The 72,089-nt window shown below is 39.1% G+C and overlaps 1 protein-coding gene across 1 annotated transcript; it reads left to right on the top strand.

The window, feature by feature from the left end:
- Nucleotides 1-38,169: 38,169 nt before the first annotated feature.
- On the top strand, nt 38,170-53,580 carry DYNLRB2 (dynein light chain roadblock-type 2). The gene is made up of 4 exons (XM_016185361.2): nt 38,170-38,256; nt 40,416-40,491; nt 51,094-51,261; nt 53,011-53,580. The coding sequence occupies exons 1-4, from the start codon at nt 38,254-38,256 to the stop codon at nt 53,052-53,054; spliced, it is 291 nt and encodes a 96-aa protein (XP_016040847.1). The 5' UTR covers nt 38,170-38,253; the 3' UTR covers nt 53,055-53,580.
- Nucleotides 53,581-72,089: the final 18,509 nt, after the last annotated feature.

Here is a 72,089-nt window from a genome sequence, read left to right as displayed (position 1 = left end):
ATTGTCCATTCATTCTTCTTCCTTCCTTCTTTCCTTCCTTCCTTCTTTTCTCTCTTTCTTTCATCAGTGGAGCTTGATTCCAGGACAACTTTTTATTTTCAGACAGAAAGAGATAGACCACAACCAAAGCTTCCCCTGGTGCTTTAAAGGCCAGATCTCAAACCTGTGTTGTGTGCAGGCCAAAATAAGCAAGATCCCAAGTGAGCCAACTATCTTGCCAGCACTATTATTCCCTTTTTAATTTAAAGAATAGAGTTTAAACTTACTACAAAATAGTAGATATGTGTAAGAGTTGAGAAAGGATAACAGAAAAATAAATTCAGTGGGAAAATACTTTTTATATTTATTTTCCCTTTTGTTGCCCTTTATTGTTGTTGTAGTTATTATTGGTGTCGTTGTTGTTAGATAGAACAGAGATAAATGGAGAGAGGAGGAGAAGAAAGATAGACACATGCAGACCTGCTTCACCACCTGTGAAGTGATTCCCCTGCAGGTGGGGAGCTGGGGACTCGAACCAAGATCCTTACCCTGGTCCTTACACTTCTCTCCACGTGTGCTTAACCCGCTGCGCTACCGCCCAACTCCCCAGAAAAATCTTTTTTTAACACTTTTATTTTTGTGTTTCTTCAGAAATATAACCTGAGACTAGAACATATATGCATGTCACTAGTTTGTGAAGAAGCCCAGAGAAATAGAAAATTTGTTGGAGTTATTGCTATAGCCATCAAAATTTGATTCCTCTAAGAACTCTGAAAAGCAGATCAAGTGCCTCTCAAAACCACCACCTACAGAATAAGCTGGGTCACTCCCCTGTGGCATCTGAACACTTTAATGGTGCACTATCCCCAGGTGTGAAGGAAAGCTAGAGGTTGGATTATGTCATTTGAAGTGTATAATATTTGAGAAAGAGGTAGACAAGAAGTGACACAAGATACCAAAGGACGCCATTCCCTGTACCATGGGAAAATTCCCTCAAAGTGGGGTCTTTCCTTGCTCTCCCTATAAAGTAGCAATGGTAGGGACAGCCCCACTCTCCAAAGGGAGGCTGAGTCAGCCTACTTCGGGTCAGCCACTTGAGGAAAACTGAAATGAGTCCTGAAATGGGTACAACCTAGTATTTCCTCACAGTTCTTGTGGCCAAGAACTGTGAGGTCAGACTGACAGGGACTCTGAGGTTACACAGGCTCCTATGCTAAATATGAATATATATAGGACCTATGGATAAACAGTGAATTGTATTTATATACTTTTTCTCAAGTTTTGGAGCAGCCTTCTGCTCTAATTCAACTTTCTAGCCCTATTCTTAACTCTGACACCATCTTCCCAGACAATATTTCTAGTCCACCCCCATGTCAGCTATCAGATTCAGGCAAAAATTATTAAAGTCATGGGCTCTTAGGAACATACATAAAATAGAATTCCTAGCTTCTTTCCACCCTAATTTCATCTGCTCTATCCCTACTTTTTTGGTTCCTGATTATTAAACATATTGTCCTGCTTTATATCTTATTGCCTTTAAGCCACCAAGTTGCACATGCTATCATGATCCCATCCTGACGTCCCTGGGCAGACAACCTCACAAATGTGTCCCAAAGCCTTACCTCTCCAGAGCCCTATCCCACTGAGGAATGATAGAAATAGGCTGAAGGTATGGATTGACCTGTCGATGTCCATGTCCAATGGTGAAAATATTACAAAAGCCAGAACTCCCACCTTCTGCACCACAAAAAACTTTGGTCCATACTCCCAGAGGGAGAGAAATGTTAGGGGAAGATGACCAGAGGGCTCTAAACTCCAATTCCACTAGGACCCAGTGAGAAGAGGAAAAAACGAAAGGACATTTGAAAGTAGTAAGAAGTGTAGGTGTGACTTAGAAAAAATGGGCAAATATATATATATATATATATATGTTAACAAAAAATAGTCAATCCATATCTGTGACCGTGGGAGACTAAGCAATTTCCAGTGGAAAGAATGGGGACACAGAACTCTGGTGGTAGAAATGGTATGGGATTATACCCTTATTACCTCATAATTTTATAAATCAATATTAAATCAGTAATAATTTTTAAATCTGTTTTTTCAAGCATTTTTATTTCTTAATTTTGTTCTAAGCAAAAGTGTATAGTGAAGCACAGACTTTTCACTAGAGCAAACCCTCACTGGCAATCTGTAACATTCAGAGTTGAATAAACACAGCTTAAATAGATGGGGTACCAAAATGGAAACTAAGACATGAAAAAGACCACCACAAAAGAAAATGCAGCTTCCTTGTAGAGAGGCCTTTCGGACACTCCTGCTGAACCACCCAAGCTCCACTGCTCTACAATGATGCTCAGAGAAGGGGGAAAATGGCAGGGAGAGTTTAACATCAAATTGCATCTGAACTTTCAACTGCATTCCTCCAAACAGCTGCCTTGGGTAAGGATCCTGGTAAGTGCTTGTAGATTTTTTATTCATGTGCAGACAGGAGAGGAGGTGAGGAAACAATTCTGAAATGAAGAACTCCAAATTATGAGAAGAATACGAACTGTCAATAATCAAAATAATTCTTCTCTGCATAATCAACGCCACATCGGCACAGCTGCTGACAAAGAAACAATAAACACCAAGTAAAAATAAAAATCTTTCTTTTTTTCATGCTACCTTACAAGGAAAAATATGTACTGTAGCAAGGCTTTGTGAAACAGTTCCTAAAGCATGCAATCAACATTTTCTTGAAATTACAGCTGGCATCTTGTATCTAGCAAACTTCTTTCTTTCCACATTATTTATTTGTGCCTTATAGGAATAGTTTAACACTCTACTTCTAGGACTGTTTGCTTGGCAATTAATTATGTAATGCCTGTTGGGATACCTCACACTATAATATTGAAATATGTTTCTGTGTGTCTACGTTGTGTCTACATTGTGTGTTAGGATCATGTGTCACCTTTTTAGTTAAACGGTTAGGCAGGAGTTGCAGCCTAGTTTAGTGTTGCATTACCATATTGTGGAGAACAATCTCAGGTTTCTTGAATTAAACATTAAGGAAGGCAGAGCCACTCGGGTGTAAAGTGTTGCCTGTGGAGTCAGACAGTATGGGTTTGGACTACATGCCACCATTTACTATCATGTGACCCTGAAATTGTCACTCAACTTCTAAGATCTCAGTGTACTCATCTGTAGACTAAGAATTTTATTCCTTCCCCAATGAACATCGGGGAAGCTATTACAGAAGCCAGACCTTCCACCTTCTGCATCCCACAATGACCTTGAGTCCATACTCCCAGAGACTTAAAGAATAGGAAAGCTATCAGGGGAGGGGATGGGATATGAAGTTCTAGTGGTAGGAGTTGTGTGGAGTTGTACCCCTCTTATCCTATGGTTTTGTCAGTGTTTCCTTTTTATAGAAGCCAGACCTTCTACCTTCTGCAACCCTCAACGACCCTGGGTCCATGCTCCCAGAGGGCTGGAGAGTGGGAAGGCTGTCATGGGAGGGGGTGGGTTATGGAGATTGGGTGTGGGAATTGTGTGGAGTTGTACCCCTCCTACCTTATGTTTTTGTTTATTAATCCTTTCTTAAATAAAAAAAAAAAGAAAAAAAAGAATTACATTCCTTCCTCTGATGCTTGTAGAGAATTCAGTCAAGCAATTTGTGTAACAGTCTGTATGATGTGGGAAGCATCTGGTCAACATTAGCTATAATAACTACTCTGGTGTTATGGAATTCCAACCCCTCTATCCTGAGTCTCCTTCTATAAAAATGCTAATGGTCTACACTCCCCTAGTCCTAGAAAGATTCCTAGTTAACAACCCGACCCTAGTTTTAATAACTTCTGGGCATTCATTCAGTAATGAAGTTCCCAGAGATATGGTCCTTCAGGGCACATGGGTAGGAACTGGAGATTAAGAATGCCTGAGGGAGTAACCTGGGAGGTTTCACAGTGGCTAGAGTACAACCTAGTGTGAGTATGAGTTCTCCAGTTTAATCCTTAGCATGGCATATGCCAGACTGATATTCTTGGTTCTGTCTGTCTGCCTATCAATCAATCAATCTATCTCTTTCTCAATCTTTCAATTTCTCCTAGAATAAATATTTTCTGTAAAAAAAAAAAGTAGAATTATGGTGGTGTGCTGGAAGGTGGTTCACCTGTTAGAATATACACACTACCTGCATCCCACAATGGCCTTGTGTCCATATACCCAGAGGGTTAAAGAATAGGAAAGCTATCAGGGGAAGGGATGGGATACAGCATTCTGGTGGTGGGAATTGTGTGCTGTACCCCTCTTATCCTATGGTTTTGTCAATGTTTCCTTTTTATAAAATTAATTAATTAATTATCAGAAAGAATATATGCACTACCATGAGTGAGGGCATGGCTTTGAGCCCCTGGTCACCACATGAGACTGCCTGCAGGGGGAGAACTTAATGAGCAGTGGAGCAGTATTGTGGTGTCCCTCCTTCTGTCCCTAGTTTTCTATCACTCCCTATCTCTCATATTCTACTTAAAAGGGAGAAAGTCCATCAGTAGCAGAGGAATTATGTATCACTAAGGCCCAACAATAATGGGGGGAGGGGGGAAAGAATGCTGGAGTGAATGAACACCCAGGTCAAAAGACAGGGTTGCAATAAGTTGCTGATTTATCCCTTTTACTGAATATGTTCCATTCTTACTATATACAAGACTTCATAAAAGAATATACACAGGGAGTCGGGCAGTAGCAAAGTGGGTTAAGCACACGTGGCGCAAAGCGCAAGGAATGGGGTAAGGACCCCAGTTCAAGCCCCCGGCTCCCCACCTGCAGGGGAGTCACTTCACAGGCGGTGAAGCAGGTCTGCAGGTATCTATCTTTATCTCTCCCTCTCTGTCTTCCCCTCCTCTCTCCATTTCTCTCTGTCCTATCCAACGACGACTTCAATAACAACAATAATAACTACAATAATAAAACAATAAGGGCAACAAAAGGGAATAAATAAATAAATATATTTTTTAAAAAGTATATATACAGACGGTGGGGAGCAGAGGTTCTCTTGAACTCTACTAGCTTTAATCATTTTCCTTTGTATCCTAAACCCCAAAAAGGTCAGGGAAAACCCTTATAAGTCATAAAGCTTACCTCAGTACACCCCCCAAAAAATGTTAAGGCACACAACTGTGTTAGTGGATGTGGTATGGAACTATACGCCTGCCATTTTACAGTGTTGTAAACCATTATTGAAACACTAATAAAAACTAAAAAAAAAAAAAAAAGAATGTGTCCCAGGCATCCCACTGCTTTCTAATAAAGTCTGATATCTTTAAACATGGACTCATCTTCATGATATACCCTACACTACTCTATGATGAAGAAACCTAATTAGGGAAGAGAGGGGATAGATGTGAGCTTATAAAATGATCTGAAAGTTTCACCACTTGTAAAAATGACTTCACACATGAGCAGGCCACTCAGAACTAAAAAAATAAATACTCCCATATCTGGTTGAAGTTTTGACCTTTCTGTCTTGGCTGCATGACATCATAAGGAATTAAGAAGACTAATCGTGTGGCCTGAGAGGTTTATAGTGGCTACAGCAATGAACTTAAGGGAAAGAAGTCTTAAGTTTTGGGTTTTTTGTTTGTTTGTTCATTATTTTTTTGCCTTTGTTTTTTCTTCAGGTTTATCACTGGAGCTCAATGCCAGCAGTATGAATCCACTGTTCCTGGCAGCCATTTTTTCCATTTTATTCAATAGGACAGAGGGAATTTGAGAGAAGAAGCAGGAGCTAGAGAGGGAGAGAGAAAAACTAGAATCTGGATCCTTCTGCAGGTCCTTGCACTTAGTACTATTTGCACTTAACCAGGTATGTGACCACCTAGCTAGCCCCTGAACTCCTAAGTTTGAGCCTCAGCATCCCATGTGCCAGACTTGAAGTTCTGGTTCCTTCCCTCTTTCTCTCTCTATTATGTTGATTAATAGATAAAAACTTTTTTTAAAAACCAGAAGATTACTTGTTCTTTCTAACATCTTTTATTTCAGATGAGGCAGAGTTAAGTTTGCATGTGAGGGAGAAAAAGAGAAACACCCACAGAGAGAAGCCAGAGCTCCACTTCAGCACATGAGTCACCAGGGAATGAACAGGGAACCTGAGGTATGCAAGTCCTATGCTTTATCAGTTGATTTATTTCCCCAGTCACCTAATATCTTGTATCTCAAGAACAGAATGTTTCCCCCAACATTTCTCAGATATTTCAGATCACAAGCTCAAATTTTGGACAGTCCTAGTGTGGCACTATGACCAACCAGCTCTGTGACTTTAGATAAGTAAATTCACTGTCTAAAAGCTTGATATTATCATCTATAAAATGGAAATGCAAATGGTTTATAGCTCATGGGTTGGGAAAAAAATGTAAGAAAAATGGCTAGATGGTAAAACACTTGATAAGATTGTACACATTACCAGTGCAAGGACCAGGGTTCAAGTCCCAGGTCTTTATCTACAATAAGGAAGCCTGTAGGTGTGATCCTCCTCCTCCACCTCCTCCTCCTCCTCCTCCTCTCCCTCCTCCTCCTCCTCTCCCTCCTCCTCCTCCTCTCCCTCCTCCTCCTCCTCTCCCTCCTCCTCCTCCTCCTCCTCCTCCTCCTCCTTCTTCTTCTTCTTCTCTCTCTCTCTCTCTCTCTCTCTCTCTCTCTCTCTCTCTCTCTGGCACCCTCTAGCAAAAGGGAAAAAAGTGGCTTCTAAGAGCAGTACAGTCATTGTTCAGGCGCAAAGCCTCAGCAGTAATCCTGGTGACAAAACAAAACAAAATAAATAAAAAGGTGTTGGGGAGATAGCATAATAGTTATGTAAAAGGACTTTCATGTCTGAGGCACCAAAGGTTCCAGTTTCAATCATCAACATTATCATAAGCCAATGCTGATCAGTAAGTACTATGGTAAAAAATTAAATGCATTATAGAAAAATTTAAAAAATAAATATAAGAAAATAATGCAGATAAAGATCATCAATACAAATCATCAACACTGTTATATCATATATTCATTCATAACCTTGCATATTCTACAAAATGAGAAAATTATACCACCTACCTAAGGTAGGTATCAAGTTCAAGTCATCAAATATGTCAAAAAAGAATGAGAGAAGCTGAGTGGTGATGCACCTGGTTGAGCACACATGTTACAATGTGCAAAGACCTTCTCTATCTTCTCTTACTCTCTCAATTTCAGGCTGTTTTCTATCCAATAAATAAAGATAATAAAAATGTTTTAGAAGAATGAGGTAATGAGGGGTAGCCAAGCTCATGGGCTGCCAGTTCAATACTTAATTCTTAAATAAACACACTTATCTGCCTATCCACAGCCTATTTGTTCTTATGGTGCATGTTGTTCTAGCAGGCTTAATTATCTGGCTTTCAGTTCTAGAACAAATTAGAAACAGGTTATTGATGGCATTAGAGAACCACTAACATAAAAATACTCTCATGGGTCACGTAGAAAGCATAATGGCTTTGCAAAAAAGTCGTTGGTGTCGAAGGCTTCAAGGTCCCATATTTATTGCTCAGTATGACCAAAAGGTAGAGCTAAGCAGTGTCCTGGTCGGAGGGGAGGATGACATACCTTATTTCTAAGACATACAAGATGCTCTATTCTCACACCTTAGTTGGCCACATGTCAGGGGTTTATGCCACTGTTCCCATCCACATTTCTCATGTAATGTGTTTTCAGTTCCCTTTGTCACCTTGACTCCTTTAAATCCCTATTTAAATCCATTTCTGGAGACGTAAATACCCCCCTTCAATCAAAGATAAGTGCAATGTTGCTTAGGTAGCTCAACAAAAATTACTGAACTCCAGCTTTTATGGAGAGATCACAAACACTTTCAGAGACAGTATGGCATAGTAAGTCAGTGCAGAAATCAAGTAAAGATGATTTTCAAAATGTGTTGTGTGTAAAGCAATGAAGAGGAAAAGCCAGCCAAAGACATTCTTGCACCCATAATCCAAGAGTCAGACTCATCAGAGTCCCCAGCCTGTATCAACTGCTCTGGTCTGTATTTGAGCTGCTACAACAAAGCAATACTAGGCATATGTACTAAAATACTTACTTAACTCTTAATTCAAATGTTGCATATAAAGAAAGCTGTCAGGGCTGGAAGGTAGTGCATAGCTACCCAGCTGAGTGCACTGGCTCAAGCCCTCAGTTCCCACCTGTGGAGGAGAAGCTTCACAAGCTGTGTAGAAGTGCTACAAGTGTCTTCTCTCTTCCTCTCTGTCTCCCCCTTTCCTCTTAGTATCTCTGTCTCTAAGATAAATAAATAAAAATTATAAAAAGATGTCATAACTGATCAGTTGAAGATTGTCTTCCATCTCTGAAATCCAATTCACTATATCAGAGACAAGTATCTGAGCACAGATACTTATTATATACTGCATGCTTTCTTAAAACATTCACCTCACACACAAAAAATTACTCAGTAAAAATCAAGGGGCTTTCAGGTGTATATTTGCCCTAGTTTATGGATACCTGTGAGCATATGCTCTATCTCCTGGAACCTGGCCTATATCTAGGTTTTGGGACTTTGTTAGGAAGTGAACCACCTGGGATGGAATTAGAGAATACTATTAAAGGAAAGGTCTCACCTGAGTGATGAAGCTGAAGGGTTGTCGTTCCACACCTGAAATCTCTGGACACAGTCTGAAGTGAAGCATACTGGGGTGGCACTCGTTGCATTGATTAGGTTGCAATCAGCGGATGCAATATTATTTGATAAGAATTGGGAGAAGCATATGGAAAAGTGGGCCCTATCCTAGGGCAAATATATACCTGAAAGCAATAGTACACTAGAGTTTGCAGTGAGTACCGCCCAACACTTCATCTCCACTATTCCAACCTTTGGGTCCATGATTCTTCAACAATTTGTTTGGCTTTGTATGTTAACTCTCTTTTCAGCCACCAGGTTCCAGATGCCATCAGGATGCCGGCCAGGCTTCCTGGACTGAAGACCCCACCAATGTGTCCTGGAGCTTAGCTTCCCCAAAGACTCACCCTACTCAGGAAAGAGAGAGGCAGACTGAGAGTATGGATTGACCAGTCAATGTCCATGTTCAGTGGGGAAGCAATTACAGAAGCCAGACCTCCCACCTTCTACAACCCACAATGACCCTGGGTCCATGCTCCCAGAGGGATAGAGAATGGGTAAGTACTGGGGAGGGGATAGGATATGGTGATTGGGTGGCGGGAATTGTGTGGAGTTGTAACCCCCCCCCCATCCTATGATTTTGTTACTGTCTCCTTTCTTAAATAAATAAACAAATTAAAAAAAGATCAAGGGGCTGCAGGGAAAGTGAAATGAATGCAATATTCAAGAACATCTTTTAAAGAAACAATCTAAAGACATCCACAATTTTACCCATGTTAAATTGTTAACAAATGTATTAGTACAACAACACAAGTGGCACATTACACTAAGGAAGACCTGAGATTTGCTTCTGTACCTGTGTACTAGGAGAAGGTTGTAACTCATGAGTTACACTTGAGGATTAAGTAGAAGAAGTAGTGTTGCTTGAATCAGCAAGGAAAGTGTAACATCAGATATGAATGGCTCAAGTCCCTGCAGAGGGGAAATTTCTTGAGCAGTGAAGCAATGCTATAGGTGTCTCTCTTTCTCTATCCCCCTTTCCTCTCAATTTCTCACTGTCTCTTATCAACAGAAAAATATAACAAAAATGGAAGTTGGAGAGTGGCTGGCTGCCTGGTGCAGTGGATTTGTCTTTTATCACTGAAACCAGTAATAAACCTGGTGTCAAAAAATATAAATAAAAAAGATGTAAGTGAATTGTAGCATGAGGTGAACTAAAGTGCTGGTTGATGTGATAGTTGTGGACATAGGAGAGTTTTATGTCTTCCACAGGCTGAAATTAGCTGAGTCACTTTCTATGTTCACTTTATGTTTCTCATGGATGAAGCCACACCTTAGCAAACTCGAATGCTCAAATTGCTCCCTAGTACAGCAGTCAGATCTGAACAAATTTACATTTTCAAAGCAAAGTATAATAACAAAACTAATTATACTTTATGCCATCTCCTCAAAAACCTTGATCCTAAAGTTAATTTTCTTTGTTTTATTTCCCTTATATTACATTTAGGGCATTATTTTAGTGTTTGGAAATGACATGTAGATGTAGTTTAAGTTTTCTATGATATGCATTTTACAATAATGAACATGTCATTATAAATTATTTTATATAAAGAGGGCACTGGACCTGAGAGGGTTGAGAACCTCTGCTCTAATCTACTGGGTGGTTGTTAAAGAATTGTTGTCCTATGCACTTTATTCCTCTCTAGTGTGTGCCATTCACAGACTTGATAAGTGTCTCTCATTATGCCATTAAAATTAGTGAAATATTTTTTCCAAGACAGGACTAAAAGAGGGTCTGGATTGTGCTGCTTGAAATGACCCTCCAGCACTTTTATCACCCAGCCCCTGAGACATTTATTCAGTCCCCAGACCTTATCTAGGCTTTCACACTTGTCCCATTTGCTCAGAGTTAAAGGGAAAAGATCCTGCCCAAGCCTTCCTGGTGATTCCTCAGTCCATACTGTCTTTAACAGTCACCGAATTCTACAATCTAGAATAGTAGCCAAGGGGGTAGAGGAGATAAGGGGGTGGATAGTAGTACACTGGGTTAAGCTCACATACGCAATGATCCCCCTTCAAGCTCCAGCTCCCTACCTGCAGGGGGTCACTTCACAAGCAGTAAAGCAGGTCTGCAGGTGTTTATCTTCCTCTCCCCCCTCTATCTTTCCCTCCTCTCTCAATTTCCCTCTGTCGTATCCAACAACAACAATAATAGCAACAACAATGGAAAAGCAACAACCATGGAGGCAATAAATAAATAAATAAATAGATAGATAGCCAAGGAGAGCAGCACCATCACTGAGCTTTTTGGGAAATACTGGTGCCTACTAATACTCCTCTTAGAGCATGAAATCTGGTGTCCCTGATCCCCACCTGTAGGGTTGAAGCTTCATGAGTAGTGAAGCAGAGCAGCAATCTCTCTTTCTCTCTCCCTTTCTATTTCCCCTCCCCTCTCAATTTCTCTCTCTCTATCCAAAATAAATAAAATAAAATTTAAGTGAAGAAAATTAAGCTCTGAATGGAAATGAGCACTCTGTGATCTGATCTACCCAGGAAACTTCAACTGATCTATATAATACCAGACAGGTTTTTGTTTGTTTGTATTTTTATAAGTGAATAAACTTTCAAAAGAAAAGGTGAGTCTTTTTTTTTTCAAATGTGTAATAGCTTTACTGTGGATAACATAATAAGAACAATGGGGCTCAAGTTGAAGGGAAAAAAAAAAACTCCCCCTGCAACAACAGACAAGAAAGGGCTACTTTCTTCAAAGGTCAGAAAATTCTACCCAGAGGTAAAGAATTTACTATGATAATGGATCTGTAAAGATCTTGAACTCAGTTGAGTTTCAACAAAGCCAAGTAAGTAACCACCTGTTTAGATTGGCTTTCCACCCCTCTTACATTTACTCCTACTCAGATCAAGACATTCTGCCCCAGAGTTACCCCTTGTCTCCTACCTGATGTGAAAACTATCAGCATTTGGTGCATCTTTTATTCCATCTCAGGGAAAACTGAGCGAGAAGGTATTTGAGGTAATCTAAATCTATTTTGTGGGGGCTACAATACAGGTATAATCTTCATTCTCCTTCCTTTTTCAGTTTATATTTAATGGGGACGGGGAGTGCACAGGGCCTGGAAAACCAGGAGGTAGATTCCAGGACAAGTAGGACTGGAGCCTGAGGCACGTAGAGTAATGGCTTCCTAGATCTTGATGGGCCTCCTGTGAAGTCCCTCCCCTAACAAACCTTGTAGCAAGTCTTAACTACTCTTGGTTATTTAGAAGTGGTAAGGTAAGCAGGGGTGGGGGTTGAATGAGTTTTAGATCAGTTGTCGCATGTTTCAAAATTTGGTTTTAGCATATTAACTGTTCCTGAATCTGACCAATTCTGTTAGTTTGTGGGCCATGGCAGACAGGCCTGTCCTTTGAGGGTCATGATTTTTTTTTAATTTTTATTTATGAAAAGGAAACACTGGCAAAAACCATAGGATAAGAGGGGTACAACACCACACAATTCCCACCACCAGAACTCTATATCCAATCTCCTCCCCTGACAGCTTTCCTATTCTTTATCCCTCTGGGATTATAGACCCAGGGTCATTATGGGGTACAGAAGGTGGAAGATCTGGCTATTACCTTCTGGTGGAAGGTAACTGCTTCTCCACTGAACATGGGCTTTGACAGGTCGATCCATACTCCCAGCCTGTCCTCTCTCCCTAGTGGAGTGGGGCTCAAGGGTCACTATCAGGCCACCCCATCAGCTGGGGCCACAGATGGGGAGTCCTGAGATTCCCAAACAGACATGATAGGCCTAGAATCCAAATAAATCCCTCTCTCCATTGTTACTGGTCATCTCATCAGGAACAACACAATAGACCACTTTGTGGGCCCCCATAGGACCTTGCCATCTGTGTGGATCAACAACTGCAGAGAATGTTCCATCCTCCGAAGAGAGGCTGAAACAACATACTCTGTGTTCCACCTGAGGAAGATGGGTCCTGAAATTGGGGCAGCTTAGAACGTTCCTATTCATGACCACAGAATGTGAGCTCAGATCTACAGGGATGCACAGGTCACATAGACTCCTAAGCTGAATATGGACCCCAGATCACAACAAATCGATGGGGTTTACAGTCAACAATATTTATATACCTTTCCCATATTTGGGAGCTACTCTCTTCCCTGATCCAGCTTTCTGGTCCTTTTTCCAGCTATGACATCATCTCCCCAGACAATAAATTGGAGCCTCCTGCATATCAGATGTCAGGCTCAGAAAAAAAAAAAAGAAAGAAAGAAAGAAAGGAAGAAAGAAAGAAAGAAAGAAAACAAGTATAGTCACGGGGCCTTTGGAATATAACTAAAATAGGCCTACTAACTATCTATAAAACAGAGACTCCCCAAGTCTTCATCTAAACTATTCCAGCCTTTAGGTTCATGATTAGTCAACAATTTGTTTGACTTTATATTTTAACTCGTTTTCAGCCACCAGGTTCCATATGCTAACATGATGCCAACCAGAAAGGTGAATCTTTGTGTGATAAGTGTCAAATCCAATTTCTCAAGTAGCATTTCAAATATATACTCTCAAAGTCAGTTCCAGATATATAAAGACAGAATTTCTGGGGGGTATGTTATTAAAATTGAGCCTAACACATATCTGTTGTACTACTTTGCTGGTTGTTAAAATTGATATTAAAAATATTTTGCGGGGGTCGGGCGGTGGCGCAGTGGGTTAAGCGCATGTGGCGCAAAGCGCAGGGACCAGCTTAAGAATCCCGGTTCCAGCCCCCGGCTCCCCACCTGCAGGGGAATCGCTTCACAGGCGGTGAAGCAGGTCTGCAGGTGTCTATCTTTCTCTCCCCTTCTCTGTCTTCCCCTCCTCTCTCCATTTCTCTCTGTCCTATCCAACAACGAATTGCGTCAACAAGGGCAATAATAATAACCACAATGAAGCTACAACAAGGGCAACAAAAGGGGGAAAAAATGGCCTCCAGGAGTGGTGGATTCATGGTGCAGGTACCGAGCCCAGCAATAACCCTGGAGGAGGAAAAAAAAAATTTGCTAGGGATTTCTAGTGTGAAGCAATCATGCTTAGAAGATAACATCTCAAGAGCCAATTAATCTTTCAAAGAAATAACTACCAAATTCTAATAGGAGTCAAGTACTCTCCTAGGGGGTGTGGTCTTAAAACCATGGCTTTCTAAGTTGTAAGGGGTTTTCAGTATAAGGATTAAGGATAATCATTATGACTATCACACAGTGGGCAAGTATTATGATAAATAAGTTTTTCTATTTTTTGTTTTATTTGTTTTAATTTGCTTTTCCCCCCTTTTGTTTCCCTTGTTGTTTTATTGTTGTTGTAGTTAATACTGTTGTTGTTATTGATGTCATCAGTGTTGGATAGGACAGAGAGAAATGGACAGAGGAGGAGAAGATAGAGAGGGGGAAAGAAAGACAGACACCTGCAGACCTGCTTCATCACCTGTGAAGGGACTCCCCTGCAGGTGGGGAGCTGGGGGCTTGAACTGGGATCCTTATTCCTTCATGCCACTTGTGCTTAACCTACAGCACTACCACCCGATGCAACTCAGGCATCCAAGTTCGACATCCTCGAGGAAACACTCACGAAAGACATGTCTCTGATATCTGATTACTGTAAAAAATGGCGACTAATCCCTAGCACTGCAAAAACGGTATCATCTGTTTTCCATCTACACCATGCCTCGGCCTCGCGTGAGCTTAATGTGCAGCTTGGCAATACGAGAATCCGGCATGAAGCCCAGCCAGTCTATCTTGGCATTACTCTCAATCGCACTCTGTCATTTCACAAACATCTCATAAAAACTGCAGCAAAGGTGGGCGCGAGGAATAACATCATTGCAAGACTGGCCAGCTCCTCATGGGGCGCGAGCGCTTCCACACTACGATCATCATCTCTGGCATTATGCTATTCCACTGCAGAATACTGTGCCCCAGTATGGTTCCCCCATGTCCACTTGGTCGATTCCAAATTATATTCCTCCATGAGGATAATTTCTGGAACTATCCGTTCCACCCCGGTTCCATGACTGCCAGTTCTTAGCAACATCACCCCGCCAGATATTCGTCAGGATGCGGCATCATCTAAGTTCATTTCCCACGTCTACACTCGACCGGACCTGCCAATATACGCAGATATCTTCGCCCACCCTGTCCAACGCTTGATGTCTCGTCACCCAATCTGGTCCCCTACGCCTACACTGAACTTCTCTGTTCCAGTCTCTTGGAAACAGAGTTGGCAGTCAGCTGAGGTAAAGAACAAACACCTCATCACAGACCCCTGCAAGCGTCAACCCGGCTTTGACCTAGCACGTTATGACTGGGCCCTCCTCAATCGCTATCGAACAGGCCATGGCCGGTGCGCCGCTATGTTCCATCGCTGGGGAGCCAGAGACGACCCGAACTGCCCCTGCAGCTACAGACAGACTATGACCCACATAGTCAATGACTGCCACCTCTCCAGATTCAAAGGAGGTCTCGAAACTCTACATCAGGCTCAACCTGACGCTGTTGACTGGCTACGGAAGAAGGGCAAACGCTAGAAGAAGAAGAACCACCCGACCCCCAATAAGTTTTTCAACTTTTCTTTTGTACCACCTCTCTAAAGTCAAGCATGTATAGCTATATATTTGCTTTTCGTAAACCTCCCATAATGAAATATAATAGCCTATGCTCCTGTTTGGGTTTTATGCTAAAAATACTTTTGTTCCCCAAGAATGAGTTTTTACCCCTTTGGGAGCAATACTGCCCCAGTAAGAATACCTGTGATCAAGACATATAGAAAGGGTGGGGGAACACAGAAAAGGGGTGAATCACTGCCTAGGTAGTCATGGAGAGAAGGTGACATTTGAACAGGTTTTGTAGGTGTGTAAAATTTGTCACCTGAGAAAAGGAAGGAAACAGTTGTAGGGGGGTCAACTTCCAAACATGTTTGCTAAGTGAATATGAAACTTGTTAATGGGTATTCTCTGAGATCTATACATTAACAGAAAGTGGAGGGGTTAAAATATTAATAAAATCTTAGTTACAAACCAACTCTTATTAATAATTAAGTCCTGAAACCCTACTGGAGTTTGGAAGAGCATTGGGAGTAGAAACTTGGAAGAACATTGAGTTATTAAAGGTAGGTTTTTGGTTCCTTTAATTTTAGCCTATGTTTCTGATGGAAAGACTCCTGAGTAATAAATAATAGAGCACACTTTGGACATAGTTCATTCACCATACTCCCAGACACATTTCGAATACCATTCCAGGCAAGTTGTGAAAGTGCTGATTAATATACAACACAGAGCTCTCTGTATATATAATCCCATGAGTAAAAATACTGCTGAAAAGATGGTTCTTTTAAAAGCCGAGCTTCTAACACCACCTTGTGAATGATAATAAATGGCAGGTTAAATCAGAAGGTAGATCAGACCTACTCTGGAACTGGATGTTTTATATACACATGTGAATATACCCCTATTCTTGGTTCTGGAGAACAGAATCATCTATTGGTGAGATACCTCTTATGAGGTTCCTGACATTTCCCAACTCAGCTTGGTTAGAAATAGACAACCCCACCAATGTGTCCTGGAGCTCCGATTCCCCAGAACCCCACCCCACTAGGGAAAGAGAGAGACAGGCTAGGAATATGGATGGACCTGTCAATGCCCATGTTCAGTGGAGAAGCAATTACAGAAGCCAGACATTCCACCTTCTGCATCCCACAATGACCTTGGGTCCATACTCCCAGAGGGTATAAAGGATAGGAAAGCTATCAGGGGAGAGGATGGGATACAGAGTTCTGGTGGTGGGAATTGTGTGGAGTTGTACCCCTCTTATGCTATGGTTTGTCAGTGTTTCCTTTTTATAAATAAATAAAAAAAGAAAAAGAATAGAATCCTCCAGTATCATGGATTGTTTTCTTTTTTAAAAAAATCATATTTTCCATACAAACTACATTAGAAATATGTACCCATTTTGATACTAAAATAGAAGCCATTTTTCTTAAAATCAAACAAGTTTAGGATTTTTTTTTTAAATCTAAATTTTCTATTACTGGAAAGAAGGACCAGAGAAGGGATAATAAATGTAGCAGTAAGAAAAAAATCAACACAACATTCCATGCCCCTAAACACATCTCTCAAACTAGGTAGCTTCAGCAAGGGCCCATCTGAAGCATTCTATCATGGAACACAGGGATACGTGTTTTCACATAGTAAGACATTCATTATACTAATTCCCAGTAGGTAGTTCCTCTAATTCAGAAGTAAGTCATTTGCTTCTTGCTGGCATTGTATTTGTCCCTATCCACACCAGCCTATTTACAGTACAATGAGACAGAACTTATTGACAACAGGGGCATTAGCCTTACACTTTGTTTTGGTTTTTTATCTTGTTTTAGTATTTTGCTATTTAATGGAAAGAGAGAGAGAGAGAGAGAAATTGAGAGGGAAGGTAAAGGTAGAAAGGGAGATAAATACAGAGAGAGTGACCTGAATTACTGCTTCACTGCTTATGAAGCTAGCAAATAGTGACAAACTGGATGTTCTAAAAATCAAATTAAGTGCTATGTCTAAATGCAATTCAAAAAGGTTGGGGACATAATGCTACTTTTTCTTTTGGACTCTTATGTCTTTAGAGAGAGTTCTTATAAAATATTGTATCTACATTCACATGTTCTGTACTCATTCTTGATGAAAGAATCTATGTCATGTTATCTCTAGAAGGAGAAGGAAAATAGTAGCCCTGTGAACATATTTTTATATATTTATTTATTTTCCCTTTTGTTGCCTTTGTTGTTTTTCATTGTTGTTGTAGTTATTAGTGTTGTTATTGATGTTGTTTTTGTTAGACAGAGAGAAATGGAGAGAGATGGGGAAGACAGAGAGGGGGAGAGAAAGACACCTGCAGACCTGCTTCACCGCCTGTGAAAGGACTCCCCTGCAGGTGGGGAGCTGTGGGCTGGAACCCGGATCCTTACACTTTGCACCACATGTGCTTAACCCAACTCCCCCTATAAGCATATTTTGAGAAAGTAACTGAATCAACTAAAAAAAAAGTCATTTTCATGATACAATGAGGCAAGTACTTTTCAAACATAAAAGTATCTCCCCATCATGGACAGGTAACTGAAAAGGGATCCAATCGATTAATATTTTATCTAAATATAACCAATAACCACAGGAAAAAATTAGTTCTCTGGCACACCCTGCTAAAACAATATCCCTTCTCCGCAAATGGAAAATTATGTGAAATATCCATACTACGGGTTCCATATTTGCAGTACCTGTTCTGAATTAGAAGCCTGTGTTTCATATTATTATATCTTCTTATTTATTATTATAAGCAATGATACTTAGTGTATAGGTTATATACCAGCAAAGCTGGTGCCAGAAATGTAGATATGGAATAAATGTAACAGAATACAAAGGGCAGCTCTGGGTTATTTAGTGTGAGTAATGCACAATGAATTTGCAGATAAAGCTAATATTTTTCTATTGTAATCTACATTTTTCCAGTTTTATTGAGAAATAACTGGCATACACCACTAAGTAATTTTAAAAGCATGCACCATGATAGTCTAGTTTACATTATTATGAAATGATTACCACCATAGGGTCAACGAATACCCATCTCACATATATACAAAAAGATGGAGAAGAAATAGGAGAGGGGAAGAGGAGGATGCAGAAGAGGGGAAGGAAAAGGAGAGAGGGTGAGAGAAAGAGAGAAGAAAAAGTAAAAACTATCTTTGTGGTGAGAAATCTCAGGATTAGTTCTTTGAACAATTTTTTATGTCACATAAATTTTATCTACAGTCATCATATTGTACATTATATCCCTAGTACTTGTCTTATGGCTGGATTTTTTTATTTTGGGATTAATGTTTTACATTTGACAGTAAATACAATAGTTTGTACATGCATAACATTTCTCAGTTTTCCACATTACAGTACAACCCCCACTAGGTCTTCTGTCATCATGTTCCAGGACCTGTACTCTCCCCTCCTCCACCCACCCCAGAATCTTTTACTTTGGTACAATATAGCAACTCTAGTCCAGGTTCTGCTACGTGTTTTCTCTTCTGGTATTGTTTTTCAACTTCTGACTGTGAATGAGATCTTCCCATTTTCATCCTTCTCTTTCTGACTTTTTCACTTAATATGATTTCTTCAAGCTCCATCCAAGATGGACTGAAAATGGTGAAGTCACCATTTTTAATAGCTGAGCAGTATTCCATTGTGTATATAGACCACAACTTGCTCTATGGCTGGATGGTTATACCGTTTAAATATCTTCTTTCACTACCTCCCAACACAATGCCCTGGGGTAAGTACAAATATGATCTCTTTCTATGACTCCAGTTGTTGTAGATTACACATAAAAGAGAAATAGAACAGTATTTGTCTTTCTCTGGCTTATTTCACTTAGCATACTGCCTTCAAGTTTCAGCCATTTCACCAATGATAGGAGTTTCTCATTTTTGTTCCTGAGTAATACTCCTCTCTCTATCTGTATGTGTATATGATTTACTATTATTAGAAATTTGTCAGATCTAGTGAAAGAAGAATTATATCAAATGTTCTATGTGAATAAAAGCAGTATTTGCTAGAAAATATTCATTTTTTAACCTGCCCTCCATTCCAAGTGTGATTGCTTAACAGAATTCTCTAAGTGTTTAAAAAAAAGGTAATAAATAAAAATTAAATTAAAATAAGGTAAGCAGAATTAGATGTGTAGACAATGTGGTTCAAATGCTATTAGGAAGAAAATGAAAAGTAAAATGAGCAGCAAAGACATAGAAGTTGATAGTCACAAAACATGGAGATGCACCTCTAGTGGCAAACATAATTTTAGGTGATATAAAGACAATTAGAGGGGTCAGGTGGTAGCACACCTGGTTGAACACAGGTTACAATGCACAAGGACCCAGGTTCAAGCCCACGGTCCCCACCTGCAGGAGAAGAGCTTTGCAACTGGTGAAGCAGTGCTGCAGATGTCTTTCTCAGTCCGTAGCTCCTCCTCCCCTCTTGATTTCTAGCTGCCTCTATCCAATAAATAAAGATAATAAAAATAAATTAAAAAGAAAATTTTTTTTAAAAGATACTTAGAGAAAGCAGGAGTAGATAGCATAATGGTTATACAAAGAGACTCTCAAGCCTGAGGCTCCAAAGACCCAGGTTCAATCCCCTGAACCACCATAAATCAGAGTTGATCAGTGCTCTGGTAAATATAAAATAAAATAAAATAAAATAAAATAAAATAAAATATGAAGACAGTTATATAAATCTTGCTTATATAATGAGAAAATTATTACCTTTTCAAATCTTTCCTTACCCCTCAAATATAATCAAATATAATCTTTGGTCTATGTCTTTGCTACTTTTAGATACTTCATTAAACTTTCACAAAATATGTCCTCAACTTGGATCAACAATGGTAGAGAATGGTCTATCCTCCAAAGTGAGGATGGACAATATACTCTATGCTACAGCTGAGGAAGATGGGTCCTGATACTGGGACATCTTGGAATGTTCCTATTTATGACCACAGAATGTGAGCTCAGATCTACAGGGATGCAGAGATCACATAGGCTCCTAAGCTGGATATGGGCCCCAGATCACATCAAATTGATGGGGTTTACAGCCAACAATATTTATATACCTTTCCCATATTTGGGAGCTACTCTCTTCCTTGATCCAGCTTTCTGGTCCTTTTTCCTGCTATGACATCATTTCCCCAGACAATAACTTGGATCCACCTGTATATCAGATTTCAGGCTCAGGCAAAAAAAAAAACAAAAAACACTAGTATAGCCACAGCCCTTTGGAATATAACTAAAATATGCCTATTAGCTATCTACAAAACAGAGGATCCCCCCCAACTCTTCGTCTGTACTATTCCAGACTTTAGGTCCATGATTAGTCAACAATTTTTTTGGCTTTGTATGTTAACTCTCTTTTCAACCACCAGGTTCCAGATGCTAGCAGGATGCCAACCATACTTCCCTGGACAGACAACCCCACCAATGTGTCCTGGAGCTCTGCTTCCCCAGAGCCCTTCCCCAATAGGGAAAGAGAGAGGCCGGCTGGGAGTATGGATTGACCTGTCAATGCTCATGTTCAGTGGGGAAGCAATTACAGAAGCCAGACCTTCCACCTTCTGCATCCCAGAAGGACCTTGGGTCCATACTCCCAGAGGGTTAAAGAATAGGAACGCTATCAGGAGAGGGGATGGGATACAGAGTTCTGGTGGTTGGAACTGTGTGAAGTTGTATCCCTCTTATCCTATGGTTTGTCAGTGTTTACTTTTATAAATAAAAAAATTTTTTTAAAGAATGAAACAGAAAAAAAAATTCATAAAATAATGTTTTTATTTAACTGTATTTCTTTTCACTTGTATACTTCTTATAAAAAAGTCACTCTGATTTCCTGATCATAGGCATGAAACAAAGCTTTCTTCTAAAATAAATCTATGTAATTTAAATTTTTTAAATGAGTCTCCTAGTGGCTGGATGGTAGTACTCTAGATAAAGAGACACATGTGGACTTAGATTTAAATCCCTGATCCCAATCTTCTGGGGAGGAAGCTTGGTGAACAGGGAAGTGATGTTGTAAATGTCTCTCCTTCTCTCTGTCTCTGTTCCTCTCCCCCTGCCATCCTCCAATTTTCACTCTGTATCAAAACAAAAAGAAAAAGAAAAAATGGTATCTGGGAATGGTGGAGTTGTGCTGGCACTGAACCTCAAACATAATGCTGGTGACAAAATTAAAAAGAGGTTCCTGAGTTAGAGACAGTTCACGAAGTAGGGTAGCTTGCTCACTGCTCATTACAATAAGCTAAATCCAGGTTTGAGCCCTAGCATCACATGTAAGTTGCCATGGAAATGGAGATGCTTTAGTACTATGGTGTCTCTGTCTCTCTGTCTCTCTCTCTCTTTTTCCCTCTCTCTTTCTCCTTAGCTCCCTCCTTATTTCTCACTATCTTCCTCTGTCTGTCCCTCCCTTTTTCCTTCCTTCCCTCCCTCCTCTCCACACTATCTCTATCTGAAGGAAGAAAAAAAATTCTTAGAGTGATGAAATTGTACATACAAAATATCAATTCCACCAAAGCAATTTTTAAATCCTTTTTACGTGAAAATATGAAGTAATATAAGAGGCACAGGGAGATGTCAAAAACTATGAATGTGATATGTGAATGACTGCAGCTTAGGAAACAGTAACTTGAAAGGAAACTTATTCTCAGCCTGGAGTAGAGAAGTTGCACAGTTGTGAGGCTTTGATTATTGTTGATTTTTTTCTTTTCATCCCTCTGAACATGCACTGAATAAAAATGAGGGAGATTTTTCAGGATGCTGCAGTTTTGTTCTCATTGCTGATGGTATTTAACAAGAATGTCATTAGTTTCCTAGAGCTGATTCTTTGGGTGACTAAGAATACATAGAACCAGAAAAAAAAAATCAGGCACAAACTCTGAAGGCCTAATTAAAAGCATGATTCTCACCCCAGTGTGTAACACTAGCCCTTTTGTTAGCATCCCATGAGAGAAGAAACACCTCAACTGAAATCACACTTTCCTACCTACTCCCTCTCCAGTTCCACCACTTTATCATTAGCTAATCCCAATTAGACCCTATTTTTTTTTTACTAACACCATAAATCCCTGGCACTCTCCACACACATAAATTACATAGTAAATAAGTATATTCTGTGTCCAGAAAAATAGAAGCCTCTTTCACAGTTCATGGAATTCCACTGTTAAGTCAACATTCACTCATTTGGATTTGGTGTATTCCTTCTCTCATCTACCACTTGTCTAAAAAAGCAGCACTTCTTTGAAGAACAAGCTTGCCACCAATGCTTGTCACTATTATTAATAGCAAACTGTGTGTGCTTTCTTCCTATGTGTGAGCAATTTAAGGTAGTGGGGAAACCTTGGTCATTGAAGTGAAGCCTACCTTCCACAGATGTCTGAATGACCTGAGACACTTGCACTGACTCAAACCCAGGCTTGTAACATCAATCAAGCTGACCAACCTCATAGGATGTACAATTCAGAATAAATGTAATGGATAATGTTTAGCATAGTGCCTAACACAAAGTATGTGCTCACTAATATAAGTTGTCCATACTGCACAAGTAAAAATGGTCTCTCTATTTTTTGCGGTTAGCAACTGCTTAACCCAACATTTCATATGTTAAACTAATTAAAAGAAACATACTTTATCCTATGATTGATTTTCAAACTCATTTATTACTCATTTCTCTATGGTTTAATTTAATTAAATTGAGAAGCATATCAAATATTGATTTTAATAAAATCTTGATTAAGATTCGAGCAATTATCAAACACGATTTTTCATACCATTCCTGAAGTTCAATGGAAACTATCTGAAAGCCAATTTGCTTTTAAAACAAAGAAATGATATATATGTGTATATATATATATATATATATGTGTGTGTGTATATATATATATATATCACAGACACACACACACATACACACACCTGCTCTCTCTCTCTCTCTCTCTCTCTCACACACACACACACACACACATATCAGGCCATCTTCAGAAATAAATAAAAAATGGTGCTTCTCCCTCTCTTTATTAAATAAGAAAGCTGCAATGTCTGAAGAATTTTCAAAGTTTAAGCATCTCATTTCCAATCAGCAGTGGAAAGGGAAAACAAAATAAACAAAACTAATTTAGTATTGACAATGTACAAAGCACTATCCAGTACTGGTCAATGCAAACACAGGTAAACAAAAGTTAGCCCTATAGCTAGCTTAGTGTGTCTGGGAAAACTCAGTCACACATGGAAAGCTTTCATTTTATTCAATAACCAGAGAACCAACTTTTAAAATTTCTCAACTCTGTAATTTATATGCACAAACTCGGGAGAATACTATGTAGATGTGATGGCATAAGTTATCAATAGTATCATACTAGCAATTAACCATAACTATAAGACATTTAATAAGTTAAATATTTGGTTTCATAGATGAGTGCTTTAAAAAAAAAAATTCTAACCAAAAATATAGCAGCAGCACCACCTAGAGGATTCTGGAAAGTGATTCAGGGTCATTTTCCCCCAACTCACCTTTCTAATTATTAAGACAAAAATTTTTGAACAGTTTAAGCCATTCAAATGAAACATTTTAATTCTACCCACATTATTTAGCATCCTCTTAAATCTCGAAAGTTTTATGGAACTGCTAGGTAAGATTGAATATTTTGAGAGATCATAGTGTACTTGGGAGGAGTTTTCCTCCTGGAGCAGGAAGTGATACTAAATATATGCTGGAGTCTCCCAGGACCAAGGACATTAGGACATGAGTTGTAACTGGCCCCTTCTCCCACACTATACACACCACATCTCCTTATTTTGTCACAGTCCTAGACATGTGAATGTCTAAGCACACTGGACATAAGAGAACACTGTAAGATTATATTCCCGCCTCTATTTTTAAAGAAGTTCAGAAAAAATTAGCTTTCTATTGTTCTAGCTACTTAAGCCAGCAGATTCTCTTGCTAACTGTAACTGTCTCAAGGTGAATTAATGCTTGGTGGTATGAGGTTGAAAGAGGAATAAAATCTTTCCCGTTTTATAGTTCTCATTCTCTCTTCCATTACCTTTTGTAATTTTCTCAATAGGGAAACTGTATGGGAGTCAAAGAGGATTACATTTTAGGGGCCAGGCAGTGGGGCACCCTGTACACATAGTACAAAGCTCAAGGACCCATGCAAGCAGGTGTTGAGCCCCTGACTCCTCACTTGTGTGTGTGTGTGGGGGGGGGCGCTTCACAAGCAGTGAAGCAGGTTTGCTGGTGTCTGTCTTTCTCTCCCCCTCTCTTGTCTCCCCTCCTCCATTTCCCTCTGTGCTTTCCAATAAAAGGGGGAGTTAAGGAGAATTAAATTAATATAATAAAATAATTCAGCTATTCATAGGAACTAGTACTCTCCCCACATTAATTTTGTTTGGAATTTCAGCCAACTGAACTCTTTCTCTGCCATCCACAAACTCACAGCGGACTGGCAAAAATACACAATCACTGTTAGGGTCAGTGAAGTGCAGTGGGAGTTCTCCCCTTGCTTTCCACTCGAGGGCGCTGTCAGCTCAGTGAGAAAAAGGACTGGTTTACATTTTGCCAGGCAAGACATAAGATGTAGGGATCTGGACTAACATGCACTTGGAAGTCAGGGGGAGTGAGAAATGAGGTGTAAGACCTAGTTTATCAAATGGAATACCATTTCTGTCTAAAGACACCTTTTTCTTATTCAGTACATTAAAAGTCCAAGCTAAAGTCATGCCATCATTGCAATCATTTTAGTTCTTTGAAACATCCACACAGTTTCTCTACTGTTCTGTGTCTACACATACTCATCCAACAAGTGTTTGATTCTCCTTAATAAATCAACTTGGGCATCCAACTCTATGAACCCTGCCAGAACGCCCTTACACAAAGGGTCAAGATGAATGATTGAATGACCCAGTAACAATCTAAATGCAGCCTATGAGGAAACTTGAAACAAAAATCTGTAATTGCTTTTGTAGTAAGCATACCTCCCACTAGGCTACAGCTACCTTATATCAGGGGAGGGGTATATCTGTTATTCACAGCAGTATTCCGCACACCACCATAGATTTGGCTCAAATACTCTTATCAATACATTGAGGAAATGATTTCCCTGTGTAAATATGGTATATATTCCATATACAGACTCCATTGATCTGCCTTCCAAAAAACAAGCACTTCAACATCTCCCATTTTGGTTCCACCCTTGCCACGTTCTCAAACTTCCTGAAGTGGCCAGGATGCAACCAGACAAGTTGCTTCTTGTTATTCAAGGCATACTGACAGCTCCATTTTGGCGATCTTTTCACCTCTGGATGCATTTGAGGGTCCTCAAACAAAGCATCTCAATTTCTGAGTTGACCAAAAGAAAAGTCGTCAACCAGAATATTTACAGAAGGAAACTCTCCAGGATGTCTAGTGTGCAGGACATCTATGAAGTTGTAATCATCTGCAGATCACATCCAGGTGTTATATGCAGCTGGCATATTAGCACAGAAGGAATACAGGGAACTCTGCTTTGTTTCTGCTTTGGGTATTTATACTATCCATGGAAGACCATGGAACTAGAAGAACACAGAGCCATCTAAATAAATTAAGAAGTATAAAGCAGTTACTCCAATACAAAGTTAGAACCATCTTTGGAAGTTCTAGAGTGGTACGACATGTCACCCTAACTTAAGAAACAAGGACATAATGGGAAAGCACTTAGTGAAACTTGGACTGGGAATAGTGTGTTGCACCAAAACAAAGGACTCTGGGAAGGTGAGGAAGGAAAAGATGGAGGGGTGTTGGGATACTGACACATGATTTTTGGGAACACACTTTCAGGGCGTGAATGCATAATGGCCTTTGGGACGTTATTAGCATATGGCTGATGTCAGGCTGAGGAGCATATGAGGGACTTACCCAAACCCACAAGGAATTGTGCGTATGTCAGAAGTTTTTTAAGCAGATGTCTGCAGGGCAATGACTCTGTTCCAGTTTTTCATCTCTTTTCCTGCACACTCTCATGTCTGCTCTCCTCCCCAGGATCACCATGCTGCTTCTCTTGGACCTGAACAGCCTAGTTAGTCACTACTGTCTGTTCCCTCAGTTCCTGAGCTCTCCTGATTCCTGTGCCAGTGGTTCTTATATGCTCTCCTTCTCCCTGGACCCATCATGCTGCCTCCCCCAGGGAACTAAACACCTATAGCCAACCACCGGTAAATTTAGCCTGAGGCCTCATGGCTTTCCTGGCCATCATGACTAGCCAATCTTTGCCCCTTTGTCTATTTTGCTGTATGTAAATAACCACAATGTGATAAACTTCTTGTTTAAACCCCTACCAAAGCTGCATGGAAGCTTTTTATTTTTTAGTTACTGTACATGATAGGGGGAAAGGACCTAAATTGGGTGTAAGAGAGTATTATACAGACACCTATCATGAGGAGATGAGAATGTGTACCCTTGTATCAACAACCATACTACAAACCACTAAACCACCTATATAAAGTGATTTTAAAAAGATTTATCATCTTGGATTCTTGTTGTCATTTGACTTTTTTGCCTCAAAGGTTTCATTTGCAAAATGGAGCTAAGTTTCACAAATTCAAGGAGTAATTGTAAAAGCAACTGAGACAAAGTACATTGAAATATTTGGAAAACTATGTCCAGCTAACAGAAAAATAAGATTATGTTAACTGTTACTATTCAATAGGATCATCAATATCCCCATGATTCAATAGCCATTATCTTTAGTTCCTGAGTGTCTACAGACAGTATCTAGTAGCTACAGACATAAAGCTTACATAGTTTTATTTTAGAAAATAAAGTATATGACATAGTATAGTCTAACATATACTCAATGATAATATCCTAAGTCAGGAACCAGATAGAGATGGTTAAATAAATAAGAAACTTCAGATTAGTTGTCTGTTTTGTTTATTGTCATGACTGTGTAGCTAGGAATACACATGCAGAGTGTAATGAATAAATGTTCCAGCCAGTTCCCTCAGATAAAGTTCACACTCTTTATTAAGTCATACACATATTTTTAAATTACTAGAAACTTGAAAAACCCAAGATGAAATTTTTCCAAATTTGACAAAAGATACCAAGAGCCAGTTTCAAGATATACAATGAACCCCTAGGAGGATAAATATAAAGAAAAACATACATTTTACACAAGATAACAAAAGCCAAGCAGCAAAAGCAAAAATAAACAATGGGACTACATCAAACTCAAATACTTCTGCATAGCAAAAGAAACAATTAATAAAAATGAAATGGAAGATTTGCAGAGTGGGAGAAAAACGTGAGCCATATATCAGATAAGGAGCTAATAGTCAAATACAGAACTCACATGACTGAAGTTCTTCAAATCTGATTTTTAAAAGGGCAGGACAAGATAGGCAGAGAGGATATTAAAAGGGTCATGAAAAGGGTCATGAAAGGGTCATGAAAAGCTCATCAGCATCTCTAATCTTCAGGGAATACAAATCAAAACCATAGGAAAATGGAAAACAACAGTATTGGCAGGGTGTAGTAAGAAAAGAGTACTTATTCACTGTTAGTGGGAATATGAACTGGTATGAAAGTATTCTAAAGATTCCACAATTTGGGAGTCAGGCTGTAGCGCAGCAGGTTAAGCGCAGGTGGCGCAAAGCACAAGGACCGGCATAAGGATCCCGGTTCGAACCCCGGCTCCCCACCTGCAGGGGAGTCGCTTCACAGGCGGTGAAGCAGGTCTGCAGGTGTCTTTCTCTCCTCCTCTCTGTCTTCCCCTCCTCTCTCCATTTCTCTCTGTCCTATCCAACAACGACTACAACAATAAAACAAGGGCAACAAAAGGGAATAAATAAATATAAAAAAAAATTTTTTAAAAAAGATTCCACAATTAAATTTTCAACCATAAGAAAGGTAGATATTTTGTCATTCCCAGAAGTATAGAAGCACCCTATGCTCATTATACTAATCAAGACAGATAGAAAGACAAATACAAGGTTTTCCTGTTATTTTTCTCTTATTTATTTCTAGCTTGGCTCTACTGTAATTGGAAAACATAAGGTGTATAATTTCATTTCCTTTAAATTTATTGTCTGATGACCCAGGTTGTGGTCTATCTTGACAATTGCTTGATGGCACTTGAGCAGAATATGGAGTCTGGGACATTTGTTAGCATATTGTATAAATATTAACTGAAACCATTTGATTGACGGTGTTATTTTCTATTACTAGTAATTTCTATTACCAGTAATAATGGTGTTGAAGACTTCAAGTATCTTTGAGGATGTGTCTACTTCTTTCAATTCTATTGCTTTTCCTTTTACACAGTTTACAATTGTTGTTTGGTGCATACATTCTTAGAAATGCTAGGTCTTCTTTCCAGCTGACACCATCTCCCCAGACAATATCTTTAGCCTACCTGCATGTTAGCTGCCAGGCTCAAGCAAAAATTAGCAAAGTTATGGGCCCCTTGGAGTATACCTAAAATAGACTTCCTAGCTTCTTTCTACAGGGAGACTCCAAATCTCATCTGCTGTATTCAGATGTATTGCCTTTAGGTTCCTGATTATTAAGCAATTTGTTTGGCTTTATATCTTAATGCTTTTTCAGCCACAAGTTTCAGTTGCTATCATGATGCCAACTTGACTTCCTTGGGCAGACAACCTTACCAATGTGTCCTGGGAACCCCACTTCTCCAGAGCAGGGTAGGCCCTGCTAGGGGAAGATAAAAACAGGCTGGGAGTATGGATCTACCTGCCAATGCCTATGTCCAGTGGAAAGCAATTGCAGAAGCCAGACTTATGCCTTCTGCACTCCATAATGATCCTGGGTCCATACTCGCAGAGGGATAAAAAATAGGGAAGCTGGGGGCTGGGTGTTAGGCAGTGGGTAAGGAACACATGGCGCAAAGTGCCAAGACCGGTGTGAGGATCCCAGTTGCAGGCCCCGATTCCCCGTCTACAGGGGGGGTCGCTTCACAAGCAGTGAAGCAGGTCTGCAGGTGTCTTGTCTTCCTCTCCTCCTCTGTCTTCCCCTCCTCTCTCTGTCCCATCCAACAACAGCAGCAGTAATAACAACAATGACAACAACAATAACAAGGACAAAAAAATGGGGAAAATGGCCTCCAGGAGCAGTAGATTCATAGTACAGGCACCTAGCCCCAGCAATAATCTTGGAAGAAGAAGAAAAAAAAAAAAGAATAGGAAAACTTCCAATGAAGGGGATGGGATGGGATGTGAAACTGGTAGTGGGAATTCTGTGGAATTGTACCCCTCTTATCCAACAGATTTGTTGATCATAATTAAATCTGTAAAAAAAAAAAAAAAAAGAAGAAGAAAGAAAGAAAAGAAAAGAAATAGGGGGCTAGGTGGTAGTGCAGTGGATTAAGCGCACATGGGGCGAAGTGCAAAGACCAGCTCAAGGATCCAGGTTCGAGCCACTGGCTCCCCACCTATAGGGGGTCGCTTCACTGGGGTGAAACAAGTCTACAGGTTTCTATCTTTCTCTCCCCCTCTCTGTCTTCCCCTCCTCTCTCCATTTCTCTCTATCCTACCCAACACAACAGTACTAACAACAATAATAATAATAACAACGATAAGCAACAAGGACAACAAAAGGGAAAAAAATAGCTTCCAGAAGCAGTGGATTCGTAGTGCAGGCATGGAGCCCCAGCAATAACCCTGGAGGCAATTAATCAATTAATTAAAAATAAAAAAGAAATGCTAGGTCTTCTTGGTGCAGAGACCAATTCCCACCATTATGTAATGTTCCTCTGTATGTCTGATAACCGTCTTTGGTCTAAAGTTTATTTATCTGGTATTAATATAATTTTTCTTGCTCTCTTTGCTTGTATAGCATATCTTTTTCCATTCTTTAATATTTTTTTCACCAGAGCACTGATAAGTTCTGGCTTATGTTGGTGCTGGGACTGAGCCTGGGTCTTTCAGTGCTTGAGGCCTGAATGTCTTTTTGCAGAACCATATGCTGTCTCCCCAGCTCTCTTTTACTTTTTTTTAAATGTTTTTTATTGTTGTTGTAGTTATTATTGTTGTTGTTGGATAGGACAGAGAGAAATGGAGAGAGGAGGAGAAGACAGAGATGGGGAGAGAAAGACAGACACCTGTACACCTGCTTCACCACCTGTGAAACGACTCCCCTGCAGGTGGGGAGCCGGGGGCTCGAACCTGGATCCTTCCACCAGTCCTTGCACTTTGCGCCACGTGTGCTTAACCTGCTGCGCTACCGCCCCTCTCCCTTTTACTTTCTATGTCTACATTATTACATCTAAAGTCACTTGCTTATAGGCTTGGTAGGCAATATTTCTAACTTCATTCTGACGATATGTTTGTGATGATATGTTGTTGTATTTGACAGTTTATATTTAAGTATTCATATGCTAGGGCTGGGCAGCAGTTAAAGTTCCCCATATTAACTTTACTGGGGGGTGTATAACTAATTAATACCCAGCCAGATAAAAGCATCAACTTCCTTCTCAGCCTTTTCTGGCAATCCCGTTCTTTTTTTTTTTTTTTTTTTTAACGGAGAGGGGGTAGATTATAGTAAAGTGACAGTGAAAGTTTATGTTCACCACTTGACCTTTGCTAGTCTTTTGCTATAGTGTTTGGATAGAGTAGAATGGGTAATTTTCTAAGATTTCCTATCTTGCTTACTGGCACTTTACAAGTCCTTTAGAGAATAGGGGGTTTTTATTGTTGTTGTTGCTTGTTTGCTGGCTTTTTTTCTATCATGATATTTGTGGGTTAGTGGTTTACAGTACAATTGTTGACATGTGAGTAAAATCTCTTATCTTACCAGGATAAGTGTCTGCAAAACACTCACCCCCAAGAACAGAACTTGAACTGTGTTTGGTGTATCGCACCAAAGCAAAGGCGAATAGTCTTTCGATGGAACTTTTTTGTTATTATTTCCATACTTGTATTTCTAGGTACCAATTTGTACAGTCCAAAGTCTGGGGTATATGAAGCCAAAAGAAAACACTGATAATTATCACATTATTCCTTGGATTCCAAATTCCCCCAGATAATCAGACCAATTATCTCCTTTTAGAGTCATGTAATATATATAATTTCCAGGGATTCTAGTTATATCTAATGAGAGTAATTGGAAAACGTACATTTACTCTATTCTTACAGAATCAGAAATCACTGATTACTTTAAAATTAACTAATAACTGGTGTTCCTTAATTGATGTGCTTAGACTAGCTACATATAATCACTGGCATATCAGGATTTAATTCTATTACTATGTTATTTGTTCCCAGAATATTTCATTTCTTTTCCATCCCACTGTTGGCCCTTACCATTTTTATTATTTGAACAATTTTAGTATTCCATTATAACTGCATTATTGTGCTATTTTAATATATCTGCTTGTATAATGTGTGATAGCTACTCTAGAGATTATATACCTTAGTATTACAGTCTACCTGGAATCAATACTTGGACACTTAAATGGGATATAAGATCCAGGGGCCCAGCAGTGGTTCACCCCGTTAAGTATATATAGTAGTATGAGGAAGAACCCATGCAAAGACTGGGTTCCAGCTCCCCATCTGCAGCAGGGATACTTCACGAGCGGTGAAGCAGGTCTACAGGTATCTTATCTTTCTCTCTCACTCTCTGTCTCTCCTTCCTCTCTCAGTTTCTCTCTGTCCTAGCAAATGAAAAATAGAAAGAAAAAAAAAGGAAAAAAGTGTCCACCAGGAGTGGTGAATTTGTAGTGCCAGCACCAAACCCAGCAATAAACCTGGAGGCAAAAAAAAATCCTTCAAATGTCCTTTTACATTCCCCAATTTATGTTGTAGTTATATTACATATTTAATTTATATATTTGAAAGTCACAAAGTTATAATTCTTTATTTCAACCAGCAAACAATTATTGAATCCTAAAGAGTAGAGTAGAGGAACAATCTATTAAAAGGTCATGAAATTTTACCACATAAAAAGTTCCAGTGGGGATAGAGAGCATAATGGTTATGCCTGTGGCTCCAAAGTCCCAGGTTCAATCCACTTCACCACCACAAGCCAGAGCTGAGCAGTGCTGTGGTTATAAATAAATAAATAACATAAGGAGAATGTGGGCCCTTGTGAGGCATGGGAGGCTGATAGGGAGGACAAAGCCCTAGAGAGCCAAGGGCCCCCTGCTCTACCCGGGTGGGGGAGGCTGATGGCCTGACTGTACCTCCAGGCACCCGTTTTTCCACAGGCAGTCCTCACCACACCCAACCCTCAGCTTCATAGATCCCCACACTGCCCCATTCTCTGAAAGGAGGTTGAACCAAAATACCACTGGAGGGAGATGGGTCCGGCAATGGTTACATCCTAGAATGTTCCTAGCTATGAACACAGAATGTGAGCTGAGACTTACAAGGATGCAGAGGTTACACAGACTCCCACACAGAATACAGGCCTCAGATAAAATCAATGGGGGTTATAGTTAGGTTATATTTTTCCCATATTTTGGAGTTCCTCTCTTCCCTGATACAGCTTTCTAGCCCTATTTCCAACTCTGACAGTATCTCCCCAGGCAATACCTTTGGTCTACCTGTATGTTAGCTGTCTGGAGCAGACAAAAATTAGTAAAGTTATGGGCCCCTTGGAGTATACCTAAAATAGACCTACTAGCTTTTTCCAAAATGGAAACCTCAAATCTTATCTATTATATTCTTGCCCTTAGGTTCCTGATTATTAAACAATTTCTTTCTTCTTTATAGCTTAATGCTTTTTCAGCCACAAGTTGCAGATGCTACCATGATGCCAAACTGACTTCCCAGGGCAAATGACCCCACCAATATACCCTGGAGCCCCACTTCTCCAGAGCCCTGCCCCACTAGGGAAAGACAGAAACAGGCTGGGAATATGGATTGACCTGCCAATGCCCATGTTCAGCAGAGAAGCAATTATAGAAGCCAGACCTTCCACATTATGCATCCTATAAGGATTCTGAGTCCATGCTCTCAGAGAAATAAACAATAGGGCAGCTTTGAAGAGATGGAATTGGATACAGAACTCTAGTGGTGGAAATTGCGTGAAATTGTACCCCTCTTTTTAAAAATATTTATTTATTCTCTTTTGTTGCCCTTGTTTTATTGTTGTAGTTATTATTGTTGTTGTTATTGATGTCATTGCTGTTGGATAGGACAGAGAGAAATAGAGAGGAAGGGAAGACAGAGAGGGGGAGAGAAAGACAGACACCTGCAGACCTGCTTCACCGCCTGTGAAGCGACACCCCTGCAGGTGGGGAGTCGGGGGGGCTCGAACAGGAATCTTTATGCTAGTCGTTGTGTTTGGTGCCACCTGCACTTAACCTGCTGCTCTACCAGATGACTCCCTAATTGTACCCCTCTTATCCTATGGTCTTTTCGATATTTTGTATTTCATATAAATTAATAAAAAAGGAAAGGAAATGAAAAAGAATAAAGTTCATTATCAACTCTGAGATAATGAGAAATTAATATGGAAACTGCTTGGTGTAACTTAAAGTTTAAAAATGGTATGGGGATGTGATTTGAATTAGATGAATTACAAGTAATGAATATTCTAAATGGGCAACAGATAAAAGGGAATAAAAGAAGGGAAGGATAAACTTTAGTGATAAATTCAATAACATAAGTGATGCGTACTTTTTCTAGAAAGGACAGGAAGGAAATAAGATTGAAAAGATGAAAAAGAAAAAAATGGGAAGGGAGTATGAAGGAAAAGACTACAGAAGCTAAAAATGAAAGAAAGGGAAGGTGAGAGAGAGGGAATGAGGAAAGATAGACTAAATAAAGAAAAAAATATTATTAAATTATTGGTTGGTATCTGGCATAAGACCAGTATTTCGTTCATGAAATTTATTTATTTATTTATTTATTTATTTATTTATTTTTATTGTTACTTTAACCAGAGTACTAGTCAGCTCTGATTAACAGTAGTACTGGGGATTAATCCTGGGACTTTGCAGCCACAGGAGTTAAAATCTTTTGCACAACCATTTTGCTATCTCCCCAATTCTACAAACCTGTAATTTAAATCTCAAATCAACCCTCTAAGTGGATATTACCTTTCCTGTTTTATAAATGCAGAAACTAAAGTTCTGAAAATTTATTTCACTCAAGGAAACATAGCTACAAACATCAACATTAACTGCATGCAACTCGAAGTTTTGTGCTCTAAGAAACCATTTAATCCAACTGGGAGGATTCCCTTAAGAGAAGTAAATGCTGATGTTACACTTAAGTCCTGGAAAGAATTACCCCAGAGGGTATCTTTGTCATAAGAATAAGTATAAAATAGCTGATCTTCTCCAAGCCTAAGTCTATATTCTGTAATCCTTGGACATTGGGTCAGTGATGTGGAATACTTATTGTTATCACTGACATATTTTGCTGTACTATTAAGGAGCATTTCCAAAGCGTCTAGAGTACAGTTTTTGGAGCAAACCCATCATATTATGAGGAGAAATTATATTAGAAGTCAATAAATACAGCCTTACCTTATATATAAGGAAATAAGCACAAAATATAGCCCATGGTCCAGGTTTGGTATTTAAAATTAGTAACTATGTGAAAGACAGATATATGGGCTGGTATAAGAAATCCCGAGAAAAACCTCAAAATTATGGAGCCTCGTAGATTTCTTCAAGTTAAACAGAAGCAATTTAATCAAAAATAGAGACCCCAAACAAAAATCATCTCATTTCAATAAAATCAAACGTTAAGGAATAATGCCAGAGGTAGATAACATAATGGTTATTCAAAGAGACTCTATGCCTGAGCCTCCAAAGTCCCAGGTTCAACCCCCTACACTGCCATAAGCCAGAGCTGAGTAGTGCTCTGGTAAAAAAAAAAAAAAAAAAAAAAAGTTAAAGAATAGTAGACTGTGTCTTCATATATGCAAGTTTTAAGGTCACTTCAGAGTACTTGAAAGACTTATTTGCTAACTAAGTTCTTAGTTTGGACCAAACGCAGTGGGAAGGAAAGAGAAAGAAAAAAAAAAGGGTTCACATACCCTCACTATGAACTAACAATGGTAGGGACTGCCTTACTCTCTGAAGGGAGGTTGAGACATCTTACTATGCCATTTAAGACTGGTTCTGAAACACATGCAGCCTAAAATGTTCCCAGCCATGACTATGGACTGTGAGCTCAGTCTGATAGGGATGCAGAGGTTGTACAGGTTCCAGTGCTAAGTATGAAGAGAGCCCTGGGTTAGATTATTGTGGTAAACAGTTAGTTCAATTTATATATTTTCTTAGAGTTTGCAAACAGTTCTCTGCCCTAATCCTGCTTCCTATTTTTATTCTCAACTCTGACACCATTTGCCCATACAATATTTCTGGTTTACCCCCTCCCTTACTCCCATGTTAGCTCTCAAGCTTAAGCAAAGATTATTAAGACATAAGCTCCTAAGAACATTCCTAAACTAGACTTCATAGCTTCCTTCTACTCTAAGGTTCCCTACTTTCTTCTGCTCTATTCCTACTTTATGGTTCCTATTTATTCAACACTTTGTCCTGTTTTCCATCTTACTTCATTTCAACCACTAAGTTCCAGATGCTATTATGATTCTATCCTGCCTTCACTGGGCAGACCACCTCACTGATGCTTCCTGAAGTCTTGCCTCTCCAGAGCCCTACAAGGGGAAGATAGAAACAGGCTGGGGGTATGGATCCACCTGCCTACACTCGGGTCCAGCAGAGAAGCAATTACAGAAGTCAGAAATCCCACCTTCTGTACCCCAAAAATAATTTTGGCCCATACTCTCAGAGGGGTAAAAAAAAATACGGTAGTTTCCAATGAAGGGGATGGGACAGAAATCTGGAGGTGAAAACTATATGGAATTACATCCCTATTGTCTTACAACCTGATAAGTCAATATTAAGTAACTGATAAAAATTTTAAAAGCAAAGAGAAAGAAGTTTCATATATATTGTCAGTAGACTAGGGAACATGTCAGACACTGTCAAGATGCTTGAGAAAGCACAGCTCTGGATATTCATTATAGTTCAAAAAAAGCATAAAAATTAAACCAAGCTACTTCCAAGGAATAATTAGAAGTTAAAATCGATAAGGAGAAAATGGCTTATATTCTCCTCATTGATTTCCTGAGGCAAACTTGACTGCTGGCTGAAAGTCTGTTTGGCTACATTTTATTACTTTTTCAGCAGTTAGGTACTCCCATCAGTGCCTTTCATGCTATAGTCTTTCTTTGCTTTAATCACAGCCATCAGCTGTTGAATGAGTTTGACACCCTGGCTCAAGACACAAGGGAATTCACCCTCTGTGAATACACAGTTCCTTCATTAAAGCTGATTGGCATAACAGATATGGTGCACTGCTACTAACTTTTATAAACAAAACACAGGGCTGCACAATTAAACAGGCATCTCTTTGACTAGAAACTATCAGAGAGTCCAATAATCTTTACACAATTCAGTCAGTAATACTATAAATTACTAAAAATAGCCTACATTCCTCCATTATGTCTGTCCCAAGCTATCTTGGGAAGGAGATTAATTAGCTGTTGTGTCTTGATTTTCTGAGAAGCGTAATTTTCTTAAGAGGAAAACAGAGAATGACAATGACCAGAATCATCACCCCACCACCACCACCAAAAAAATCAATTAGTAAGTAAGTTCTTTTGAGAAGATCTAAAACTTCCCAAAGTGGTTCTGTACATAGTAAGATGACATATTCTAAGTTGAAGTGGATCACTTAGTTAAAAGTCATCACAAGTTCAAAACTGTGCTAGAATAGCAATAAACACACATTCTTAGCAAGGAACATGCTTTGTTTGGTGCAGGGCTGTTTTCTGGAAATAGCAGCACAAACTGAATCAGTATTATCAGAAGTAATTATAGCATGGTCCCTATGAAGATGCAGTTCCAAGTTAGAGCTCATAGTCATAATCAGTGTTTGCTCTCTTCCATCTCCTTGGACTTGATTTTTACTCCAGTCACAAAATTTTCCTGCCAGGTTTCACACATCCTTGAGTGTTTTCTCCCAGGCTACAAAGACATTATCAATGTCTTTCAAAAGATGAAGAAACTTCTGACCCTCCCTAGATGAACTTACATAACTGTTTCCTCCATAGGTTCCTTAAATACCCAGTATAGCACTCATCTGTGTTAATTTGTAAAATCTTTAGAACTATCACTGACAACTAAACTATCACTGACAACTTTTTCAGCAACTAAAGATGTTTGCCTGAAAACAAGTATCTTAATGTAATGAAAAAAATTACAGGTAAGCAGAAATTCAACTGAGTAGAGAACACTAAGGCTCAAGTAGTACTACAGCTATTTGAGAACTTAAGATATAAAACAGGGTTTACCCTACTGTTTTGGGGGGTGCAGAATGGGGATTTTACTATATACTGATAAATATACATAAAATTATACTACTTGAAAATGTGGTATATCTTTTCTTCAACTGGAAAAAAGCCTATAGGCATAGGAAAAACCTTTCAATTTGGTACAATTCAATGTCACAAAACAGCAGCCTGACACCAGCCAGCTCACGTGGCTCAACTCTAGGACCCCTGTATGTTTGCTCCAAAGCATGTGTTATATTTAGAGATGCTACCTTTGTTATGCTTTCTCTGTCTCTCCAGCTATAATGTTCCCAAGCCCAGAGGAGACTGATACTGGAAAGGAGACATTCAACGTTCAAGAAACCATTCCTGGATTAGGAAGTGGCTATTACATTAATGCATTCCTCCAGGAACACATGAATAAATAAACCAGTCCAAGATGCTCAAAGCTGGTCCGGGACCTTCTTGTCTTCAGGGCCATCACCTTAAAGGCTAGAGTGTGCCCCAAGTAAATACCTGGGTCCCCTGGGCGCCATCTCTGCCTAACACTGTGAGAAGTAACAGGGTCAGTCCAGGGCGGAAGAATCATGCCTGGCTTCTGCCAGACTCACAAATGCGCAAGCGCCTTCCCAGTGTTTCCGGGAAGTTACTCCCTCCCACCCCACCTCCGTCTCTTAGCAACAGCTGGAAGCGTTGTTGACAACCAGGGCAGCAGTGGCTAAGGACTGAGCCCCAGGACTCACCGCTGGCACCATGGTAATTCTGGGGTCCCTGCCCTCTCTCTGCAACCTGCCACTCCAAGGACGCCCACCAGTGGGGACCTTAGCTGCCTGCTCCTGGATGACCCAGATCCATTCCATCCCAGAGTCTGGAGGACCAAAAAGGAAAACTTGTGGGCAGGAGGACAGGCTGGGGGGGGGGGGGGGTTAGGGAGAGGGAGTTGCTTTTGGTGAAGAGTCAAGAAAATGAAAAGAAATTGAGGGGATGAAAGAGCTTAAGGCAATGGGGTGAGAGAATAAAATTAAAAAGTCATTATATATATATGTATACACACACACACACACACACACACACACATATATATATATATATATATATATATATATATATATATATATATGGATTCATTAGAATGCTAGTTGTAAAGAGCTGTGGAATTGTCTTTCAGACATTTGTTAAAATGTCATAAAGTTCTGATCCCCTGTATAACTATTGGGCTTTATCTCAGTATTGCTCAAAGTGAAATGCAAACAACAGATTAGATGCCCCAGAAATACAAAATAACAGAGTGAACACCTGAGAAATTTATTTCTTCTTTTTTTTCCCCAGCCTTTAGTTTATATACTGGATAAAAAATCTGGCACTATTATGTCATTAGCATTACATTTGGTAATTTTGATTTTCACCTGAAGTACAGACGCTGGGATCAGAACTTTCATTGGGGGTATAATTCAATATGTTCTCTCTTCACTTGTATGTGTTTTGTGGCCATTATTGTTTATGACAAATGATACCACATTTCCATTTTTGGTAGTGATATACAATTGCCTTTTAAATATTTAAGCCTTTAGAATTAATGTAAAGAACATTTTAGATAAATAGTATAGATGACATTCATAATAGCAAAAGTTATGTATGTATTACATGAATTCCTCATATTCATGAAACGCTTGCTATAGTAAAAGAAAGAGGAGTTTTCTCCTCCCCATATTAGGTGCAAAGAAAACTGTCTTGACTGTAGTACATACAGTGTACACAACTATAGGACATAATGCTTGCTCAACTGCATAATGTTGAAAGGGGAAAAAAATCACAAACCCTCACTAAGAGACTACAGAAGACTGCTTGAATTCAGAATATCCAGTGATTACTCAGTTAACAATATACAGTTTAAAAAATATTACTCTTAATGTAAGCATTTGTAGACAGGAAGAAAAGAGATACTATATACTCCGTGCATACAAATCACTAAGAAAACAAGTTTAAAATCTATGAATGAGGTTCCAGTAAAAATATTTATGGATAAAAATTCAGCTTACCCTGAAGCCCTGGCCATAGTTAAACCAAAAGAGTCCTAGAATCCAGAATTATGGGATTCATTTACAGAATATCCTGACTGTAGTAACCCAAACTAACAATTGGGTTAATACTTAGCTTGAGAATATTTCTTATTAAAGAATACTACTAGGAATATGGAGACTCTGTAAATACTGAAAAAAACTTGTGTAAATGTGGGAAAATGTGTATATATATGTATATGTATATATGTATATATATATATATATATATATATATATCCAGAAAATCATTGAGTGAAAGATGCTTGAGAGAAGATTTCTGTCCAACATAAAGAATTTTTTTTTTTCTGAGGGGATTGGGCAGTAGCGCAGCTGGTTAAGGACCAGGTGGAGGATTCCAGTTCCAGCCTCCAGCTCCCCACCTGCACGGGAGTTGCTTCACAGGTGGTGAAGCAGGTCTGCAAGTGTCTATATTTCCTTTCCCCTGTCTTCCCTTCCTCTCTCAATTTCTCTCTCTCCTATCCAACAACAGTGACAGCAATGAAAATAATAATAATAACCACAATAACGATTTAAAAAATAAAGGTTGTACCTACATTTTAAAAATTAGAATTTTTTCCAGCAAGAAGAGATAAACATGTGGTGCTTCAGAGGCAGTAAACTTCTGCTTCTAGAAGTGTTTAGACCAAGAGATTTTTCATGGTTGATTGTAAGGGGTCTTTCTTATATGGGCTTATATGTAGGACCTGAGAAATTTTAAAGCTGTCTTCCAAAGAGAAGAGAATATTTCCAGTATCTCAAATGACAAAGAGAGATGTCTCCCTAAGTATTCTTTACTTTAGGACTGGGGTCACCATAAGATCTTTTTCAGTTAACTGCCTTCTGGGTCTCTTCCAGACAGAGGTGGAGGAAACATTAAAGAGGATTCAGAGTCATAAAGGAGTCATTGGAACAATGGTTGTAAATGCAGAAGGTAAATCTAATTACTCTATTATCCTGATACGTGGAATCCACTCATGAACCTGTTTGTGCTGCCACACCTTAAGACAAACATCTTAGAATCTGAAATAAAAAGCACCGTTCTTCTATTTTAGCTATTTAGCTAAGTCATCTATTTATAAAACATTATCTATTACATGCCAAGTATTCTGCTCAGAGTTAGGTATGTAAGTAGGAGTAAGATATGTCTAGAAATATCTATATATCTAAGAAACACTATACACTGTCTAATTTTTAAACCTTCTATAATATTCTTCTAGCATTTTTTACAAATATCATTAAAACTATTATGATAAAGAAAATCTCATTGTGGGAGATATTTTCTTCATTTTAACATCAAATGTAAAACAATTTTGGCCTTCACTTTAAATGAAATTGCTGGTTTACCATATTTGACTAAAAATTGATAATTTAAATTTAAAAATCATGGTATATTCCTTCTGACTATCATGTAAGGAGAACCAATATATTTCAACCTATGAAATCTGTTGACTTCTACCAGAAATTTGCTCTCCAGCCATAAATCCCTACTAACAATCTTAAAAGCATTTACTCTGGCATATGTTCTCTGTCAGCCCTGCTGGTAAGCTCTTCAAGACTCCTCCTGCTTTCATTGCTAGTTGTGGCATTTGTAAAAAAACAAGAGGTACTACTATTCCAAGAGCATCCATTGAAATAAGAAGAGCTGTTTTATGTAACACATGGAACCCGGGAATTTGGCACACTGCCAACTTTGTGCTTGGCAACAGAATTTCACAACCAATCATTATTTTGGAGCAAACACATCAATAAGTATTTATCAAGAAACAACCAACTGGGATTAACCCCTGAACATTAACCCCTTATCATTCAAAATTAAAAATGACCTACTTTACTGATAGTTGTAATAGTTACATGAAATAATAATTGTTAAGTACCTGATACCTAACATTTGATAGAATCATAATTAAATCGTTTCAAGAATATGGAAAGTTTTAGTTGATTGTACAGATAAAATGTGCATTTTATAATATCATAAAACAAAAATTAACTCAATGCTAAATAAAATATAACACAGTTTGAATTTAGTTGTGAGATTTTAGATCAACCTAACAGTCAAGAGTCAACTAGTCAACAGACCCAGCTGCACTCATTTCAGTGCATAAACTCTATTCTCCTCAGATGGCCTGTCTGTGCAACTTCATATAGGTCTGTATTCATTTCCATTGGCTGCTGCAACCCACTTAGTGGCTTAGAAGATTAGAAGTGTATTTCAGTTCTGGAGTTGAGAAGTTGAAATCACTGTGTCAGCAGGGCCAGACTTTCTTTGAAGGTTTTACTTCCTTTACTTTCACTCAGATTCTGGCAGTTTCCAGCAATCCTTGCTGTTCTGACTCACAGACACATGACTACATTCTCTGCTCCATTGTCACGAGGCATTCTCCTCTCTGTTCTCCTCTTACAAGAATCTCAGTTATTGGTGTAGGGCCCATCCAAATCTAGTGTGGCCTTACCTTAACTAATTAACATCTATAATTACCTTAATTTCAACTACAGTCACCTTCTAAGGTATGGAGTAAATTTGAGATTTGGGATACACTACTCAGCCCAGTACAAATGCATTTATCTGTGCCACCCAAGAAAATTCACCTACTATGTTACTAAAATTGTCTAGACAATCTTAGTCTAAATTTCATAATCTTGGTAATATGCATCTATCTGAAAAATATCTTTACTCTGAGCTGTGATTCCACAGCTAGGATTTATCCTAAGCAGTGGTTAAAAAAATATTCAGTATATAATGAGGATAGTCACTGAGACACCATATTTCTATTATAAATAATACAAATAAATAAATGAAAAGGCAAATAACTAAATAAATCTCTCCCAACAGTGGGAAAGATTTTACAGTATGAAATACTACTTGGTTAAACATTAATTACTCTGTTAAATTTGGATATAGTGATGATCATAGGAAACTACTCATAATATATAGTTAAAAGTATTAAACAAAGCAATAGCTGCACTTCATAATAAGCACTATACACTTGGGCACACATATCCAACTAAAATAAATATAGACTAAAGGGGCAAGATATGGTGATTATTTGAGTGACAACATTAAAGTAATTTTCTTTTTTTTAATATTTTTTATTTAAGAAAGGATTAATTAACAAAACCATAGGGTAGGAGGGGTACAACTCCACACAATTCCCACCACCCAGTCTCCATAACCCACCCCCTCCCCTGATAGCTTTCCCATTCTCTATCTCTCTGGGAGCATGGACCCAGGGTCATTGAGGGTTGCAGAAGGTAGAAGGTCTGGCTTCTGTAACTGCTTCCCCACTGAACATGGGCATTGACTGGTCGGTCCATACTCCCACTCTGCCTCTCTCTTTCCCTAGTAGGGTGTGTCTCTGGGGAAGCTGAGCTCCAGGACACATTGGTGGGGTCTTCAATCCAGGGAAGCCTGGCCAGCATCCTGGTGGCATCTGGAACCTGGTGATTGAAAAGAGAGTTAACATACGAAGCCAAACAAATTGTTGAGCAATCATGGACCCAAAGCTTGGAATAGTGGAGAGGAAGTGTTAGGGAGGTACTCACTGAAAATTCTAGTGTACTTCTGCTTTCAGGTATATATTTTGCAGTAGTTTATCGATACGTGTGAACATAAGCTCTCTCTCACAGAAACTGGTGTATATCTAGGTTATGGGACTTTGTTAGAAAGTGAACCACCTGAGATGAAATTAGAGTGTACTATAAAAGGAAAGGTCTCACCCGAGTAATGAATCTGAAGGGTTGTCATTCCACACGTAAAGTCTCTGGACACAGTCTGAGGTGAAGCATGTTGAGGTGGCAATCGTTGCATTGGTTAAGTTGTGATCGGCGGATGCAATATTATTTGGTATGGATTGGGAGAGGCATATGGGAAAGTGAGCCCTATCCAAGGGTTCCAGGACTGGGGGAAGTAGGGACTCTATAGTGGAGATGTGAGGTTCCTGCTGTCTTAGGGTTCAAAAAGACAATCGACAGTTAATGTTATCATCACATTATTTGGTAATTGGGCTAACTTTGAAAAGTCCTTTTGTTATGGTTTGCTGTACAGTATCCAGTATCTTGTATATAGCTGTGTTATTGGATGCTTCTAATCTACTTGGTCTAGGCTTTTGAGAGAGTCCACATATCAAATACACAGCCTATATATTAAAAATTTCAGTTTGTGTTTTGAAAAACTTTGAGACATACAATTGAATTTCCCCCTCATATTAACTACTGATTTATATGTCTACATTTTGCTAGAGTGTACATAAACACCATTCCCACCACCAAAAGACTGTGACCCACCCCTCGCACCCACTCCCACAGCCCATTGGCCCAGGAAGCTGCATGTCTAACCCTCACCACAGGGTTTTTACTTTGGTGCCCTACTTACAATTTGATCAGGTTCTGCTTTTAGTTTCCCTTTCAGATCTTCTTACTCAACTTCTGCTGATGAATGGGATCATCCCATACTCATCTTTATCTTTCTGACTTAGCTCACTTAACATAATTTCTTCTAGCTCTGTCAGAGAAGGTGGGTTCATTGTTCTTGCTAGCTGCATAGTATTCCATTGTGTATAGATACCACAACTTTCTCAGTCACTCATCTGTTGTTGGGCACCTGGGTTACTTCCAGGTTTTAGCTATTATGAATTGTGCTGCTATGAATATAGGAGTACACACCTCTTTTTGGTTGGGTGTCAGGGAGTCCTTGGGGTATATCCCCAGGAGAGGAATTACTGGATCATATGGAAGGTCCATGTCTAGCCTTCTGAGAGTTTTCCAGACTAGTCTCCACAGAGGCTGGACCAATTTACATTCCCACCAGCAATGTAAAAGGGTTCCTCTCTCCCCACAACCTCTCCAGCATTTGTTGCTGCTGTCCTTTTTGATGTATGCCATTCTTACAGGAGTGAGGTGGTATCTTAGTGTTGTCTTAATTTGCATTTCTCTGACAATCAGTGACCTAGAGCAGTTTTTCATATGTTTGTTAGCCTTTTGGATCTCCTCTGTAGTGAATGTTTTGTTCATATCCTCTGCCCATTTTTGGATGGGGTCATTTGCTTTTTTGGTGCTAAGTTTGCTGAGCTCTTTATATATTTTGGTGATTAGTTTCTTGTCTGATGTCTGGCATGTGAAGATCTTCTCCCATTCTGTGAGGAGTCTCTCTGTTTAATAGTTTCTTTGGATGTGCAGAAGCTTTTCAATTTGATGTAGTCCCATTGGTTTGTTTCTGCTTTAGTCTTCATTGCAGTTGGGTTTGATTCATCAAAGATGTCCTTGAGGTACAGGTGGGAAACTGTTTTACCAATGTTTTCTGCTAAGTATTTGAATGTTTCTGGTCTGACATCTAGGTCTTTGATCCATTTGGAGTTGATTTTTGTTTCTGGTGAGATAAAGTGGTTCAATTTCATTCTTTTGCATGTTACAACCCAGTTTTCCCAGCACCATTTATTGAAGAGAGCCTCCTCCTTCCATTTAATCCTTTGGGCCCCCTTATCAAAGATTAGATGTCCATAGGTGTGGGGATTTATTTCTGGGCTTTCAATTCTGTTCCACTGGTCTGTGTGCCTATTTTTGTTCCAGTACCATGCTGTTTTGATGATGATGGCTTTATAATATAGTTTAAGGTCTGGGCGTGTGATGCCTCCATTTCTGTTTCTTTTCCTCAAGATGGTTTTGGTAATTCTAGGTGTTTTCAGGTTCCAGATAAATGATTGTAGTGTTTGTTCTATTCTCTTAAAGAAGCTTGGTGGAACTTTGATGGGTATTGCATTAAATTTGTATATGGCTCTGGGGAGAATATTCATTTTGATGATGTTTATTCTTCCAATCCATGAGCATGGGATATCTTTCCATTTCTTGGTATCAGTTTCTATTTCCTTGAGTAGCAACTCATAGTTTTCAGCATACAAGTCTTTCACTTCTTTGGTCAACTTTATTCCTAGGTATTTGATTGATTTTGCTGAAACAGTAAATGGGAGTGATTACTGGATGTCTTCTTCAGATTTAGTGTTTGCATAAAGAAATGCCACTGGTTTTTGTACATTGATTTTGTAGCCTGATACCTTGCTATATTGCCTAACAACTTCCAGTCATTTTCTGCTGGATTCTTTAGATCTTTCTATGTATACTATCATATCATCTGCAAAGAGTGAGAGCTTGACTTCTTCCCTTCCAATCTGTATTCCTTTGAATTCTTTCTCTTGCCTGATTGCTATGGCAAGAACTTCCAATACTATGTTGAAGAGTAACAGTGACAGTGGACAGCCCTGTCTAGTCCCCGATCTGAGGGGGAATGCTTTCAGCTTCTGTCCATTGACTATGATGTTGGCTGTCAGTTTGCTATATATAGACTCCACTATCTTGAGGAATTTCCCATCTATTCCCATTTTTTGTAGAGTTTTGAGCATGAATGGGTGTTGGATCTTGTCAAAGGCTTTCTCTGCATCTATTGAGATAATCATGTAGTTTTTGGCTTTGCTTTTATTGATGTGGTGAATGACATTGATTGACTTACGGATGTTGAACCAGCCTTGCATTCCTGGGATGAATCCCACTTGGTCGTGATGAACAATCTTTTTGATATGTTGCTGTATCCAGTTGGCCAAGATCTTGTTTAATATTTTGGCATCTATGTTCATCAGAGATATTGGTCTGTAGTTTTCCTTTTTTGTTGTGTCTCTATCAGCTTTTGGTATCAGGGTGATGTTGGCTTCATAGAAGGTGGAAGGGAGTATTCCTGTTTCTTCAATCTTATGGAATAGCTTAAGAAGTATGGGTATTAACTGTTTCCTGAAAGTTTTGTAGAATTCGTTTGTGAAGCCATCTAGTCCAGGACTTTTGTTGTTGGGGAGATTCTTAATAACGGTTTCAATTTCTTTGTCTGTGATTGGTGCATTTAGATTTTGTAGTTCTTCTTGGTTCAGTTTTGGAAGTGCATAGGTTTCTAGGAATTGTTCCATTTCTTCCAGATTCTCTAGCTTGGTGGCATATAGTTCTTTATAGATTAAAGTAATTTTCATGAGGTTTCCCAATTTCCTTTGGTTTTCTTACCAAAGGCAACAAAATATTATTTTTTTATTTTCCTTTTTGTTGTCCTTGTTCTTTTTTATTGTTGTTATTGATGTCATCGTTGTTAGATAGGAAGATAGAGAGGGGGAGAGAAAGACAGACACCTGCAGACCTGCTTCACCACCTGTGAAGTGATTCCCCTCCAGGTGGTGAGCCAGGGGCTCGAACCAGGATCCTTAATGCTGGGTTCTTGCACTTCACACCACCTGCGCTTAACTCACTGTGCTACCACCCAACTCCCGAAAATATTATTTTTAATACCCATAACTTCCTCCAATTAATTTCTACTAAGATCAGGTTGTGAGAGAATTCTGGGCACTTGTCTGAAAGCCAAATTAACCTTTTTCTCAAAAATATAAATAAGGACTTTATTTTTATAGTCAGATTAATAATATCCTGAATATATTACCGGTATATTTATTAATAGCATTTATAAGTTGTATGACCAAGATTGTACGAAGATTCCTTTTCAACAGTATACTCAATTTTAGATGAAAGGGTCATTTATTATAGAGAAACTCTGCAGCTTTAAGAGATCCCAAGAAATTTAATACCGAAAATACATTATTTAACTAAGGTGTTATTTATTTTGTTTTTGCTTTCTACTGGCAGCTTTAGTCATATACTCAGAGGCAAATCATTTTAGCATAGTTTCAGATTTCATTTGCAGTTTGGTAGGCTTTCTACAGTGTTTATACATTTAGATCTCATCATATGCCATATTAAATATTGATAGAATTCTTTGGCTTTGGGAGTCGGGCTGTAGCTCAGCGGGTTAAGCGCAGGTGGCGCAAAGCACAAGGACCGGCATAAGGATCCCGGTTCGAGCCCCCGGCTCCCCACCTGCAGGGGAGTCACTTCACAGGCGGTGAAGCAGGTCTGCAGGTGTCTGTCTCTCTCTCTCCTCTCTGTCTTCCCCTCCTCTCTCCATTTCTCTCTGTCCTATCCAACAATGATGACAACTACAACAATAAGACAACAAAGGCAACAAAAGGGAATAAATAAAATAAAATAAAAAATTAAAAAAAAAAAAAGAATTCTTTGGCTTCACATTATTAACAGACACCCATTTTCTGACAATAGAGTAGATGTCAGTTTAGCACAATGCTATAGGTATAGGGTTTTATTAAGAGTAGATCCTTTGGTATAGGGTTTTATTAAGAGTAGATCCTTTGATAACAGTGTTTTCCCACTTATAAAACCACCTGTTTACAGTATTTTAGCACTGATCCCTAATTAGATGTTGTGTATGTGTGTCTCTGTGTGTATGTTTCCCAAGCAATCATATCCATCATTTTTTATATGTTTAAACGTGATTTTTGTAGGCTATTAACTTAAAATATTTCTGACATTTCTAGCAATCCAACATTAGAATTTCAGTAGATTTTATCAGTCATTCAACTTATTCCTTTTTTAAAGTATAATCTAAGGGGTCGGCAGTAGCACAGCTGGTTAAGTGCACATGGTGCAAAGCGCAAGAACCTGCTCAAGTATCATGGTTCCAGCCCCCGGCTCTAGCTCCCCACCTGCAAGTGGGGTTGCTTCACAAGCCATGAAGCAGGTCTGCAGGTGTCTTTCTCTCCCCCTCTGTCTTCCCCTCCTCTCTCGATTTCTCTCTGTCCTATCCAACAACAACGACATCAGTAACAACAGTAATAATAACAAAAACAACGATAAAAAAACAAGGGCAACGAAGGGGGAGGGAGGAGCCTCCAGGAGCAGTGGATTCCTAGTGCAGGCATCAAGCCCCAACAATAATCCTGGAGGCAAATGTATATATAATCTATCAACCCAAGTGCAAATATATATTTGAAGAGTATTAGCTTATTCAGATCATAAAGAGTACTATTTTAAAATAATGCCATAAATTCCACAAGATCAAGTTCATACTCTATGTTGTATGAATACCATTTTAGGAATTTACCCTATGCTCAATACAAATGCGAAAATGTCATGCATACTGCTATATTCTGTAGCTTTGTTTACAAATTCAGAGATGGAGAACAGATGAAAAGCCCCTTAGGAGGGCACATGAGTCATGTTTATTACAAACTATCCATTCAACAATCACGTTATATAGTCATTAATATGAATTACCTAGTCTTAAGATTACTGAAATTAAACCATTACCCAAGTGTATTAAGGGAAAGCAATTAAAATATCAAATAGAGAATAATGCAATTAAAATTAATAAAAATGAATACAAACATAAGCATGCTGAAACAGAATTGGAATATCACTAGAAGAATACTGTAAAGCCGGAAAGCAGTAGTTAATTCTCACATAAGATAAAACTGATTAACAAATTATTTTTAATTAACTCACATGGTACCATGCATGAGCTCAATAAATAATTGTTGATTGATTTTTCAAGTCTATAGTTGATATGAAAAACTTCAAGTTTCCATGGTATGTACTTATTATCCAAAAGGCTAATAATGTTTTACTTATTGACTTGGGTTATCAACAGACTAACCAAATAATCCTAGGCATCATATTCATAATCTTGTCTATTTTTAAAATGACTTATTCCAGTTGTATTTCTTGTTTTCACACTGAGAAATACAAACTTTGTAGTATAAAATGATTCATTAAAAATGTGCTCCTAAAGGATGAATCCTTGCTAAGTTGTAGTTTCCTGCTTGTGTTTTTTGGGACACACCTGAAATTTCATCACATGTGAAACAAATAACTGAGTTCCCAGAAAAAAGTTAGCTAGCAAAAAAATAATGTAGAAATTAACAAGTATTATAAAAAAAATTATTTCTTGACTCGATCCTACTATAAATAGTGCCCTCTAGCTGCTTTAACTTTTCTTAAATAAAATTTAAGTTAAAAAAATAAATTTTCTTAAAATAAATTAGTCTGTCATAAAGGCAAAAGAGAGGCTCTCAGTTTTGTGAAAAACTGGTTTAAAAATCCCCAGTTGATCTATCATATTGTTGCACTCTGGGAGTGCTCATCTTGTTTAAAGGGCTTAGAGCTACACTGTCTGAGTGAAAACCAAGAGACAGCTCTGATTAGGTGCCATATAAGTAAAATACCTAGCATAACACCTGTTACATAATAAGCACTGAGCATGAATGACCCAAATTTAACTGCATTGATTCGAGCTGAACTAAATTACACTTTCATATTTATCTACTCAGATCTTTTCCACTTAAGTTAATAGGTTCTGTTTAAGCTCACATAATGCAGCAATAAAGTGTACAAGTAGCCACATTTAATAATGCTTAAACTAAGAAGGAAAGCAAACCAGGGAATTCCCAGCAAAGCTATGGTGTCCTTAGTGCTTTATTTCCTAATATCAAATTTAAGTTTTCTAAATACTACATAAAGAGTTAAGTAGACGTCTTTGAAAGTTCCCTTTGATATACTCTCTCACATGTGCAGCCATATATCCCAATCTACTTCTGGCTCAGAGAAGTAAACTAGCACTGTGTCACAGACCATGAATTTTTTTTTTTTTTTTTTTTGCCTCCAGTGTTATCACTGGGGCTTGGTGCCTGCACTATGAATCCACTGCTCCTGGAGGATTCCCCCCACACACACTTTTGTTGCCCTTGTTGTTTATCATTGTTGCTACTATTATTGTTGTTATTGCTGTCGTTGGATAGGACAGAATGAAATCGAGAGAGGAGGGGAAGATAGAGAGGAGAGAGAAAGATAGACGCCTGCAATATGCTTCACTACCTGTGAAGCGACCCCCTCCAGGTGGGGAGCCTGGGACTCGAACCGGGATCCTTAAACCAGCCCTTGGGCTTTGCGCTTAACCCGCTGTGCTACCACCTGGCCCCCACAGACTATGAATTTTAAAGCTGACTTGTAGACAGGAAACTTGATGTAATGTATTTTGTGTAATAATATGTTAACTTTAGAATTGAAATAATTAACTTTCATATTTGTACACAAAAACATTCATCATACCATTATTTATATATATATATTGATTATGTATATATATATATGCACATACATACAAAAGACACACTCATATTCACACAATACCAAACAATCCAGCAATAAAGGGACTGATTATAATATGATATATCCATAAAGTAGTAGAATTTGCGACATTTTAAAATCACTCAGGAGGACACACTTGTATGCTTTCACTTAAATAAAAGAAAAGAGTAACAGTTGAACTTGTAGTTTGACACAACTGTACTGTAAAATACAAAAAAAATACAAAAAAAAATGATCAAAAGGAACTTGCTATCAATGAGTCATATCAAACCATCACTTTTTCTTCCTCTTTAGAAGTACCAGTATTTAAATTTTTTCAACAATGCACACATTGCTTTGATAACTTGAACAATTTGTTAGAGTTACGTTTATGAAAAAAAGAGAACAGAAAGTCACTTTGGCGCATTAGGTGTTGAGACTCAAACCTAGGATCTCACACAAGTTCTACACTCTTATCCATCTAGCCACCTTCCCATTTGCTTACAACTGCAATAACCCAAATTAAATCTTGTAACAGGCATTCCAATCCGAACAACCTTAGACAACTCAACAACAGTTCAATATGCAGGCCTTCTTCATCAACTGACAATGAAAGCCAGGAGTACTGTTCGTGATATTGATCCTCAGAACGACCTCACTTTTCTTAGGATCAGATCAAAGAAACATGAAATCATGGTAGCTCCAGGTAATTTAGTATTTCATCTCAAATGTAATGCATCCTTTCACTTTACTGCAGAAAAGCTGTGCTTCAAAGAAGGTAAATTCTAGATTTTAATATGCAACATGACACACACTAGTCTTCAATTCTGAAGTGAACAAGCTTGAATCTGAAAATTCCAACATGAAAATTTTGTGAAATTAGCAATTTGACCTTTGAAGAAGTTGGATGTTTCCTACTTGCATGTGTCAACAGTAATCCAAAAATTATAGGAGATACAAATCTTGTTTTAGATGAACTTAATTAAAACAAACTTTCTGTCCACAAAGATATAGTAAGGGTGGGTAAAGACCTATAAGGTTGTACTCCCTCCCTAGGGAAGAGTACATCCCCAGGTCTAGCAAAGACACCAGCCACCGAAATACTTCTTTCCTTAAAGGAATTGCATCCACAATGTTAGCAGATGTTAGAAAAAATAAAACGGCATTTGCTCCTAAATCTAGTGTACAAATAAGTGCCTTAACAATACATCTGTAAATTCAGAATTACAAACTAAATGTTTTTTCTACACCTGAATTCAGTCTTGTTTCACATTAGAAGATATGTACAAAAAGAAAGAAAGAAAGAAATATCTGATAGGGACAGGCTGAGCATATGGATCAACCTGTCAATGCCCATGCCCATCTGAGAAGCAATTAAAGAAACCAGACCTCCCACCTTCTGCACCCCATTATGATCCTGGCTGGGTCCTTGCTCCCAGAGAGATGAAGAATAGGAAAGCTTCCAACAGAGGGGATGGGATATGGAACTCTGGTGGTGGGAAATGTGTAGAATTTCACCCCTCTTATTCTATGTTTTGTCGATATTTTCTATTTTACAAATGATTTTTTTTTAAATGCTAAAGAAAAAAACTTATACCTGGAACTCTACCCCAGATTTTGGGGCTGGGTCCTAGCAGGTAAAAGGTACTTTTGAAAGTTGGGCAAGTAGTCAAGACAGGAAACTACTAGACTAAGTCAGGGGTAGGAAATGTCTGCCCCAAGGGCCATATAATCATTTGATCTGGCTCTACCAAGGCAACAACAAGTGTGACTCAAAATTCAATAAATGTAGGATCTTTTTTCATAGTAACTACAAATTTTTATGTTGATGATTTTGTATGGCCCATGAATAATGTCATAAGTATCCAGATGGCCTTTGAAAGAAAAAAATGTTCCCTACCCCTGGTCTAAGTGATATTTAGAAGAGAAAAGCTGATTAGCTGAAACATTTTTTTAATTTAATTTTTTTATGCAGTGCTAGGGAAAGAACCCAGGACTTTATGCATATGTGATAGCATTGAGCCATTTCATCAGCCCAGTCTTCTGTTCACATTTTTAGATAGAGACAGCAAAGAGAGAGAGAGAGATAGAGATAAAGAGAGAGAGAGAGAGATGGAGAAGTAAAAAAGACCACAGCACTGAAACTTTCTTCAGTGTAGTAGGGGCTGGGCTGGAATCTACACACTAAAGCAACACACTATCCAAGTGAGTTATTTTGCCAGTCCTGGTCCATATTTTTTAAGTGGGGGAGGGGGCAAAGGAGAAAAGGAGGTAGAAGACATACCAAAAGGAGTACTCCAACATCCTTGGTGCTGTTATGTAATGCCATGTGGTGCCAGGAATTGAATCAAAGTTCCCATACATGGTAAGGCATTGTCTTTATCTACTGAAGGATTTCCTGTGCTCCCTTAACTTTAATTTATAGTGGATTAATTTTGTCCATATTTCTTTGCAGATAAGGAATACCTCCTGATTGTCATTCAGAATCCATGTGAATAATGCTGCTGTGGTCACATCTGCTCTGTAATTCTGGATTAAATATACTTCGATGTCTAGTTAGTACTAGAATTATATTCCACTTTAACTTTCTGACTATTATTTTCTATTCTTACATATATATATCTATATGTCTTATTTTACTCTCTTTTGAATATACTGTAAATTTGTAATTTGAATATAAAATAAACTATAGTATGTTTCTCTCTCTCTTTTTTCCCTCCTAAGGCAATGCCCAGTTCTGGCTTATGGCAGCATTAGAAACTAAACATGAGACCTTAGAGCTTAAGGCATTAAAAAAGCATTTTGAATAATCACTATGATACCTCCTCATCTCCCCTTTGTCTCATTTTTAATACCCAAAAAGAATGATCCTAAGTCCATACTCCCAGAGGGATAAAGAAGAGAGAAAGCTATCAAGGGAGGAGATTGGATATGGAGTTCTGGGGGTGGGCGTTGTGTAGAAATGTACCCCTTTTATCCTATGGTCTTGTAATAGTTCCATCTTACAAATAAAAAATTTTTTAAAGATTCTAGTTTGAGAAAAGGATTAGAAGTAGCTTCTGGCTGATGTACCCCATGGGATATGATCAAATGTTCAATGTCAACTTTGTGACCTTAGCTATATTATAATAATAGCACAACTGAGGACTTCCAGGAGAGATGGCCATGAAGTACCAGGGCACAGATCAGTACCCCCCCAAAAAATAAAATGAATAACTACAACCATAGACCTTAACAGCATCCACCAGCTACAACTGAGACATCCACAGCTTCAGGTGGGGGCTCCCATGTGCTCTTGGGGTGAGAAATGGCATCGAAAGCCAAATACAAGAATTTAGTGCTCTGGGCTGCCCAGCATGGCACCATTTTTGCCTCTACATACATCAAGCAGTGGAGGGAGCACACAGCACTAGGAAGAGAGAAGGGAATTTACAACCTTTTAATCTTGGACTCAGGTTTTAGCCTTCTGTATTTCAGGCAAGAATACAAAAAAAAAAAAAAAAAAAAAAAAAAGGAGCATTTGCAAACATAAGAAAGCCCAAACCCAGCCCCCACCCCCTCCACCAAGGGAAATATATAAAGAGAAGCCTAGAGATCACAACAATAGCACCACCTGCTGGCCAGCAATAACCAGCACACTAAATGAATACACAGAAAAATACTAAACTTAATAGCTAGCCATAGCCTATAGAAATAAAGAGACTCTAAGAAATTACAGAGGTAGAGGGACTATCAGAGAAAAACTACAGGAAGCTCATTATGAAGACTCTTCAAGAATCTAAGCATATATGAAGAAACATAAGAGTTGAAACACTATTTCATTATGGAATTAAGAAAAGCAAAAGAAGAGCTCAGAACAGTTCTCTAAGAAACTAGAAAGCATGAAAGCAGAACTTCAGTCAGAATTCACTAAGCAGGAATCATGAAAAAACTTTCAAACAGAACTGCGGAGAGTGAAAGACAAACTGAAAGCTTAGGAAGTACATTCACTCATGCAGAAAAATTAATTTCCAATCTAGAAGATAGTTACTCCACTCTTTTAATTGAAAGATGAGGGAGAGGAAAAGTTTAGAAAGAATGAAGCAATGCTCTGTGAAATAGCAAACTCCATCAAAAGGTCAAATGTAAGAGTGATAGGAATAGCTGAGGATGAGGAGAGGGTCAAAGGACCAGAGACCATTTTCAGAGAAATTTTAGCTGAGAATATTCCTCACTTGGGCAGACCTCAGAACATACTTATTCAAGAAATAGAACACACGCACAGGGACATGAATGTAAAATGACCAACATCAAGACACATTAATGTAAAACTGTCAAAACTCAATTAACAAGGAAAAATATTGGCAGGCTTCTAGAAAAAACTAAAAGTGGTTAATAACCATATATGATAAGATTTAAACCTAATAAGCCTGGAATCCTAGTAGAAGTGCCTAAAGAAGGCATAAGTTCTCTAATGGATCAGACTTAGGTCAAATTAACTTGGCAGTATAGTAGGCCCAAAGAAAACAGATCCCAAAAACCTAATTCTGGTTGGGAACAACAAATGACACTCAATGCTTAAACAACTGGGAGAAAGTCTAAGGCCATAAGATAGAGGACTACAAAATCTGGATAAGGGCAAGAGGCTGGCTCACTTAATAATGACCTTTTTAGGGGGGCAGATCCAAGATGGCTACTCAGATCCAGAGGCTGGCATGAGCTCCAACAAACAGCAGCCTGTGAGCAGGGATTCTCTGGATAGGGTAGGGCCGTCAGCAGGAGGGTGAATAAAGGGTCCTAAGGGTGGTACCACTCTAGGGTTAGAAAACAGAGGCCAGGAGAAAAAAGAAAAGAAATCTTTTGATTATTTCTGAAGCTCACCCCTCCTCACTTTCCCAGAATCAGCCCCCAGGAGCAGGACATCTGCTCCTAGCAGGCTCCCCGCTGAGCTATTTTTTTTTACCAAGAATACTGGCTCACCAGGGGTGTCATTCCAAGACTTTTCTTTCCTCCTCTCTCGCTCTCTTTTTTTTTTTTTTTTAAAGTGGCTGGAGCTCTATTTGAGTGACAAAATATCTGACTAATCAGAGCTTCACCCCTGCCTGGGAAAGACTACCTGGAGGTTTTTTTTTTTTTCTTTTTTTTTTTGGATACTTCTTATAGTTGGTTGTCTTTGCTCAGGATGCCTGCAGCCAATCCATCTGGAGCAGTCCAAGCTGCAGACTGACTGTTAGGGTTTTTTTGTTTGTTTGTTTACTTTATTCTATTTATTGTTATTATTATTATTTATTATTATATACATGTGTCAATTTTGCCCCCTCCTTCTTCAGGTTGACCAAAATTAACTGTAATTGTTTTTTCCATTGCTAGGTGAGTAGGTGTCTTATCCAGTGTGAGTGGAACTTTTTTCTACCTCTTCCCTCTATCTCCTAGCTAATTAAAAAAAAAAAAACTCTTTCCTTTCACTGCTCTTTTTTTTCTTCTTCTTATCTTCTTTGCTTCCTTCCTCCTTCTTTTGCTTTCTAAATTCATTGATACTCATTTGTGAATTATTTTGGGGAAGAAATTTGACTCAGAGTGGACTCTGTGTGTGTGTCTCTCTCTCTTCTCTACTTCCCTTTCTCCTCTTGCTACCCCTAGAATTTATAGTGGACAGTAGATTTACATAAATGTTTGTTCTTGCTTTCCCTTTTTTACTTTCTCTTTCTTTTTACTTTGGATTTGGTCGCTATTTATTCTTGGACTGGAGGTGTTGTCTGGCTGACTGGTATTGGTTGAACTGCACCAATCCTTGCTTAAGTTACTATTGTTGTAATTTCTTAGGTTGGGTGACTACATTTGTCATAAAGGTATTTGATATAGCATGGCTTGTGCTCAAAACATAACAACTGAAGAACAATAGAACAGAAAAATAAAAACCACATCAATTAAAAAAAATGGTTAAATCAAGAGCAAATAAAACTGCTACCACAATGAATCAAGACGGGAGCCCAGAAGAAACTCCAAATCAGTCAGAAGTAACCACAGATAAGAAAAGTATGAAAGCAATAATAAACCTAATAATCACAGAAATTAAGACAACTATAGAGGAAAGGGCTATCAGAATTAGGGAAACAACAGATGAGACCCTCAAGGAAAAGACAAGATACCTGGAGGTAATTAATTAGTGAAATGAAAGCTGAAATAGCTGAACTAAAAGGTCAATTAGCAAAACAAGCTAATACTATAACATAACTAAAGAAAGAAGCTGAGGGAAGGGAAAGCAGGCTAACAGAATCAGCCAGACAGAGGATGACCTAGAGAAAACAAAGAGGTAAAAGAGCTCAAAAAAATATTGAGAGACACTGAAAACAACAACAGAGACCTATGGATAATCTCAAAAGAAATAACATTCGTATACTTGGCCTGCCAGAGGAAGAAAGAGAGGGAGGGGAAGTGAAAATTCTAGAGGAAATAATAAAAGAAAACTTCCCAGACCTAATCAACAGAAAGGATATTAATATGCAAGAGGGCGAGAGAGTCCCAAACAGACCTGAAGACACCAAGACACATCATAGTTACAATGAAAAGAAGTAAGGATAGGGAGTGAGGCGATAGTGCAGCAGGTTAAGCACATGTGGGACAAAGCATAAAGACCAGGGTAAGGATCCAGGTTCAAGCACCGGCTCCCCACCTGCAGAGGAGTCATTTCACAGGCTGTGAAACACTTCTGCAAGTGTCTATCTTTCTCATATCATCTCTGTCTTCCCCTCCTCTCTCCAATTCTCTTTGTCTTATCCAACTACGAAGACAATAACTACAACAAGAAAACAACAAGGGCAAGGAAAGGGAATAAATATTAAAAAAAGAAAAAGAAGAAGAATAAAGAAAGCATCCCAAAGGCTGCAAGAGAAAAACAAAAAGTCACATACAGGGGAAAACCCATAAGATTATCAGCAGACTTCTCCACTAAACTCTAAATGCCAGAAGAGAATGGCAAGTTATCTATCGAGCCCTGAATGAAAAAGGGTTTCAATCAAGGATAATATATCCTGCTAGACTTTCATTCAAACTAGATGGAGGAATCAAAACCTTCTCAGACAGACAACTGTTAAAGGAGGCAACCATCACCAAGCCTGCCCTGAAAGAGGTATTAAAAGAGCTCTTATAAACAAGAACATCACCATTATACTTGCCATATAGCAGAACAAATAAAAAATTGTTAAATAATGGCATTACAATACATTAAATCCATAATATCAATAAATGTCAATGGCTTAAATTCACCCATTAATGGGGTGCACTTTCCTGCATGCTTCTCTCAATTCATTTCAAATAATATTGCATCTGCCGATCACAACCTAATCAACGCAACAAGTGCCACCTCAGCATGCTTCACTTCAGACTGTGTCCAGAGATTTCAGGTGTGGAATGACAACCCTTCAGCTTCATTACTCAGGTGAGACATTTCCTTTCATAGTATTCTCTAATTCCATACCATGTGGTTCACTTACTAACAAAGTCCCAAAACCTAGATATAGACCAGACCAGGACCCCTGAGATAGAGCATATGTTCACAGGTATCCATAAACTAGGGCAAAATATATACCTGAAAGCAAAAGTACACAATAGTCTGCAGTGAGTACCCCCCAACATTTCATCTGCACTATTCCAGCCTTTACGTCCATAATTGTTCAACAATTTGGCTTTGTATGTTAACTCTCTTTTCAGCCACCAGGTTCCAGATGTTACCATTATGCTGAACAGACTTCCTTGGACAGAAGACCCAAACAATGTGTCATGGAGCTCAGCTTCCCCAGAGATCCACCCTACTAGGGAAAGAGAGAGGCAGACTGGGAGTATGGACTGACCAGTCAACACCCATGTTCAGCGGGGAAGCAATTACAGAAGCCAGACCTTCCACCTTCTGCAACCCACAATGACCTTGGTTCCATACTCCCAGAGGGATAAAGAATGGGAAAGCTATCAGTGGAGGGGATGGGATATAGAGATCTGGTGATGGAAATTGTGTGGAATTGTACCCCTCCTATCCTATGGTTTTGTTAATGTCTCCTTTTTTAAATAATTTATTTTAAAAAAAATTCACCCATTAAAAGGCACAGAGTGGGAAGATGGATCAGAAAACACAACTCAACCATATGCTGCTTGCAAGAATCCCATCTGACACAAAAAGACAACACAGGCTTAAAGTGAAAGGATGGAAAACTATCTATCATACAGGATAATGGACCACAAAAAATGCAGGAACAGCCATTCTCATCTCTGACACAATAGACTTTAAATTAAATAAAGTAATAAAAGATAGGCAATGCCATTACATAATGATTAGGGGATCAATCAACCAAGAAGATTTAACAATTATTAACATCTATGCACCCAATGAGAGACCATCTAAATATATCAAGCACCTACTGAACCACAAAAATACATCAGTAGTAATACAATAATAGTGGGAGACTATAAAATCTTAAGCAAACAGTTAATACCTATACTTCTAAAGCTTTTCCACAAGATCGAAGAAACAGGAATACTCCCTTCTACCTTCTATGAAGCCAGCATCACCCTGATACCAAGATAGGGACACAACAAGAAAGGAAAACTACAGATCAATATCTCTGATGACCATAGATGCCAAAATATTAAACAAGATCCTGGTCAACCAGATACAGCAGTGTATCAAAAAGATTGTTCATCATGACAAAGTAGGATTTATCCCAGGAATGCAAGGCTGGGTCAACATATGTAAGTCAATCAATGTCATTCACCACATCAATAGAAGCAAAGCCAAAAACCACATGATTGTCTCAATAGATGCAGAGAAAGCCTTTGACAAAATCCAACACCCATTCATGCTCAAAACACTACCAAAATGGGAATAGATGGGAAATTCCTTATGATAGTGGAGTCCATATATAGCAGACCTACAGCCAACATCATACTCAATGGTAAGAAGCCGAAAACATTCCGCCTCAGATCATGGACTAGACAGGGATGTTAACTATCGCTGTTACTCTTCAAAATAGTATTGGAAGTTCTTGCCATAGCAATCAGGCAAGAGAAAGAAATCAAAGGAATACAGATTGGAAGGGAAGAAGTCAAGCTCTCACTATTTGCAGATGATATGATAGTATACATAGAAAACCTTAAAGAATCCAGCAGAAAACGACTGGAAGTTATTAGGCAATATAGCAAGGTGTCAGGCTAGAAAATCAATGTACAAAAATCAGTGGCATCTCTTTATGCAAATACCAAAACTGAATAAGAAGACATCCAGAAATCATTTCCATTCATTGTTGCAGCAAAATCAATAAAATACCTAGGAATAAAGCTGACCAAAGAAGTGAAAGACCTATTTACTGAAAACTATGAGTCACTATTCATGGAAATAGAAACTGATACCAAGAAATAGAAAGACATCCCATGCTCATGGATTGGAAGAATAAATATCATCAAAATGAATATTCTCCCCAGAGCCACATACAAATTTAGTGCCATACCCATCAAATTCCACCAAGCGTCTTTAAGAGAATAAAACAAAAACTACAATCATTAATCTAGAACCAGAAAACACCCAGAATTGCCAAAACAATCTTGAGGAAAAGAAACAGATATGGAGACATCACCCTGCCAGATCCCAAACTATATTATAAGGCCACCATCATCAAAACAGCCTGGTACTGGAACAAAAATAGACACACAGATCAGTGGAACATAATTGAAAACCCAGAACTAAACCTCCACACTTATGGACATCTAATCTTCGATAAAGGGGCCCAAAATATTATGGAAGAAGGAGGCTCTCTTCAATAAATGGTGCTGGCAAAACTGGGTTGAAACATGCAGAAGAATGAAACTGAACCACCTTATCTCACCAGAAACAAAAATCAACTCCAAATGGACCAAGAAGCTGGATATTAGACTCTAGACTATCAAATACTTAGAGGAAAGCATTGGTGGAATTTTTTCCCACCTAAACCTCAAAGACATCTTTGATGATACAAACCCAATTGCAAGGAAGACTAAAGCAGAAACAAATCAATGGGACTACAGCCTCTTTGGAAACAGTCTGGAGAACTCTCACAAGACTAGGCATGGACCTTCCATATGACCTGGTAATCCCTCTCCTAGGGATATACCCCAAGGACTCCATAATACCCACCAAAAAGAAATGTGTACACCAATGTTCATAGCAGCACAATTCATAATAGCGAAAACCTGGAAGCAACCCAGGTGCCCCAAAACAGATGAGTAGTTGAGAAGGTTGTGGTATATATACACAGTGGATTACTATGCAGCTATTAATAACAATGACCCCACCTTCTTTGACCCATTTTGGATGGAGCTAGAAGGAATTATGTTTAGTGAGCTAAGTCAGAAAGAAAAAGCTAAGTATGGGATGATCCCACTCATAAACAGAAGTTGAGAAAGAAGAACAGAAAGGGAAACTCACAGCAGGATTTGACTGAATAAGTAAAAACCCTGGGTTGAGGATGAGGGTGGATGTTCAGCTTCACGAGGCGGGGTGGGGGGGGGGGGCGGGAAGGGGAGGCGGTGGGAAGGGACCTAGTCTTTTGGTGGTGGGAATGATGTTTATGTATACTCCTATCAATTTGTAGTCAGATAAATCACTATTTAATTAATATGAAAAGGGAAAATTGATTGAATGTCTCAAACTTTTTAAATCAAAGACTGAGTCTTTTTAATACATAGGTTCAGTCTTTGATATGTTGATTCTCTCAAAAGCTTAGACCAGGGAGAGCAGAAGCAACCTGTGGCACAGCTATATACAAATAATGTCAAAGGACATAAATTATGGTGATGTTGTATATGATACAGCAAATATTAACAAAGGTATATTTCAGAATTAACCCAATTGCCAAATAATGTGATTATAGCAATAACTATCTATTGTCTTCTTAAACCCTAAGGCAGCAGGATCCTCCTCCTTCCTATATAGAGTCTATATTTCTCCCAGTCCTGGAACCTCTAGGGTGGGGCTCACTTTCCTGCATGCTTCTCTCAATTCATACCAAATGATATTGCATCCGCTGATCCCTACCTAATCAATGCAATGAGTACCACCTCAGCATGCTTCACTTCAGACTGTGTCCAGAGATTTCAGGTGTGGACTGACAACCCTTCAGCTTCATTACTCAGGTGAGACCTTTCCTTTCAATAGTATACTCTAATTCCATTCCAGAAGGTTCACTTCCTAGCAAAGTCCCAAAACCTAGACAAAGACGAGGTCCCATAAGATAGAGCATATGTTCACATGTATCCACAAATTAGGGCAAATATATACCTGAAAGCAAAAATTCACAAGAGTCTGTAGTGAGTCAGCTTAAAGTTCATAATGAAATAGTGTCTACTTAGACTTAGATACCCTCACCACCTGCTTCCTATTACATTTCTCTCACTCACCCCAAAACTAACCTCATCAAAACAAGGACTGCAAAAGCTGAATAAGGGCAAGAGACTGGCATACTTTAACAATGACTCTTTAGTCACTATCAGGCCACCCCATCAGCTGGGGCCCTAGTCAGGGAGTCCTGAGATTCCCAAACAGACTTAATGGGCCTAGACCTAGAATAAATCCCTCTCTCCATTGTTACTGGTCATAACAGACCCCTTTGTGGGCCCCCCCCCATAGGTCCTTGCCGTCAACCTGGATCAACAATAGTAGAGAATGTTCCATCCTCCGAAGTGAGGGTGGACAATATACTCTATGCTACAGCTGAGGAAGGTGGGTCCTGCTATAGGGCCAGCTTGGAATGTTCCCACTTATGACCACAGAAAGTGAGCTCAGATCTACAGGGATGCAGAGGTCAGATAGGCTCCTAAGCTGAATATGGGCCCCAGATCACATCAAATCAATGGAGTGTACAATAAACAATATTTATACACCATTCCCATATTTGGGAGCTACTTTCTTCCCTGATCCAGCTTTCTGGTCCTTCTGCCAGCCATGACATCACCTCCCCAGAGAATAATTGAATAATTAGGATCCACCTTTATATGAGATTTCAGGCTCAGGCAATAAATAAATAATAAACACTAGTATAGCCACAGACCCTTTGAAATATAACTAAAATATGCCTACTAGTTATCTACAAAACAGAGACCCCCACAACTCTTCACCTGCACTATTCCAGCCTTTAGGTCCATGATTGGTCAACAATTTGTTTGGGTTTGTATCTTAATTCTCTTTTCCACCACCAGGTTACAGATGTTAGCAGCATGCCGACCAGACTTCCCTTTACAGACAACCCCACCAATGTGTCCTGGAGCTCCACTTCCCCAGAGCCCTTCCCCACTTGGGAAAGAGAGAGACAGGCTGGGAGTATGGATTGACCTGTCAATTCCCATGTTCTACGGAAGAAGGGCAAACGCTAGAAGAAGAAGCAGGGAAGCAATTACAGAAGCCAGACCTTCAACCTTCTGCATCCCAGAAGGACCTTAGGTCCATACTCCCAGAGGGTAAAGAATAGGAAATCTATCAGGGGAGGGGATGGGATACAGAGTTCTGGTGGTGGGAACTGTGTGAATTGTACAGCTCTTATCCTATGGTTTAGTCAGTGTTTCCTTTTTATAAATAATTTTTTTTAAAGAATGACCTTTTTGGTCAATATCATACCACCCCATCATCTGGGGCCCTAGACGAGGAATCCTTGGATTCCCACACAAATATGATGTGCCTCGACCTCTGATGGATCCCTTTCTCCACCATCAATGGCTACTTCCATCAGGAATGTCATCATAAGCCCTCTTATGGGCCTTCCCAGGACTCTGCCCTCACCATAAAGCAATAATGGTAGGGACTGCCCCAGTCTCCCAAGAGATGCTGGGTCTTCCTGCCCTGTCACTTGAGGAAGACTGGTCCTGAAATGAGTGCAGCCTAAAATTTTCCTAGCTGTGACCATGAACTGCGAACTCAGACCAGTAGGGACTCAGAGGTTACACAGACTCTTGTGTTAAATATATATAGGCTCCTGGGTCAGGTTAATTTTATGCTTTTTTTTTTCAAGAATGGGAGCTACTCTCTGCCCTAATTCAACTTTATAGCCCTTTTCTCTACTCTGATACCATCTTCTCAGTATTTTTGTCCAACTCCATGTTAGCTATCAAATTCAAGCAAAAACTACAGTAGCCATGGATCCCTAGACACATAGTTACAATGGACTTCCTAGCTCCTTTCCACCCTAAGATCCCTGTTCTCATCTGCTATACTCCTACTTTTTGTTTCCTGTTCATTAATCATTTCCTCCCACTTTATATCTTGCTGCCTTTTCATACACCAATTTGCAGATACTATCATGATTCCAGCCTGACTTCCCTGGACAGACAACCTCATCAATGTCTTGGAACCTCACTGCTCCAGGAACCTACCCCAGTAGAGAAAGAGAGAAACAGGCTGAGAGTATGGATCAGCCTGCCAATGCCGTGTTTAGCAGAGGGGCAATTACAAATGCCAGAAATCCCACCTTCTGCATTCCAGAAACAGTTTTGAGCCAAACTCACAGTGGGAAGAAACGACAGGGGGAAGATGACCAGAGGGCTCTGAACTCCACCTCCATCAGGGACCAGAGAGAGGAAAGAAAAGAGAGGGACATTTGGATGTAGTAATAGGTGTATATGTGACTTGGAAATTAATAAAATATGGAGCCTTAAAGGAGAGGGGCAAATATAGACAGATAGTTGTAAAAAAATAATAGTTAATCCCTATGTGCGTCCTTGGGAGAACTGCTTACAATGGAGGAACTGGGGGTCCAGAACTCTGGCAGTAGGAATAGTATGGAGTTGCACCTGTGTTATCTTATGATTTTGTAAGTTACTAATAAAAAATGAAAAACTTGGAGAAATTAATCAAAATATTATAATCATATCTCTACATTAATCATTTTTGAAAAATATTTATGTAGACAACAGTACGAGTCACATATCTTTAGTGTATGCCCAAATTAAAAAAATAATAAGTAAAAAACACAATTGCTATAGCCATCCACTGGCATTACTTGGTTCTTTAGGTAGTACTGATGATGATGAGAAGCATTTGCCCTTTGTTGAACATGTACCTTATCATCAAGTACTTTATATCATGTCTATTTGTCTCTTGATAACCTACAATATGTTACAGTCTCTATTTTACAAGTAGAGATACTGAAACTCAGAATTTTAATTTCTTTTTTTAATAATTTTTATTAGTGATCTAATAATGATTGGCAAGATTGTGGTATAAGAAGGGTATGATTCCCAGGACCAGAGTTCCATATCCCATCCCCTCCTTTGGAAGCTTTCCTATTCAGTATCCCTCTGGGAGCATGGACCCAGGATCATTATGGGGTGCAGAACATAGGAGGTCTGGCTTCTGTAATTGCTTCTCTGAAGGACATGGGCATTGGCAGGTAGATCCATACACTGAGCCTGTTTCTATCTTTCTCTAGTGAGGCAGGGCTCTGGGGAGCTGGGGTTCCTTTATCCCTTTTGTCTCTCACATAGTTCTCTGCTAGTCCAGATGCTCAGAGTGGTATTTGAGATTCTGTTTAGAATCCAGGTGAGAATGAACCAGAGACTGCTTCCAGTGGCACATCTGTGACCCCTCCTCACCGAGAGATTTGTCTCCTAAGGTTTTCAACAGTGACCTCTCCCCCTGTTTAGCCAAAACCATGAGCTAATTTTAAAGTATGGGGATAAGTGACCACAATCCCTTTTTCTGGGCATCTGATCAATATACACTTACTGGGCATAATCCCCCGTATGATTAAAATTGATTAGAGCAACCTAAATCTACTATTTAAGATCTGTTTGATCTCAGGAAGCAGAAGAAACTCTGGTAGTGCTCCCAAGAGAGAAACACGTATTATGCATTAAAAGCATCTCATAGGAAGAGTAAAAATACAGCTGAGGACCCAGAACAGTACAAAGTACTCATTAATTGATCCCTTTACTCTTACTTTATACTTACATTTCAAGACTACTACAGTTTTTCCTGCTGCTACAATGAGAAAATAGGACCACCCCAACATCTGTGTTTGCTATGCATAGCGCCAACTTCATGGGAATTTCTTCTTAATTCTTTTATAAGTCTAAATGCCAAGGAACCATTATCTCATATGGGTCAGGTCTTCACCACTAATAAAACTGATGAAATTTCACATAAATGTTAAAAAGAATCAATAGAAACTCTAGGTAAGAATGTGAAAATGTTTATCAAATTGATAAAGGAATTAGACTAAGCTGTGCACCCAGCTGGATTACAACTTTTAAATTCTGTGTGTATGGTTAGATGAGAGGCCACAGTGAATTTCTATTATAAATAGCAATTATTGATTTTTTTGTAGATTTCAGAGTGAAGGACCATATTTGCAGGCTTTGCCACAATTGTAGGCATGCAAAGTGAGGTTCAGAGAAGTTGTGGACGTCACTAATGAGTATGTGGCAGAGTCAGACTCAAGGTTTCATGCTCTTTTAACTGGACTACACTACATCTTATATTGCAAAGTTAACTCGAATTTTTAAAAATAGACTGTGTGTGCAGCAGGGATGTTCAAGATTGGTGATCAACAGAGAGGGGATCCTGAGCTCATGTATCAGAAGGGAAATAGGGAATGAAGGTTTCCCCATGGTCAGCACATCCAAGAGGAAGTATTGGGTTGTCAGAAAATTCAAGACAAACTTTTGCATAGAAAAACTTTATCAGGAGGGCTACATGGTAGCCAGGTTAAGAGCACATAGTATGAAGTACAAGGACCCACCTAAGTATCCCAGTTCAAGCCCCCAGCTCTCCAACTGCAGCGGGTATGCTTCACAAGTGGTGAAGCAGATCTGCAGATGTCTGTCTTTCTCTCTCCCTCTCATCTTCCCCTCCCCTCCACTCTCAATTTCTCTCTGTCATATCATATCCAATAAAATGGAAAAAATGGCCACCAGGTGCAGTGGACTCACAGTGCTGGCACCTAGCCCCAGGGATAACTTAACTACATTATGACTTTCCTGACAACCCAATACAGGGATTCATTCTTTGTGTTCAAGGAATGGCTGACTTCAGGGCTAATCTTCTTTTGTCATATATAATATACAGAAATCTTTTACTAATATTAACTATTCCAAACTTATATAAGGATGCCTGAGTTTCCACTAATAGAGGTGATTCTGCATTAGGGTATACTCTGACCATATGATTTTCAGGGTTTGAGAGAAATTAACTTGTCTAAGCTCTTGATTAGAGATTTCCCTTCCCCCAAGTCTGGAAGTTCTATTGTGGCCTTACACAAGATCTTCATTATTTTAGTTAGAAGATATATGACCAAATATTGTTTAAATAACTGGATATGTATGACCAGTATATCCCCAAAATTCTATGACTTCCTACTCAAGTTCATTGCAATATTTTCTGAGATCAGAAGAGTGATAGTATTTTGCTCCACATCAAACCCGTATTTTGGATAATTATACCTTTTAAAGACAAAGAAGAGACAGGAAAATCCCTTTCTTAGTCTGTGACAAATTTCCTTGTAAAGAGGACAAGTAATTTAGTTTAGAGACTAGAATGTATCAGTGAAAGGGACTGGGAGAGACAGACACCTGCTGGAGCTTCGCCAGGTTCTATCCTGTCCCCTGCTGGTATGGTCATGTGAGTCAAAGAGGAAAATTGGTGTACTCATAATGCTAATGATGTGTAAATGCATTTCCAGCTATTTCATTAAACTGGCCTTTTCAGGTTCATTATCATTAATATTTATGCATGGGATATATTCCTCCAGAGATTCTGCAAATAGCACTCCTATTGTTCAGGTAAAATTTATAACAAGTTGGATGAAGGGAAGTACTGGTGAGTACAGGCTTGTAGTTCTCATTGGAAATGAAGACTTTCTCCTGGTTTTGTATGAGTATGGATTTTTACTCTTTAGTTTTAGGCATCTTTTAAATATGGATACATTATTATGCTTTTCTGACTCTAAGTGGGAGTGTGCTGGAAGGCAGAAATAGTAGTACAAATTTCCCGAGATAAAGTCTTTCTTTGTAAAAGACACTCTTTACCACAGTCTATTTTTTCCAGCAAAGGGACACCAGTTCCTTCGAGTGCAGGGTCCCTGTTCAGTGGAATGGAAGGCAAGAGCTTCTTTCCTGGAAGAGCTTATAGAGGTGTCAACCACACCTGCCAGATGTTTCCCATTAACACACTGCAGATGGGGCTTGAAATTTCTGCCAGGAGTAAGGAAGTGACTTTACTGCTCACCTTTACTATACATCTCCTTATGATGCCTGGGTGAGCTGGGGATATCTGGGGGGCATGGCCTATTTAGGTTTTACAATCAAATGTTACCTCTAATACATTAAACTAATCTATATTGCTTAAAACCTGTTTTGAAGAGCATGAAGAAGTTCAAGAGCACAAGTTCTCTAGTAAGATCATAAGCACCAACCCCATAGGCATGGCCTGTCCACAAACCAGTTTCCTGAAAGTCACCTAAAGCCAGGCTCAGGTGAAACAGATGATCTTGATGGTACTCTACAATAATTCTGTGTTTCCTTGCTGTTTATATTCTAATAAGATCTTGTTTAGGTCGGAAACGGAACAGATGCTGAAGTTGTCCATACAGTGGTGTCTGTGGTACCTAGAACTCACTGAAAATGAATGATGTGATATGTGGTCTCCAAGTCATGGCATGAAGTGAAAAGGAAACACTTTCCTGTGAGAGAGAGTGGGGGGGGGAGGGAAGGAGAAAATACAAAGTGATAGGAGGAAGATGAGCAGAGGGCTCTCTTTCCATCAGGAGAGAGAGGAGGAAAAAGGGAGAGACAAAATTTGGAGGTAGTAGTAAGTATATATGTGACTTGGAAATGAAGTGAAGATGGAACTATAGAGAAAAAATGGGCATATATATATATAAATATAGACAAATATTTGTGATAATTATAGTTAACACATATCTACAATCTCGGGAGAACTGCTGTAGCTTAGAGTGGAGAGAATGGGGATCCAGAACTCTGATGGTGGTAACAGTGCGGAGTTGTACACTTGTTATCTTATAATTTTGAAAATTAATATTAAATAACTAATAACAATTAAACAGCAGCAAAAACAACAAATAAGACAAAATAAAGACACCATAATGCGACTCCACCATCTGTGAAGCTTTCCCCTGGTACAACATGTCCATGGCATTCCCATATGGTGCTGCTGGGACCCAATCCAAGGTGATCATGTTTGATAAGACATGCACTCTTTGAGGTGCTCATAATAGCTAAAACCTGGAAGCAACCCAAGTGCCCAACAAAAGATGAGTGGCTGAGAAACCTGTGGTATATTTACACAATGGAATACTATGCAGCTATTAAGAACAATGAACCCACCTTCTCTGACCCATCTTGGATGGAGCTAGAAGGAATTATGTTAAGTGAGCTAAGTCAGAAAGACAAAGATGAGTATGGGATGATCCCACTTATAACAGAAGTTGAGAAAGAATAACAGAAAGGGAAACTCAAAGCAGGATTTGACTGAATTTGGAGTAGGGCACCAAAGTAAAAACCCTGGGTTGAGGGTGAGGGTGGATGTTCAGCTTCAGGGGTGGCGGGGTAGGGGGGAGTGGAGGGGGAATGGGACACAGTCTTTTGGTGGTGGGAATGGTGTTTATGTACATTCCTATCAATTTGTAGTCATATAAATCATTTTAATTAATATGAGAGGGGAAAATTGATTTAATGTCTCAAGCTTTTTAAGTCACAAACTGAGTCTTTTTAATACATAGGCTGAGTCTCTGATATGTTGACTCTTTTTTTTTTTTTGCCTGAGCCTGAAATATGATATGCAGGTGGATCCTAATTATTGTCTGGGGAGGTGATGTCATGGCTGGCAGAAGGACCAGAAAGCTGGATCAGGGAAGAGAGTAGCTCCCAAATATGGGAATGGTGTATAAATATTGTTTATTGTACACTCCATTGATTTGATGTGATCTGGGGCCCATATTCAGCTTAGGAGCCTATGTGACCTCTACATCCCTGTAGATCTGAGCTCACTTTCTGTGGTCATAAGTGGGAACATTCCAAGCTGGCCCTATAGCAGGACCCATCTTCCTCAGCTGTAGCATAGAGTATATTGTCCACCCTCACTTCGGAGGATGGAACATTCTCTACTATTGTTGATCAACGTTGAGGGCAAGGACCTATGGGGGCCCACAAAGGGGTCTATTGTGTTGTTCCTAAAAGAGATGACCAGTAACAATGGAGAGAAGGAATTATTTTAGGTCTAGGCCCATCATGTCTGTTTGGGAATCTCAGGACTCCCTGACTAGGGCCCCAGCTGATGGGGTGGCCTGATAGTGACTAAAGAGTCATCATTAAAGTATGCCAATCTCTTGCCCTAAGTCCTTGCTTTGATGAGATTAGCTTTGGGGTAAGTGAGAGAACTGTAATAAGATGCAGGTGAGGAGGGTTTCTAAGTCTAAGTAGACACTATTTCTAAGTCTAAGTAGACACTATTATGAACTTTAAGCTGACTCACTATAGACTACTGTGTATTTTGCTTTCAGGTATATATTTTCCCTAATTTGTGGATACATGTGAACATATGCTCTATCTTATGGGACCTGGTCTTTATCTAGGTTTTGGGAATTTGCTAGGAAGTGAACCTCCTGGAATGGAATTAAAGAATACTATGAAAGAAAGGAAAGGTCTCACCGGAATAATAAGGGTGAATGGGTTGACATTCTATGCCTGACATCTCTGGACACAGTCTGAAGTGAAGCATGCTGAGGTGGTACTCATTGCATTGATTAGGTAGGGATCAGCAGATGCAATATCATTTGGTACGAATTGAGAGAAGCATGCAGGAAAGTGAGCCCCACCCTAGAGGTTCCAAGACTGGGGGAAATGTAAGCTCTAAAGAGGAGGGAGGAGGATACTGCTGTCTTAGGGTTTAAGAAGACAATAGATAGTTATTGCTATAATCACATTATTGGGAATTGGGTTAACTTTGAAAAATCTGTTAGAATTTTCAGTATCATAAACAACATCATCATAATTTATGTCCTTTGACATTATTTGTATATAGCTGTGCCACTGGTTTCTTCTGTTCCCCCTTGTCTAAGCTTTTAAGAGAGTCTTAATTTTAATCCCCAATACCTAGCAGAAAACCTGTTACAGGATATTTGCTCAGGGTCTATGGAGCAAATGGGCTCTGTCCTACTCAATTCCTGCATCACAGAATTGTTTGCAAAAAGGGTCCACCATACTATTGGGTGAGTTTTAAAGTGGATATAATTAGCTACATCCCCAAGATACTCAAGACAGGATTCTGACCAGAATCCTGGTCAAGCTTCAACATTTACTTCTCAATTCAGATTGCAGAATGAATTAAAATAGGTTATTGACTCTGATGGATTTCTTCCTATATCTGCTCCTACACAAATTTCTGCTTCCTTGGTAGCCTCAAGGAAATATCTGGGTGCTGCCCACAATTACCCAGTGTCTCTGAATAGGTGCCAGTGTTTAGCTGCACCCTTTGGGCAGTATGGGTGGAAGGCCTGTACAGGCAAGTCCCTGAGCTCTGGGGAATGGGTTGGCGCCAGCTTCATCAGATTGATGTCCCGATGGTACTCTCGGGCAGAGCCCTTATTCAACAGGAGCTCTTATGTGGCTTATAAGCTCAAAACCTTTTGGTTGGGCATCTGATAATACCTCAAGGAATTGGGAGGAGTGGGGCAAAGTGGAGAGAGTAAATATCTAGTGTTTCCAGAAGGGGGAAAAAGTGCACAAAACAGTGCATGATGTCAGGAGGGCAGGAAAAAGGATATTACAAGAACATGTTTACTTGCTCTCACCAAGCCAAGCAATATCCGGGAGATGCACACAGAGATTAATAACCATTTATGAAATCTCAAATTAATAAAAGTTCTGGCTCCATCTGAGAATTGGAGGAAAAGAAGGTATACTTCTCCATCAGGGAACCATTCACCAGGTGGTGCCCATTCTGCAAGCATTTAACCAGTAATTACTTTGTGCCTGGCACTCTCTGTGCCCAAGAGCAGATCTGGGTGATGTCATCTCTGCCCCCAAAGACCTCCTCATGCATAAAGGAGACAGATGTGCAAAGAACATATTTTCAATACAAGAAGAAAACAGAAACTTAAAAAAAAAAAAAGTCCAAGGGAAGCATAAATGCAGTGCAGATACAGGACTCTAAGTGCTGGTGTTTCAGGAAGTTGTAACCCAGCAGACATGCTCTGAGCTGGATATTAGAGGTTAAATGGGAGCTGACAATGTAAAGAAGGAAAAGGTGAACTGGCAGCAGGAACGACAAAGCAAGGCATCTTCTAGACCAGGTGTGTTCAAGCCTTTCTTTAGAAATAAAACCCTTATTCCCACGTCAATACAAGGCAAGCAAAACTACATTCCATGAAGCCAGATGGGCTCCTTTCCCACTCCACCCTCTTCTCCTGCTCTGTATTTCCCACAATAAGAAGCTTCCTGAAGTCCTAGGTCCACACAAGGGAAACTCTGGGAAATGTTGAGGTAATCAATATAAAGTCTGTATTTGCAGGAGTTCAAACCAGAATT

This window comes from Erinaceus europaeus, chromosome 2 (assembly GCF_950295315.1).
Source record: "Erinaceus europaeus chromosome 2, mEriEur2.1, whole genome shotgun sequence".
Taxonomy (NCBI): Eukaryota; Metazoa; Chordata; class Mammalia; order Eulipotyphla; family Erinaceidae; genus Erinaceus; species Erinaceus europaeus.
Note: the sequence above shows the minus strand (reverse complement) of the source record. Positions and strands in the feature narration are given on the sequence as shown.

What these genes read in the sequence shown, in the direction of transcription:
- DYNLRB2 (XM_016185361.2), top strand. An exon ending in AATGGTTGTAAATGCAGAAG is followed by an intron (nt 40,492 to 51,093) that starts GTAAATCTAATT and finishes ATCTTGTAACAG; the next exon opens with GCATTCCAATCCGAACAACC. An exon ending in TGAAATCATGGTAGCTCCAG is followed by an intron (nt 51,262 to 53,010) that starts GTAATTTAGTAT and finishes ATTTCTTTGCAG; the next exon opens with ATAAGGAATACCTCCTGATT.